The sequence below is a fragment of the Sciurus vulgaris genome (genome assembly GCF_902686455.1).
Source record: "Sciurus vulgaris genome assembly, chromosome: 18".
Classification (NCBI taxonomy): Eukaryota; Metazoa; Chordata; class Mammalia; order Rodentia; family Sciuridae; genus Sciurus; species Sciurus vulgaris.
This window is the reverse complement of record NC_136479.1, coordinates 18,141,109-18,213,197: the sequence shown is the minus strand read 5'-3', so window position 1 is coordinate 18,213,197 and position 72,089 is coordinate 18,141,109. Positions and strand designations below refer to the sequence as shown.

Genomic DNA, 72,089 nt, shown 5'->3' with positions numbered 1-72,089 from the left:
ACTTTGATGCAGTTATGGGAGGGAGCCATTATGTGACAACAAGGAAAAAAAACAAAAAAACAAAAAAACAAAAAAAAAAACTTGGACATACTGGAGATGGCAGAGTGGAAGGAAGAAAAAAACCCAGATTCCTGATGGAACTGATTTGGCAAACTGACTCTGGGCTGTCTGTCTTAGAATAATCAAGGATGTTTATGGTTTAAACCACTTTTAGTGAAGTATTTTATTATGTTTGGTTGGAAGACATCCTAACTGAAACAGCATCTGTGGGATTTGACAGTTTCCTCCCAGTCCTCAGTGTGTCTTTGAAGAAGAGCAGCAGTGAATTGTGGAGATGCAAGTCTATGCAAGATTAAGAAATAAATGAAAACATTCTTTTTCTGACAACACGGAGGACCAAATTATCATAGGGAAATTCTGGATAAATGTACAACATTCTTCTAAGTGCATACCTGAGCTCTTTTACAAAGAAGTAAAAACAAAGTCAGAGCTAATGCACTGTGGGGATTGCCACGGTTAGGAACACGGCAGCCTTGGGAGAATGGGCTGTGACTCAAGCAGATGTAAGTTGAAGTCTTGTATTGGAGCTGAAACTTCCTTGTCTACTTAAGAATCTTAAAGAATCCTTGGTGAAAAGGGGTGTCATAGCTAATTGTATGCTCCAACTTGACCACACATGGGGTGCCCAGATTAAACATTATTTGAAGGTGTGTCTATACGGGTGTTTCTGGGTGAGATTTATTTAATTTGAAAACTGTTACATTATAATTATACATAACAGTTGGACATATTCCTACATGAACAGAACATAATGTGGTCAATTTCATTTAATTGGTAAACTCAGTATAGTACCTTGCCCTCCCCAAAGTAGGTGGACTTCATCCAATCTTTGAGGGCCTGAATAGACAAAAGGTGGAGGAAGGAGGAATTTTTCCCTTTTGCTTCCTGCCTGCCTGCTTGAACGGGGACATCTCATCTTCTCCAGCCTTCAGAATGGGACTTATGCCATGGCCTTCCTTGGTTCTCAGGCCTTCAAACTCAGACTGAATCGCAACATTGGTTCACCTGGGCCTCCAGCTTGTGGACAGCAGACAGGGGGACTTCTCAACTCCTGTAATTGCATGAACTAATTCCTCATAATGAGTCTATCTTTACTACTAAGTGAGTTTCTTTGGAGAACACTGATGAATACACAGAACAGGAAAAAGTCCACTTTTTAAAAAAAAATTTTTTATCTGTAGATGAACACAATACTTTTATTTATTTATTTTCATGTGGTGCTGAGGATCAAACCCAGTGCCTTGTACATGCTAGGCAAGCCCTCTCTCTGCCTCTGAGCTACGACTCCAGCCCCAAAAGTCCACTTTTAAACCCAGAGAAACACTGAAGCTTGTGTGTGTTGACCTGAATTCTGGGTCAAGAAAAAAAAATTCTCTAGTGATAATTAATAACAGAGGCCTGTTCTCAAGTGGTTTTGATGTTTAAGCATACACTACTTTCACAAACCAGTAATACCAAAAAAATAAGAAATAACACAAAAAGAGAGGAATTTCAGGCAAACTTTAAACTGATCTGGAGGTAAATTCCTTAAATCCAGGTTTCACAGGATTCTCACTGTTCAAGTGCCCACAGCAATGAGTTTAGAATCCAAAATTATAACGCATGTTATAAATAATGAAATGTTAACAGATTGAGACAGCATCTCACTAAGTTATGTGGGCTGGCCTTGAACTTGCAATCTTACTGCCTCAGCCTCTCCAGTAGCTGGTATTACAGGCACTGTACCCAGCTTCAATAAATTATATCTATTTCCAGAAATCAAAAGTGAGCTGGGTGCAGTGGCACATGCCTGTGACTTGGGGAGGTTGAGGCAAGAGGATCTCAAGTTCAAAGCCAGGCACAGAAACTTAGTTAGACCCTAAGCACCTTAGCAATTTAGCAAGATCATGTTTCGTAATAAAAAATAAGGGCTGGTGTTGTGGCTCAGTGGTTAAGTGACCCTGGGTTCAATCTATGATACCAGAAATAAATAAATAAACAAATAAAAATTAAAAGTATAGCTAAAATCTTACTTTCACTAGGGATTGAATCTAGGGTCTCATGCATGCCAGGTAAGCACTCTACCACTGAGCCATATCCCCAGCCCACCTAAAATCTTTTCAACAAAGAAACTCCAGAACCAAAACACTGCACAGAGGAATTTGACCAAATTCTTAAGAAAGAAATAATTATAATTCTACACAAGCTCTTCCAGAAAATTAAAGAAGGAATATTTCTCAACTTATTGAGGCCAGTATTATTGACACAAAATTCAGATGAAGACCATTCAAGCAATATAACTACAGTCACGAGAGCGCCATTCCAGGATTGGTGAGCGGAGCTGGCATCCCTCCTAGGCGCGCTGTGTCTTATGGGTGGGAACGCTCTGAGTGGGTTTGGTGTTTCGGGCAATACGACGGCGGGGAGAGCAGGAGCTGACGCTAAGATATTTGAGTTAGCTTTAGCAGAAGAGAAATGGAGGAGCCGTAGAACATTAAGGATGAATTCAGGAAGACCTGAGACCATGAAAAACTTGCCTGCTCTCTACACTACTTTCCAAGGAGAGGTCTGGTCCATCGAACTCACATGTCCTCCTGTCGGGTGGACAAGCCTTCTGAGATCGTAGATGTCGGAGACAAAGTGTGGGTGAAACTGATTGGCCGAGAGATGAAAAATGATAGAATGAAAGTATCGCTCTCCATGAAAGTTGTCAACCAAGGGACTGGGAAAGACCTTGATCCCAACAACGTTATCATTGAGCAAGGAGAGAGGCGGAGGCGGTCCTTCCAGGGTTACACTGGACAGAAGATCACCCTTGAGGCTGTGCTGAACACGACCTGCAAAAAGTGCGGCTGTAAAGGCCACTTTGCAAAAGATTGCTTCATGCAGCCAGGTGGGACCAGATATTCTTTGATACCTGATGAGGAAGAGGAGAAAGAAGAGACAAAGTCAGCAGAATTTGAGAAACCTGATCCTTTGAGGAATTCTTCCCGGAAAAGAAAGAAGGTATCCAGTTTTCTCAAGACCACCTATTAAAAAGATTCTACTGAGCCATTGCATTACATTGAGCTCCACAGAGACAGCGCCAGGGCAAGTGAGAGCCGGATGGGCGACTCTGTGCCCCGCTGAGGAAAAACAGCTAAGACGGGCAAAGGAGCTCCTAAGAAGCCGAGAGGCAAAATGCCATCACGTGCATTCTTTGTGCAAACTGCCGGGAGGAGCACAAGAAGGAGCACCCAGCTGCTTCAGTTAACTTCACAGAGTCTTCTAAGAAGTGCTCAGAGAGATGGAAGACCATGTCTACTAAAGAGAAAGGAGAATTTGAAGACATGGCAAAGATGGACAAGGCGTTATGAAAGAGAAATGAAAACCTATATCCCTCCTAAAGGGGAGACAAAAAAGAAGTTCAAGGATCCCAGTGCATCCAAGAGGCCTCCGGTGGCCTGTCCATTGGTGATGTTGCAAAGAAACAGAGATACGGAATCACTGCTGCAGATGAAAAGCAGCCTCAGGGAAAGAAGGCTGCTGAGCTGAAGGAAAAATACGAAGGGATATTGCTGCCTACCGAGCTACAGGAAAACCTGATGCAGCAAAAGAGGGAGTCGTCAAGGCTGAAAAAAGCAAGAAAAAGAAGGAAGAGGAGGAAGATGAAGATGAAGAGGATGAGAAGAAAGAGAAAGATGAAGGTTATGATGATAAATAAGTTGGTTCTACACAGTTTTTCTTGTCTATAAAGCATTTAACCCCTTGTACACAACTCACTCCTTTAAAAAAAAAAGACATTGAAATGTTAAAAAAAAAAGGCTCTCCTTTCTCCACTGAATGATCTTGGCCCCCTCATTAAAAATCGTTTGACCATAAAAAAAAAAAAAAGGAATATAACTACAAATCAATATCTCTGTTGAACTTTGAAAAAAATCATTAATGCAATTTTAGCAAATTAAATTTAACAGTACATGGAGAGACTAACACATAATGGCCAAGTGGGATTTACCCCAGCAAAGAGGGTTGGTTTCACATTCAGTTAATATAATCTATGCAATAAGAAACTAGAAAAGAAAAACCATGTGAATATCTCAATACACCCTGGAAATGCTTTTTTCTTTTGCAAGAACCAGTATTCATTTTGAATAATTACTGTCAGCAAACTAGGAGTAGAAGGGAACTTCCTCAACCAGATAAATAAAGGGCATTTATTTAAAAACATTTACAGCCAACAGCACTCAAACGGTGCCAGACACTTTTCTCCTCCAGTCACAAATGTGGTTAAGGATGCCTCCTCTTGCCATGGCTGCTCAGCACTGCGCAGACCTAGTTAGGACCCTTAGAGAAAAGAACTGAAATGAATAAAAGGCCTCCAGATTAGAAAGGAAGAAATAAAACTGTCTTTATTTGTAGGTAACATGATCATTTAAACAGAAATTCCCAGGGAAAAAGATACTGGAGTTAATATGTGGGATTGGTGAGGCTTCAGGATACAGAAATAATTTCTAGAATGTGTTGTATTTGCCCATGCTAGTGATAGTGGGAAATAAAAATACTAAGAAATACCACTTGGAATAGAAAACTTGAGGATAAACCAGATAATAAATGTCAGTGATTTTTATTCTGAAAACTACTAAACACTGTCAAGAGATTAAGGATGTCAGCATAAATGGAAACATAGGTGGGTTTGTGGGTTGGAAAATTCCAGTGTTACAAGGTCAGTTCTTCCCTGAACTCATCAGTTGACCCAGTGCAATCCCCTAGTTGGCTTTCTTCTTTTTTTAAATTTGTTTTAGATGTTGATGGACTTTTATTTTATTCATTTATTTATATGTGGTGCTGAGAATCAAACCCAGTGCCTCACACATGCTAGGCAATGCTCCACCACTGAGCCACAGCCCCAGCTCCAGCTTTCTTCTTTTTAATTAAAAAGTTGATACACAAATGTTTACAGCAGCATTATTCATAATCACCCAAAGGTGGAAATAACCCAAGTGTCCATCAATAGATGAATGGATAAACAAAGTGTGGTGACAGGGTGTGTGCATGTGTGTGTGTGTGTATCACATTGTTTACACACATACACACACACAAAATGAGACATTATTTAGCCTTGAAAAGAGGAAATTCTGGCATATGCTATAACATAGATGAAACATGAAGACATTATCCTATGTGAAATGAGTCAGTAATAAAGAGACAAATATTGTATGATTCCACTCATATGAGGCACCTAGAGTAGTCAAATTCAGAGACAGAAAATAGAGGGTTGGTTGCCAGGAGCTGGGAGGCAGTGAGGACAGGATTTGTTATTTCATCAGAACAGAGTTCCAGTCTGGATGATGAGCAAGTTGTAGACACAGATGATGTTGCCTGCCTTCCAGTGTGAATGTACATGATACTATGAACGATCTAGCTAAAAAATGCCAAATTTTATATTATGTCTATTTTATTACAATAAAAATTTTTGAAAAATTGATTTTAAAATTCACAGAAATGCAAGGGTACACAGAAGCAGGGGGAAAACCTTAATAAAGATGTTAGATAAAGTTACAGTGTGGTATTGATGTAAAGACAGATATAAAATAAGTGGATTAATATAAAGCACACAAACAGACCCACACTAATGTGGTCAGCTGATATCCAACAACAAAAGAGGGCAGTTCAGTGCAGAAAATAGGCTTTTTAACAAATGATATTAACTTGATTAATATACACATGTCAAAAAAAAGAACTTTGATCCATACCTTGCATTATACAAAAAAAAAAAAAAAAACTCAAAAAGGATCATAGGAACTTCCCAACTCATTTTGTGAGACCAGTATTATTCTGATATCAAAAGTAGATAGAAACTACAAGAAAACCATTTATAAGGGATCAGTATCCCTTATAAATTAAAAAGTCCTAAACAAAATACTAGCAACATATCCAGCAACATATAGAAAGGAATTATATACCATGACCAAGTAGGATTTTTCTCAGGAATGCAGAGCTGGCGTGACATATGAAAATAAATCAATGCAATACACTTTGTTAACAAAATAAAGGATGAAACCCTTCTCAATAGATGCAGAGAAAGCTTTTGACCCAATTCAATGCCTGTTCATGATAGAAATTCTCAACAAACTAGGAATAAAAAGAAGCTTCCTTGACGTGATAAAAACAATTTATAAAAATGCAGCACCACTTAATCATGAAAAACTAAATGCATTTCACCTACAATCAGGAAAAAACAAGAACTCTTACCTTTGCCACTTCTATTCAACACTGCATAGGGGGTTCTGGCCAGAAAAATTAGGCAAAATTTTTTAAAAAAGGTATCCAGATTGGAAAGGAGAGTACAACTTTCACTATTCCCTGGTGATGTGACCATACTTCAGAAACCCCAGTAAAGCCTCAGAATCCATCAGACACAGTATGCAAGTTTAACAAGGCTGTAGAATGAAAGGTCAATATATAAAAATCCATTATATTTCTTTAACTTAGTAGTGAACAATCGAAAATAAAGAAAGTCCTTAAATTTATAATAGGATCAAAAAATGAAATCCTTGGTTTAGGCAGACATGTGTAAAACTTGTATGATGAAAACTATGTAGCTGAGGTCAAAAGAAAGAATAGTTTAACTAAATGCCCCATTTCTAGGAGAACGTACTTTGTATAAAAAGAAGGGCTAAATTGAGTGAATATTAGAAACTTTACCTCTCGAGTGAGTTCCTTTTCTATGTAGCTAGATGTTAAAATTTTAACTTCCTTAGCTTCATTTGACAGTTTATAAGTTATATGAGAATGGAGTTCAGGAAGGAATGTATATTTAAGAAGTGTCATTCCAGTGTAGATAGCATTTCTAAAATAATTAATACTTATACTTGGCTGCCTTCTCTTCAATCATGTGCCCTGAGACATGATGGTTACATACAGTGAGCAGTTTTCTTCTCCCTACACATAAACACCACTGATAAACTTTTTTTAAGGTCCTGAACTAAGTGGCATATATCCTATACCACTCTGCAGTTTCAAATAAATGAACTATAAAAAAGAATACTTGAACAATATATGTAATATGAATGTGAAGATCACATAGTCTAATGTTCATGCCATTTATATTTTTGTTTTGTTTATTTTCTTCTCATGTTCTAGAGAGTAGGATTTTCATTCTTTTAAAACTGTGTACCTAATACATATACAATAAAAGTACCTATAATAAAACAAAAACAAAACTATAAAATGTCCCTGAAATAAATTAAAGAGGATCTAAATAAATGGAAAGAATCCTGGGTTGGAAGATTTAATATTAAATTGGTAATATTGCATGAAGCAAGGTAAAGATTCAGTGTAATCCCTAAAAAAATCTGGGCTGTGTTTTTTGTTTTCTTCAGAAATGGACAAGCTGATACTAAAATCTGTATGGAAATGCAAGGGACCTAGAATAGATAAAACAATCTTTAAAAAGAACAGAGTTGGAAGACTCAGGCTTCCTAGTTTCAAAACTTACTATAAAAGCAGCAGTGTGATACTGGCATATGGATGTATATATCTGTCTCTATATATTATAGATATGCATATATATATATATATATATATACACACACACACACACACATACTTACATAGATACATCTATCCTTCTAAACCAACAGACTAAAATTGAGAATCCAGACATAAACCCTTACATCTACAGTCAACTGATTTTGAGGGAGGTACCAAGATTTGATGTGGAAATGGCAGTCTTCTGACAAATGGTCCTGGGACACATGAACATCCCTATGCAAAATAAGTGAAGTTGGGCTCCTTTTTCACACCATTTGCAAAAATCAACTTAAAATGCATCACATACCTAAATGTAAGAGCAAGAACTGTATACTACAGTGCTGGAAGGAAGTGTAGATCTTCATGACCTTGGATTAGGCAATGGCATTTTATGTGTGACACCAAAAGCACATGATAAAGGAAAAATAAATAAGTTGTACATCATCAAAATTAAACTCTTTTGTACTTCAAAAGATATCATACAGGCAGTAAAAAGAACCCATGGAATGGATGAAAATATTTGCACTTCATGTATGTGATAAGGGCCTTGTATCTAGACAATATAAAGATCTAAAACTCAATGTTAATAAAGACAAATGGCCCAATTAAAAAATGGGCAGAAACTGGGCACAATGGGGCCTGACTGTAGGTCCAGCAACGCTGAGAATAAGGCAGGGGGACTGCTTGAGCCCAAGAGTTTGAGGCCAGCCTGGGAAACATAGTGAGACTCCATCTCAAAAAAAAAGTGTGGTTGGGGGGGTGGGGGGGGGGGCAGAACATTTAAATAGACGTTTCTCCAAAAACAAACAACAAAGCAGATGAAGATGGTTAATAAGCACCTGAAAACATGCTAACAATCAGTAGTCACTAGAAAAATGCAAATCAAATCATTTTATATGATGTATCAAAGTGCACTCTATTGTCATGTATAACTAAAAAAGAATTTAAAAAAACACAATGTGATACCTCTTTATGCCACTAGGGGGTCTGTGATTTAAAAAGATAGACAATGACCAGTGTTGGAGAGTGTGTGCAGAAATTGAAATCTTCATACACTGCTGGTTGGATGGAGGGTCCAACTGCTTTGTAAAACAGTTGGGCATAAGGACCAGCAATGCCACTCATAGGACCAATAACTGAACATATCTGTCCATACAAAAATGGGTACACAAAATGTTGAAGCAACATTGCTCATAGTAGCCAGAAAGTGGACAACACCCAGATGCCCATCAAGTAATGGACAATATGGGGTAGGTCCACACCTGGGTTATTATTCAGTCATGGAAAGGAAGCAAGAACGGCACACGCCATAACACAATTGAACCTTGAACACATGCCTGTGAGGAAGCCAGACACGAAAGGTCACATAGGAAATGTCCAGAATCGGCAGATCCACAAAGACTAAGAGGAAATCAGCAGTTGCCAGGAGCTGAAATGAGAAAATAATGGACAGTGACTGCTAATGGCTATAGGGTTTCTTCTTGGGGTGGGGAGTGTCCTAAAATTAATGGTAATGAGAACACAACTTGTAACACACTTAAACCCACTCAATGGTACAGTTCAAATGGAAGATTTTATGGCCTGTGAAATATATTTAAACTAGCTGTATTAAAAATGGATCAGGGCTAGGGGTATATCTTGATGGCAGATAGCATGCTTAGCATGTGCAAGGCCCTGGGTTCCACTGACGGCAAAACAAGACAAAAATGAAAACAAAAAAATCCCAAACAAAACCATTGATCTAAGCACAGAACCTGCACTTCCACAATTATAAAGAAAAATCCATAAGCAATCTTTGTGAACCTGGGTTAGGTAGCGATTTCTTAAAAGTAACACCAAAAGCATATTTTTTACAAGACTGAACCTATAAATAAATTTGACCTCATCAAATAATTTCTGGTTTTCAAAAGACAATGTTGAATAAAACAGGTCATAGGCCAGGAGAAAATATTTACATATCACATGCTTGATAAAGGAAATATATTTTGAACATATAAAAGACCCTCAAGATGTATTAACAATGCAATTTAGAAATAGGCAAAAGATTAGAACATACATGTCACTAAAGAGATGAGTGGCAAATAGCACATGAAAAAGCCCTCAGCAGGAAACAAGGAAAAAGACACAATGAGATACTACTTATTATTAGAATGGCTCAAATTAAACAGACTGGCCATGCCATGTGTTGGCAGGAATGTGGGCAGTGGGCTGGGGCTGGGGCTCAGTGGTACAGTGCTTGCCTCGCATGTGTAAGGCACTGGGTTCGATCCTTAGCACCACATAAATAAATAAAATAAAGGTGTTGTGTTCTTCTACAACTAAAAACAAAAACTTTAAAAAAAATTGTGGGCAACATGAGTTCTCATAAGTGGCTGATGGGAATGTAAAATGATCATCCGCTTTAGAAAACAGTTTGGTGGTTACTTAAAATGTTAAATAGACTCTTACTGTATGATTTAGTGATTCCATTCCTGGAAATTGACCCATGAGAAAAGAAAGCACCTATTCCTCTAAAGAACTGTACATACACGTTTGTAAACTAGAAACAAGCTGAATGCCCACTAATGGGTGGGTAGATAAACAAACAGATACAAAAGTCTACTCAGGAATAAAAGGAATGAAACATGCCACCTCAGGGATGGCTTTCCAAATAATTTTGTGGAGTGGAAGTCAAACAACAACAACAAGAGTACTACTGTAAGAGTCCATGCATATTATAGGCTAGATAATTCAACCAAATTTATAGTGTCAAATTCATTTAGAGCATATCAAGAATTGCATGGGGGTGGGAGGATGGGCAGGGGTGGAAGGGAAGGCTTACAGAGAGGCACAAGAAAATAGAGAATATGTGTTTATTATCTTGATTGTGGTGAGGGCTGATTTCACAAGTGTACACATGTCAAAATTGATCAAGTTGTACAGTGTAAACATGTAGTCTAGTATATGATAATTAGATCTCAGGTGGTAAAAAAACAAAAAATGGCCTGTCATGTGGTGGGCATCTGAAACAATAACTAGACCAAGAGAAAAACGGTATCAAATTTAATATTAGTGTACTTGACATTATATGTAACAGAAAAAGTTGACAATCTAAATTATCAATAGATCAATTAACTTATCTCACATCTATACACAATGGAATATTAGAGCCATAATATAGAGAAACTTTCCTGTGTATTAATCAAGAATAATGTCCAGGTATACAGTGAAGAAGGCAAAGGGCAAAACAGTATAATTAATAATATATTGTTTATATAAAAAGGGCAATAAAAGTTGAGTGTGGGTGCTTGAAAATGTATAAAATCAAGGGCTGGGGCTATAGCTCAGTTGGCAGAGTGCTTGCCTTGCATGAAGAAGGCCCTGGGTTCAATACCCAGCACCACACAAAGAAAAAAAAAAAAAAAAAAGAAAGAAAATGTATAAAATCAACTTTAGAAAACTATTTAAGAACTTAATAATAGCAGTCACCTGGGGAAGAATTTGGTGAATTGCTGCTGAAAGGTGGTTTCCTCATCTGTACATGCGTACATGCATACATATATATGTGATTTTTGAACCATGCAAGGTGTTACATATTCATAAAATAAAAATACTGACAACCCTAAAATATTTAAAAGAATCAGGATAATTACACATAAACTTAGAAAAACTGAAAGTAAAATATCATTGTGTTGTGGAATTCATTTTGTCTTCTTTTTGTACTTCTGTAATTTCCAAATTGTCCACAACTAATGTGTGTTACTTCTGAAGTTGTAGAGCAAAAATAAATGTTGAAGTAAATAAAGAAAGAAGAAAAGTCAGCATAAATGGATCAGAAATCATTTGGTCAAAAAAAAGTCACACAGGGACTAGGTTGTGGCTCAGTAGCAAAGTGCATGCCTAGTGTGTGTGAGGCACTGGGTTCGATTCTCAGCACTGCATATAAAAAATTAAAGGTTCATCAAACTAAAAAAAATATATATACATGTATATAAATGTGTATACATATATATATAAATTAATAGATGAGTGAAAGGAAGTCTAATAGAGGAAGGAGAATGGGCGAGGGGAGGGAAGACAGGGTGGGGGAAGGGAGGTCATGAACTGAAATTGAATTCCATGCGTTTATGAGTTTGTTGGGATAACCCAACTATTGTCTAAAGAAAGAAAGAATTGACCTCCTATGAACTCTTCCTCAGTTTACAAGAGCATGTGTTAGAAAAAAAAAAAAAAAAGTATGTGTCCCCTACCTCCAAGTGAGGAAGTAATTTACAAAGACATGGGATGGAAGGCATTCAGGCCCACTTAGGGAATTCCTAAGAGCTTGTGGCTCTGCAGCTTTGTAAGGGCAGGCCTAGAAGGCAACCAGTTTTTATTGGATAGGAAGAAAAAAGATTCTAGGAGGAATACACCAAGAAAAAAAGAGAAAGCTAATGGAACATTTGATTAATTTGAATATACTAAGGTTTATGCTTCTGGGAATCTAGAAAAATGAAACATTTCAAAGAGTTTTCATAATTTCAGAAAAAAAAAATTTACCAGAAAGGCATTTTATTAATCTAAATGATTCAATTATGAACTCTGCATATATAGGTCTATGCATATGTACATATACAAATTTTATAAGCTATTTGTTATATGTGTGGGTGTATGCCCAAGACCTACTCAAGCTTACCAAGAGGACATCTGCTGTTCAAGGAAGAGAGCTGTCAGTAGATGGGTGTCTACTTCCTTTTAAACATCCTTTAAGCTGTGGTGCTATGGCAAAAATTCCCCATTTCTGGCTCTCTACCCTTCCATCCTTTCCCTGGTTTTTAACCTGGATATAGTTTCCCCATCTTTCAATTTTCATATTTGTTTTTATTAGTTTCTAGGACATGAAAACACCTACCAGCTTTTGGCATCATTAAGCCTGTTAAAACATATTCACTCAATTATCACATGGTATTAAGATGCCAACTTTTCTGCAGGAGAATATTTTATTTGGAATCATAAATATATGCCCATACTCTTTACCACTAGACTTTAACAATGGAAACCTGATTAAAAAAGATTCATATTGGCCAAGCCAACTTCGTGGTAATTTACTAGGCAGTCATACTGCAAAGTGGAAGAGCAAGCTTCAAGCTAGTGTTGGCTTTAATATGAGATCACTGTTCACCTTCCATTAAGTTTTTAAAAAGTAAAAGTGCATAAAAGAATTAGCCCTTCATTTTAAAAAATTCTGTTGACATAATCATAAAGATAATCTCAAAGGCTAATAAAGAGGAGTTTTTATAAACTGTTGGATTACTACAATAAATTCTTTTGACTGAAATATTCCCATTAACCCTTTCTTTCACATTATTATTTCTAATTTGTTATGCACAGATATCAGCTCCATGTTACTCTTTATCAAGGATTTAAGTGGCTTACTGAATTCTATTCTTTTTAAAGAGAAAAAATATGTGAGTGCTGGTGAGGATGTAGAGAAAAGGGAATCCCTGGACAGTGATGAAGGGAATGTACATTATTAGTATGTCCATTATGGAAAACTGTATGGAGTTTCCTCAAAATATTAAAACTAGAACTGCCATATGACCCAGCAATCCTACTACTTTACATATATGGGAGTTGTTCACTGAAGCACTATTCTCAGTATCCTCCAAATGGAAATACCCAAAGTGTCCATCACCTGATGAATAAGGAATATGCAGTAAATATACATAATGGAATACCATTCTTGTATAGTCAATACTTTTAAATGTTGCACTAAATGTATACTCACATTCAAAAAAGTTTATCTGTATACCATTTAAAGTCACATTATCAACAACAGTAGACAGTATGGTGCACCTGGCACAATCTGGAAATGCTGGATCAGAGCAAGGAGTGTTACACAAGCAACAGCCTGCTGCTCAAACAAAGCCTTGTTGTCAACCACCAAAGCCCATGCCCTCTGATAGGGCACTCCAGATCACCGCCAGACTCTCTTCCCTTGTTCTAAATGGAGATGAACACAGTCCCCATTTACACCACATTCCCTAAATCCTTTCGGTAGCTTTTCACTGTTTACGGTATTCTTCCTGAACCAGAGCAATAATAGTAACCCACCACAGTCTTATATCTAGTACTTACTGTTTGCTTTTATCAACTGGGTAGACTGGGCAGGCACCGCTGCTTGCTGGTTTAGCTGCATTCTCCTTTACAAGAGATTTAATACTAATTTATCAAAAATCTAAGAAAAGTCTGTGGTCAAAAATCACAATTCCCCAGCTCCAAGATGTAAACCCAAACCTTTTTAGAAATCCAACTTTAATAACTATAGTCAAGACTCCCTAGATTTTTTCAACCGTATCTCCAATTGACCTATTTCTGGCCACCTACCTCCAGCCCACCTATAATATGCCAAATTTTGTATATTCAATTCAGCCTAAATTAGGCTCAGAAGATGTTTTGAATAGGGAAAGGGAAGAGATACCATACTACTTTCTTTAAATAATGCAAATATTCAACATTTGAAAAGTTTACTGAAAACTTTTATTGTAATCAAAAAGTGACATAACGGGGTTGTAATGAATTCAGCAAATCATTCTGCTGATACTTTAGAACTTATATCAGCGTTTGCCAGGCAATTAAAAAAATCCAAATGTGAAAATTTCACAGTACAGTAAACTCCACCCCAACTAATTAATGGTGGTTAAAAATAATAGGCCCTAGCAAAACCTCTCATGTTACATGGTCACAACTCCACAATTCTGTACAAAAGTTCGTGTTATAAAGCTCTGATGTAAAAATCAAATAATCAAGCAGCAATATTTTAAGTGCAGCACAGGGTCTTCCATGTCATTATTTACAAGGCTTGAATCTCTTTACATTATAACAAAATTTAATACAGATGACTTAGTAATTAAGTCAGTTAAAAATAATCTGTCCTTTTACACAGTGACAGATTTCACTTTTTGGTCATCTTTCTCCTTCTCCTTTTCTTTGTCTTTGCTCTTCTTTGACTTCTTTTTCTTGTGTTTGTGTTTCTGGCTTTTTTCCAATTCTACTTCAGTGCCTGCATGCTTCTTATGCTTCTTATGCTTTTTATGTTTCTTGTGCTTTTTCTTTTCCTTCTTTTTCTTCTTCTTCTTGCTGTCCTGACTTTCTGCTGAGCTGGCACTGCTACTGTGGCTTCGGGTCTGGCTTCCAGAAGGGCTGTGACTTCTACTTGGACTAACGCTAGGGCTGCTTTGACTCTGGCTCCTGCTCACGCCCACTGGGGGGACTGCCGCTGCCGCCGTGTCTAGGCTCTCCTTTGCTTTCTCCGTCATTTTATCTTTCAGCTCCTTAGAAATGTTTCCAGTTCCTGAAGTTTCTTCCTCTTTCACAGATACGTTACTTTCACTGTCACTTTCATTATAGTCTGGTTCAAAAGCAGCCTCATCAGTCTCTCTAGTTAAGTCAGAGGACAGTCTAGACGAATGACTTAACTGGGGTTTAGGCTTGACAGCATTCTTGTCAATTTGACCAGTAATTGGTTCTTTTTCAACCTGTGGGTCTGGTGGGTTAAGTACATAAAGTAATTTACTACTATTTGACTCTTTATTGTTCCGTGCCTCTACTACATGCTTCTCGCGATCCTTACCAGGATTCTTATCTACGGATTTTGTCTCTTCACTTGAGCGCTTAGCATCGTAAGGGGCTTTCTGATCATGAGGTTTTTTCTCTCTTGGTGGACTAGAATTACTTTTTTTGGAATCTCCTGTTCCTTTTTTAGGCAACTCTCTCTCCTCCCTTGGTTTATTTTTCTGCCCAGATGCAGAATCTTTGCTCCGAGGAGGAGAGTCTTTTCTTCTTGTTAACTCATTCCTTTCATCTCTGCGTTTGGAACTTGAGTACTCTCTGTTGTCATAGTCAGTTTTTTTGTCTCTATTGGGAGTGAAGTCTTTATTTGAGGAACCACGAATGGAATCATGCTTTTCTGAAGTTCTAGTCTCTTTGGAAGATTGAGACAGACTTTTAAAATTTCCTTGTTCGTTCAGACGGTCCAAATTACTATCTTTCTCTTGTTGAGTGCTGTTCTTCCTTTTTTCAGGGTTTTCTTTTTCTAACACTGAATGATCTCGATCTTTGGTTTTCCCTTTTTCACCAGATGAAGAGTTTTTTGAACTTTTGACTTCATGCTGCATAATCTCATGGCTCACTTCTTTGGCGAGTTTCTGAATTTTCTCTGATGGCTCACTTTCTTTCTCTGGGTACTTGACTGTATTTGATGGCTTAGTACTAACATTCTTTATAACACTGGCAGGTTTTCCCACACTTGGTACAGGCTGTGTGGATTTAACATCTTCTTCTTCAGATTCAAAGTCATCTTTATCCCATTTGGACTGAGGAACCTGGATCATAATAATAACATCTTCGGCAGGAGCAGTATTGTCATTATTATATTCTTCCATGGTTTTAATGACAGTTCTCTTTGTATCTGTTTTCTCTTCCGATTTCCGCACAGGACTGCCTCCAGTTGAGCTCGTACTAAAAAGAAAAGAAACAGTTTTAATTAAGATAGAATTTACTACCAATTATAAAACTGATAACTTGAACTAATGATAAATGGCCTTTAAACTTTAAAAAACTAAATTACTCTGCTCTAATACATAAGTGTGACTTAAGGATACAAATGTTTAAAAACAAATGTGGTTCAACCACCCAAATCTTATAACCCTATCTTTAAAGATAGATAACAAAAGAGTAAACCAGCCTAATTCCCACTACAAGCACATCGTTATCAAACACAATTACAAGCATGGATAAAATCAAGGGTTATTTCCTGAGACAGACATCTGCTCCCACCTTCCCATAATACCTGGTATAATCCACAAGAGTCGAGCTGGATCCTTCAGTTCCAGTTACTTTTCGTTTGACCTTTCCTTTGCCTTTTTCCTGTTTAACTTTGCTAGATGTGGACTCCAGCTTTTCAGAGGGTTCTTTTGTACTAGCTATATTTTCTGTGCTTCCAATTTTCTTCCCAGTTTCTCGGTTGAGTTTGATTTTTTTGGCTGGGGCAGCTGATGATGAAGTTTTGTCCTTTTCTGGGGTCCTATCCATTTTTTCAATATCAGGTTCTATCTTGCGTTTTGGTGATGGTTTCACTATTTCAGTTACTTCTAGTTTAGAGATTTTCACTGAAGATTCAAAATCTTTCTCTGCCCCCTTTTCTTCAGTCTTTCTTTTTCTCTTTTCTCCCTTACTATCAGGGGGTTTGTTTTTCTCATTAGGCTTCTTTGCCTTTTCTTCCTTACTGGTTAGCTTTTCTGACTTGACATCTTTGGGATAGTCCTTTTTCACCTTTTCCTCTTTGACTGGCTTTGTTTCCTGGTGTTCTTTAGTTGATTTTGAGTGAGCTTTTCTGGGAGTACCAACGATCTTTTCATCTTTCTGAGAGGAAGATGATGACTTAGAAGTGTCAGTCTTTGGAGTCTCCTCTTTGGCTTTCTTAAGTGGAGGTTCAGACCGAGGAGATTTTTCACGCTCTCCATCTAGTTTATCTTGGGGTCCTTTAGCAGGCTTTACGACATTTTCTTTTTTGGACACAGCAGATCCATCATTTTTCCGTTTGGTCTTGTCCCCTTTTGTTTTTGGTTTATCTTTTTCTCTCTTGTCTTTTTCAGACACTGATTTGAAAGTGATGGATTCTGCATCCATTGGTTCATCCCTAACAGGTGTAGCATCGTCTCTACTCGGGAGAACAAACAATGAGTCTGTCTTATTTTCTTCAACACCTGTAGGTTCTCTTGATTTCCTAGAAGTCTCTAATAATTCTGGGTTCAGAAAACCTTCACTCTCTTCCCCTTTCCTTCTTTTTCGATGTTTCTTATGCTTATTTCCTTTGCCATCTCCTGGAGCGTTTTCACTCTCCTTCTCTTTTGACTTTGTATTATCCTTTTGATTGTGCGTGTCTCTGGCTGAAAGCTTTTCTGGATAGTTGCCACCTATATTTCGACTTCTGTGACTTTGTCCACCAACATAATCTTCTCTGCGACCTCTTGTGAAGGGTGAATTCCTGATATTAAGTGGTAAAAATCTCTCTGGAGAAAAATTCTCTCTATTTGCTGAGGGTCTAGGCTGTGCTCCAGCAGCATAACCTTTATAGTATTTTTCATACCACTCTCTGTATTTTCTCTCCCATTCTCGGTAACGCTCTTTTTCAAATGGGTCTCTAAAGTCAACATTCCTCCCATAATAAGCTTTTATGTCATAAGGTGGTGGAACTTCTCTGTACCTATTAAAATATTCACGTTCTGTTTCTCCTTGAGGTACATTACGCTTATTGGGAGACTGTCCCCTAAACGCTTGAGGAGATCTTGATCGTGAATGATAGCGTCTATATGGGGGAGACCTTGACCTAGACCGATGATATCCATGAGATCTAGACCGAGAACGGTAATTGCGACTCTTGCCTCTGCCTCTTCTAGGGTATGGAGGTGATCGTGAATAGGAACGAGAATGTGAGCGGCTGAATGATCGAGAGTAAGAGCGTGAACGTGTTGAACCAGATCTTGATTTAGAATAAGTATATGAACTTCTTGAATATGATGAACCACTATAGGGAGATTTAGACCTAAAAACAAAAACAAAACAATAATCGATAGTTGAGAAACATATTCAAAAGAGAATATAGACTAATATTCTAGCATTTCTCTTCTCACAGTTTCATCTTTCTTAATATCAAGTTTCATCTTAGGTGATTAAAGAGGCATAGTGACCTCTATTGGAATGGAATAAAACACACAAAGCAGAGCAATCATTTGTTATAAAACAAAAGTGAAGTCCTAACAACTAGAGTGGAGTGCATTAATGTACCGTGAGTAATACGAGTTTATTAGCATTAAACAAAATACCAATCATATTTAAATTTCACTTCCTATTTAATTATTTAAAAGTAAGAGTCCATTTTTTTTTTTTTTTTTTTTTTTTTTTGTCCTATACTAGCCAACAATCTAACTTTAAAAGGAACCACATTTTAAATGTAAGGCTAAGAGCCAACTTTTTGTAGGGAATTTTTCTAATTCAGTTTTTCTGTCAACACAGCACTTTGTATTCTACTACTACTTTACAGTTATACAGGTTAATGTTCCAGCAAGAAGCTGTAGCCTTATGGTAAACAGGTCCTTGGAAATGTTCTTTAGCTATTTCCCTAATTCTTTCCTTCCATAAACATTTCCCAATTATTTTACACTGCAAATAACTTCAAGGGACAAGGGCAATTTAATCCCCATAACTGCTAGTTCTACACAATAGAATTTACATTGAGACATTATTTCAATAAACAGATATTGGGAAATAGGTTACATCTCCATTTCTATAAATCTAGACCGAATCAGAAAAATTTCATAAGTGCAATGTTATTTATATCCATAGCTAATCCCTGGATATTCAAAGTCCCATTTGTAATTCTGTTGTGAAGGCTTGCAAAACACTAACCTGGAAAATGAGCGCCTACGCTCCTTTTGAATCTTTTTGTATTCCATCAATTCCTTAGCAAAATCATTTGTAAACTCATCTAGCTTGGACTTTTTCTTTTCCCTAGTAAAATAAAGTTAAAGAGTGAAAGTTAACAAAAACCATTTAAGAAAACTAACAAGACAAATGTAATTAGATCATGAATGAAATGAATGAAATCGCCATTAGTTTTCTACTTTAAAACTACAAATAACTAGGAATCCCTGAGAAAGTTGCTTGTATGGCTTGGTTTAAACTTTAGGTGAATTTTCTTATACTAACTGGAAACACTGGAAAATGTTTCCAAAGATACCTATTTAATGTTATATAAGAAAATGGAAAAAAAGTTCATATAATAATTTCAAATTAAAATACTCACTCTTCTTTTAGTCGGCGTTGTTCTCTATAGAATTCCTCCCTGGACAAAGGTGGTGCTTGTGTTGTTGGGATGGTATTTGAATGAGCTGTCTGTACTCCTGATGATACCCAAGGTGTTGATAGATTGGCAGGAGCAGGAGGAAACCCTGGAGGAGGGACACTATACCCAGCAGGTGGTGGCTGGCCAGGAGGAAATTGTGGAGAAAACTGTGGGGGAGGAACACCTGGAGGGAGAGGAAGTGTGTGGGGAGGAGGTGGATACAAAGGAGGTGGTGGAACAGGTACAAAGACTGGAGTTGCTGGTAATGATGGGCCTTGAGTTCTCTGTGATCTTTCGCTGTGGTGTCGCCCACGGTTTATACTTCTGGAGAAATAAATTCCAAGATATTATTCCTTTAAATTCATCTGAGACAGGTAAACTTATCTTTTCTATCCATAATCATTGAATAGAATTAACTATTCAACTAACAAAGAAACACTGACATCACCTATTTGTAAATATAACTCTATAAAGCCAGATGCAAGGTGTATACATTTAGTCCCAGCTACTTGGGATGTTGAGGTGGGAGGATTGCTTAGCCCAGGAATTTGAGATCAGTCCGGGCAATATAGCAAGACTCCATCTCCCCATCTCAAAAAAAGAAAAGCAGTAAGTGGGTCAAGACCACACAAAGTAGAATAAATATGAGCTTTACCATTTATAATCAAGAACTGAAAAATTCCATCAACAACTGAAAATCCCAATGTTTTCTCTCAAAGGATTAAGTAAAAATAGTACTAGCTAAAATTTTTAAACTGTGCCTCATCAAAGAAATCAAGTGGGCTTCTGTTAAACCAAAGGGTCTTTATATTATGGGCAACTGATACAAAGGCAGTTTTAAGACTTTTAAGTCTTTTGTCAGAGAGTCATGAATTGGTAACTATGGCCTTCTTTTAACATGTGATCTAGTAACAAACTTTCATAAGCTTAGCAATTCTCAATGGAGCACTAGAATATACCTTCAGTTCTTGTGATAAAACTATCAAGACTCCTCCATCCTGGGCAACTATGACCTAGGTGGTAAGATCTATGGCCTACTTAGATTAATGCTGCTTGTGAACTGTTCAGGAGCCCCTAATAATTTCCTTACCTCTTTCTTGGGAAAAGACAAAGTGGGAAAAGATTGGGGAAGTTGAGTTTAAAAGAAATCAATGCAACTCTTTACACCTGGGAGCTGAATAAGCTAACTTTCATCACCAGTATTCTGTTGTGCTGACAGGGAAGGAGTATAAAGGACATACCCTTAAAAACCATCACTTAAAATACTAAATGTAATTTACGTTTCTCTAGGTTTCTTAAGGACAACTTAAGAGAAAAAAGCATAAACAAAATGACCCCTCCTTCCTCCTGATGTTGCTGAGTCTTAATCCCTTTGTGTATTTTGCAGTATGGCATAAGATTACTGTTTTATAAGATATTTAGTATGCCTACCTGTAGCAGCTTCTCTCTCCTCTTCTAATTTGCTGTGGTGGAGAAACTAGATATCCAAGCTTATTGGAACTGTGCATAGAGGAAAGAAAAAGAAGGCTTGAATATTTCTCCACGAGTATAGTAAGTAGATTATACTCGTTTCAGTGTGTAGATTTTAAGGTATCTATTTTAACTATTCTGAAAAGATTTTTCTTACTCCCTAATTTTAAGCTTGTTTCAGAGAGACCTGAGCAAATACTACCTTTACTTAAAAATATTTATTTTTCTGATTAAAACAATATATAATACTTTAATATTATTTTAATTAATATTCTAAAAATTATCCTGCAAACTTGTAATAGAAAAGGAAAAGAACCCTCACTATGCAGGCACTATACATGTTAAATTCTACAAATGAGTAAGTTCAGACGGAGGAATAAAACCACATGCTCATGATCAAGTAGCTGGCAAATGGAAGAGTTGGGACTTAAACCCAGGTCTACCTGTCTTTAAAATCCCATGTTCTTTCTACTGATATATTTTCGGCTAGTCTCTCAAACAGTATACAGTATAATTTCTTTATGAGAAGTTTGGTTTATCTTTGAAACAGAAAGATCGAAGTTTAAAATATAAGTCTCACAAAAACAAAATTATAAAGATTAAATAAATCTGTTTTTTACTGCCATAGAACAGCCCACAGAAATCAAAGATCTGTGCCTTTCAGGACAGGGGAGAAGAAAAAAAAAAAAAAAACAAAAAAAAACACATCTTGTAGATTTTAATATGCATTAAGACTTTATTAACACAGATGCTATTCAAAACAAGGAATTTTGTGGTTGGTAGACTTTTTAATTTTATGTATTCATTACTTAAATCAAATTTTGGTCAAATATAGACTCAAAAAGATAATCAAAGATTAGTAAAAAGGTAAATTTTTAGGAAAATAAGTGATTTCATATTTAAAATAAGCTTTCAAGTAATTTTTATCTACTCACTAACTGAGGTGCTGTCAAGATCCCCATTTGTTAAGCCATGAAAGCAAAAAAGAATTTTATTTTGTATTTTACTGTTGTGGAAAAATTACAGGTGACCCTTGAACAACCTGGGTTTGAAATGCATGAGTCCACTGATATATGGATTTTTTGGGAAATTTGTGACAATTTGAAAAAACTTGTAGACAAGTTGCACTGCCCAAGAGATCCTGAAACAAAAATGTAAAAAGGTGTGTCCTAAATGCAAAAGCTGTATGTACACAATTGTCTATTTTATCATTTATCATAAAACATACACAAAGCTTACAAGAAGTTTCTAGAAAGTTAAGTGTGGATTTTCAACCATGTGAATATCAGCACCCCTACCATCTAAAAGTTGTTGAAGGATCAACTATACATATTCTTTTAGAAAATAATTCCTCCTGACATAAAACATGTATCAACCTGGCATATAAAAGGGTAGTTTATAGTAAAAGTATGCAGCAACATAATGCTTACTTTATAGTTTCCATTATTTAATTCAAGAGCAATTATCTTGAGTTTAATTTATATATATATTTAATTTATATATATATATAAGTATATATATATATATATATATATACTTACTGTTCCCAACCTGGTCGGCCACCACCTGGTCGAGCAGCATTTATTCTTACTGGACCTTGGAAACCAAAAAATATACAAAAGAAACCCAGTAAGTAAGTACAAAATTGCATGTTAAATAAAACTAAAACCTTTTTTTAAAGGGAAAAAAAAGTTCAAATCAAAATAATTTTACTCACCAGTTGTGGGGATCAACTGTCCATGTAATAGTGACTGTCCAAGCAAAGATGGGGTTCCAAGGACAGGCACCTGGTAACCCTTTAAAATAATCAGAAGTAAACAAGAATAGTTTAAAAAGAAAGGATTAACTTTAAAAAAAATTAAAAGATAAACCCTACTGTAAAGACTAAATTTAAATGCTAGTAAAATTTACCTTCTCTTCCATAAGAGCAGTAATTGCAATTGAGGAGGTTCCCTTTGGGTGTTCTGATGCAAGGGCTGCAGCTGGCAGTATTTTATTATCAGAATCACTAGAAAACAATACAATTCACAATACATTTAAAAGTCCACAGATATGAAGGACTGAGCATAAAAATAACAATGTCACTACCACCTGCCTTAAAATGAATTAAGTCAAACATGAGGAAAAATTCTGAGAAAAGTAAGAGAGAGGACTGAACCTCTGGCGAGTTCTTTATACATTAAATAAAAAGGCAAAAAAGAGGAACTGCCTCAAGATATACTACATACATACATATGAAAGAAAGTGATTGCAAGAAGAGGAAAACTTCAGCCAGGCACAGTGGCCCATGCCTGTAATCCCAGTGCCTCAGGAATATAAGGCAAGAGGACCACAAGTTCAAAGCCAGCCCCAGCAACTTCATGAGATTCCATCTCAAAACAAATAAAAAGGGCTGAGGATGTGGCTCAGTGGTTAAGTGGCCCTGGCTTCAATCCCTAGTACAAGAGAGAAGAGTAAAACTTTAAAAAAAAAAAAAAAAAAAAAAAAAAAAAAAAAAAAAAAAGAACATCAAAGTGTGGGCTAGGGCTGGGGAGATAGCTCAGTCAGCAGAGTGCTTGCCTTGCAAGCACAAGGCCCTGGGTTCGATCCCCATCTACACACACACACACACACACACACACACACACACACACACACAAAAAGTGTGGGCTATATGAGAACAAAAACAACTTGGTACATAAAGAGTAGGCTTTAGTTCTAATTCTGTCACTAAACTGAAGGGGTATCCAGAACTCTCTGGGCTTTATTACCACCATCAAGCAAAGAAAAAGAAAAAGCTAAACTGGAAACCAGATCAGTGGAATTTCTTAAATAATGAACATGTATGAGAGACATCCTAAAGATTTTACTTCAGTATGTCTGAAACAGACCCATGACATATTTTTAAAAAGCTATTTTTCATTACAAAAATAAATAAATTAATTAAAACTGGGGATTGAATCCAGGGATGCGCTTACCACTGAGCTACATCCCCAGCCCTTTTTATTTTGAGACAGAGTCTCAAGTTGCCAAGGCTGGCTTTCAACTTGCAATCCTCAGACTCCCAACTAGCTGGGATTACAGGTAATGCACCTTAGCACCCAACTTTCTGCCTCGATTGCGGGTTGGCTTTTGTAAAAGAATGTTATGGAGTTATTAGACTACATGGCAAAAGGTTCTTTACATTTTTTTGTAGTGGTGGTATTTAAGTTCATTTTCACTATTTTGCTATATAATTATGCTCCAAAACAATTATTATTCCTGACCTCTCTAGATCCATCAATGCCTTAAGTCCTTTTCTCTACTATCTGCATTGTTCTTAGTTTTGTTCAAATCTACTCTTTCCTAATACCATCATTATGACTATTATGAAGTGACTTCTCTTGCCTCTGAAGTGCTAAACTATTCTGAGACAACATTTAACAGGTGTTGTTGGCAATTTGCATGGTGGTATTTGACTGTGGGATACTTAATTATCCTTGTCAATTGAATCCCCTTCATTTGCCTCCTCCTCCATTAAGACTTAAGTCATTTCTTACAATTCATTCAAAATTACTGAACACAGTGGACCACTAGAATAATTAAAGCAATATACAATAAAAAACTACACCATTTATCTCATTTGTTTTCTAACAATGAGAAATACATAAAAATTACCGGAAAGGTCCATCTGATTTTTCTGAATGGACTGATATGGATACTGTTGCAGTTATATCAGGTACAGGAGCTGGGGTAGAAGAAGGATTTCCAGGCCCAGGAGGGGCCAAGGAAGATGGATTAGCAGTTAGTGAAGATATAGAGGGAGATGGGTGAGTTGATGATGATGTCACTGGAATCATCAGAGGATCTTGCTGTCTTGAAATTGGAGATCTCATCAAAGGTTGCAGGTTCCGCTGAATGAGGGGTCTTGGGGGTGGTATTGGAGGAGGTGGTGGAGGTAACTGTTTTCTTAATCTTTTGGTATAGCCAGTTTCATTTTTGAAGTTATTAACAGCCTATTGATACCAAACATAAAAATGCAAAAATATGTAATGTAGTATTCACTCAGGAAACAAATTAGTTAAAACCTTTAAAAAATCTTTTTTCACAAAAAAATTTAACTTACCTGTCGTAAAAACTTATTCGCAATTAAAGCATCTGGAGAGACATCATTCTGATGGCATGTTGGACATGTATGTTCATCTGATTCCAGGAGTGCTGTTCTTATACCTATGTATAAGATTTTAAATATTAATAAAGGCATAGCAGGAACCTAGTGTTTATAGAATGAATTACAAAAGACAGCCTACATCTGCTCAGTCACATTACTGTTTTCCAAACACACAAAATCAGTCACTTCTTAGATTAAGAAACTTAAGTAAAATCTCTCATTCTCACAGCACTCTTTTTCTGTTTTTCTCTGACCTGACCTACTTTTAAAAAGTCACAGAAACATTTAAAGTAATGCTTGAACTGGGGGAAAAAAAACATTATTTCCTGAATACTATTCTTTTTTTGATAATTAGAATATTGTAGGAAAAAAACAGAAATAAGGGTCAAAGAGTGATAAAAACTATACATGGTTGGTGGGTGCAGTGGGAACATGGGCGCATGCCTATAATCCTAGCAACTCGAGAGGCTGAGGCAGGAGGATCACAAGTTTGAGGCTAGCCTCAGCAACTCAGAGATGCTCTAAGCAACTTAGTGAGACCCATTCTCAAAATAAAAAATAGAGGGCCAGGGATGTAGCTTAATGGTAAAGTAACCCTGGATTCAATACCAGTACCCAAAGATATAATAAATTTAAGAAACCACCTTATATGGTTTAGTTTTTGAAAATGCATAGGAAGAATGCTTTTAAAATTAATCATTATTCAGGTCAGGAAGAGACACATACAACATAGCAGGTAGGAGCAACACTAAATTGAGGCTTCTCTATGCTTCAAAAAGTAGCTTGTTAAATTCAAGTTATACTTAAGTGACCTCTTCTGTTTCTCCTTTGCAGTACTGGGGAATGAAACCAAGAACACACTACCACTGAGCTCTATCCCAAACCCTTTTTAGTTTTTATTTTGAGGCAGAGTCTCACATTCATGATCCTCCTGTCTCAGCTGCCAAAGTTCCTTTAAGTGACTTCTTCTTGATCTTAGTCTTTAATGAAGAGGCCTGAAAATAGATTTATATTCCAAAACTACTTCTAGAAATGAAAAAAGCCATAGCAAGACTGAGCAGTGCACTTTCCAGACAACACCATCTTCTGAGTAAGAAGAAAATACTTAGGGTAAGTAACAGGAAAAAAGTAGGTGCTAATATAAGTGCCTGGGGGAAACAAAACAAAACAAAAAAAAAACAATCACAATCACATCTAGGTCAAATGATACTAGAATAAGAACAGAATATTATTCATAATCTAGTAAAGGGATTTTGGTTCCATTTAAAAATACTTCCAGAATTACCTAACATCTAAAAGGTTTTTAAAATTCTATATGCCATGTAAAATATACAACAAAAATTCTATAATTAAAGAAATCTCAGTATAGGAGGTGGTCAATTCTAATGTTTAAAAGGGAAAAGAGGTTAAGTGTTTAAAAAAAAAACCAACTTCTATTAAATGCTCTTCAGTCAACCCTTGTTACCTACATTTCACTTATTAAAATATACAATGATGGGCTGGGGTTGTGGTTCAGTGGCAGAGCGCTTGCCTAGCACATGCAAGGCACTGAGTTCAATTCTCAGCACTACATATAAATAAATAAAATAAAGGTCCACTGCTGGGGCTGGAGATATAGCTCAGTTGGTAGGATGGTTGCCTCACATGCATAAGGCCCTGGGTTCAATCCCCAGCACCACCAAAAAAATAAATAAATAAAATAAAAAAAAATAAAGGACCACTGCCAACTTAAAAAAAAAAAATTTAAAAATACACAATGTTGGTTAAGAACATTTCTAAGTAAATACAAATATTCTAAAATCTATGTCTTTAAGGATTCAGCAGTTCTTACATTCATCACAATAACTATTTCCACAGCAGGGAATGACAACGGCATCAGTCATAATATCTTTGCAGATGAGACACAACAACTCATCTGGGATAGGATCATCTTCTTCTGAGGAAGAAGATGGTTCCTCAGGTAAAAACGGTGGTTTTTCTTTCTTCCCAATTGCATATGCTTCTCTGTAAAAGAAATTTTAGTGTTTTAACACTGTTTAAAAGGCAAAGTTATTCATGTTACATTTTCTACTGTAACATAATGGGAACATACAATTCAGTACAATGCCAATTAGTTTAGACAAGTGTATCTTCCAAAATAAGAGAGCAGTTAATGCACATCCTTCTCCTAAACAAGAAACATAAAATTCTTAACAGGCACAACAAAAAGAAATAAAGAAATGTTGTAAAAGCAGCTAAAAGGATTTTAGAATCCTCAACTCTAAAAACTGAGGGCCAGAGAGGTAAAGCAACTCTTTTCAGTGCTATTTACATTGCAAAGAATCTGAACTTAGATATTTGAATCACAAATTTTCCCTGCCCCACCATTGTTTCTTGAAAAACAAGTAACAAAAACTTTTCATATTTCAATGGTCTCTAAAACCTGTAAAGGTATTAGAGTGAATGCTAATGCTATTAAGATGTAAAATTAAAATTAGTACTGATGTTATACAAATAAGGGGAGACAGTTCAAGGAAAATGTATCATCACATTTAATTGTCAGAATGAAATTTCAGACCAATGATCTACCTATGATTATTTTAAGAGATTATAGTTAATTAAAAATCATGATTTAAATGATCAAAATACGTGTTACAAATATGAAGTAACACCTTGTCAGATATTCTGGGTCCAGTTTTTTTTTTTTTTTTTTGTAGAAATGCATTTTGCAGAAATGTTGGATATTAAATACATAAAAAAAGAGCTATCTCGAGACTTGTTACACGTGCTTTCACACCCCCATCTTCTCTGCAATTAAATCTGTAAAACATCGGAATTTCTAGAGAAATCTTTTCTATTTTCATTTAGGAACAGAGTGTGTATATCTCAATGCTGAAAATCAAAGAATCTCAGCTGTATGGAGTAGGGTACCTTAGGTGTGTTATTTGTGTTGCAGTTGCTCCATAGACATCACCACGATTCCAGAAATAAGTATCAATTTGCTTATGCCCCATTGTTCCCAATTTGTGAAAGAGGAGTCTCCCACTGCCCAAAGAGAGAAAAGAAAAGAAGAAAAAAAAAAAAAAAAAAAAAAAAGAGGAGAACAGAGGATAGAAAAAGAAACAGAAGAAGAGTCTGAGTTGCTTATCAGTGGTGTTAGTGGAGAGGGTGAAAGTTTCATTTAAAATATTTGGGCTCCCCTCTCTCCCCAGTATTTGCTGTGTGTTTGACACAAATGGGCTTTTATATTTCAGTATTCAAAAAGCAACGAAATTAATTATTAGTTAAGGTTCACAGGTGACATTAACTTCTCCAACACAAACTTCTGTTAAGAACTTTTACATAATATAGCAGTCTGCTCTTTATTGACTATAAAAATCATCAATTTCAACCTATCACTGTTTGGAAGCATCTATGGAATGTGTCTGAATTAGAAACAGCATAACAACAGACTGCTCTAAGATGAACCACAACAACACAGGATGGTGATTGATAAAAAATAGATGGGGGTGGAAGCTGAGAAAGTGAGCAGGGTTGAGAGTTTAGGAAAACATTAATTCTCATTTGTGAACTCTAACACTGCATTCATCCTGAAGCATATGCTAAAAAACACTAGAAACGCTAGGTCTTTTCAGTATCATTCTCTAGCATAAACATTGGCGTCATAACCACCTGCTCACTACACTACACCTCATGAAATTGAGGAAACTGATCTCCTGAGGTTTTTCTATTTCCTTGTGTCATTGAGAGAACATAGACATCTATTCTATAAAATAATGTTTCTTGAAGCATATCCTGAAGCTCTAGCTCTTAATTTCCTAATCTTCTGGAAGGAAGACTTGCTAAAAATGCAGAATCAAGATCTTATCACATAACCTTTAAATCCAAAACTGGGGGGGCAGGCGGCGGGGACGGTTCAGGGCACAGTACCTAGAACCACTGTCCAGAGGAACACTTAATAATGTAATGTACATTATGTGAATTCACAACTATTGAAGGTACTCAAAAGTGATTAAACATATAACAATAATTAAGAGTAGATAAAATGGGAAGTCATCTAGTTGAACCATCTCACTAGATTTTCACATCTGTTCCTTTCATTAAAAACTGGTTCATAAAACAAAAATCCAAAAATGCATTAAAAATAAACATGAAGGTGTTTTATAAAGCTATAGCTGACTTGAATTAGTGGTTTTAAAAATAAACCCTATGGTAGAATCTTAATACAACGAGGTATATCTCCAAGCTTATTAGATTTTTCAATATTTTGTTTATGCTTGGCAGTTAATACATTTGCCTCAGTATTTTGCAGAACTTTTATTCTAAGATGATTATAGAATGCAAATAGCATATATAAGATAATGTGGGAGTATGTATGTGAATGAGGAAGAAAGCAGGGAATGACAGAAATAGAAAAAATTAGAAGACTACAAGGGAAGTGGCACTCACTGATGACAAAAATCCCCCAATCATTTGAAATTTGCTTTAAATGGAGCAGACTGCAGCGTCTCAATCTTAAACACAGAAACGCAACATGTGGAGACTAATGATCTTGGTAAACAATGTTCCCAAGGAATCCAAGTAGTCAAGTTACAAGCCCAAGATTAAACACTATGCCCTAATACTGACTGTGCTCTCCACAGGTCGTATATATGATTTGCATACTTACGCATCTATAGTTGGTATCGCATATTTTCCAGTGTTGGTGAGCATTGCACCTTTCATGTTAGGATCTTTCACTTCCATCATAAAACTTCTGGGAATTCCAGTGCTCTTTTTAATCCTAGGACCAGATTCAAAGTTCTTATCCTATTTGGAGGGAAAAAGAGAAAGAGAAGAGAAAAAGTAGACATCTTTATTTAACAATTAGCTAATATACTGCAGTGCTTACTACTTATTTTCACTTGTAATACTTCACACTTATGATCTTATTTAAACATCACAATTGCCGCGTGAGGTGAAAAATGCTATCTCCATTTCAGAGAGGAAAAAACAGGCTTAGAGAGATCAAGAAACTTGCCTAAGCTCACTCACCTATTAAATGGCAGAACTCAGAATTGAAGTCTAGCAAATCTGGCTCCAGAGGTTGTACTCATTTGCCATTTTAATAGAGAAAGCAATTTTACCAAGAAAATCAAGATGACTAAACAATACTTCTAAGAAAAAGATGTACTACAGTTTCTACTTTGGACTTACCCCATTTGTTGGGCAATTCTTAATATAATGGCCGGGTTTACCACAACGGAAACAGGTATAAGATGGAGGTGGTGGACCTAGAGGTTTCTTCATGTAACTGAAAGGGAAAAAAATGATTACATGTACAAAAGATCTTTTAAAAAAATAAGAGCTTTTGACTGGGGGGAAAAATTCACCCCCAAAGTTCCAATTAGCATAAAATATTTACGAACTTACTTGATGGGGTCGTATTCATGGCCAGATTGCGACATCATCGCTTTTATTTTATCTTCTTCAGAAGCATTGGCTTCAGCCAGATTGGCAGTCTGTTTAACAGGTAATTATTTGACACACACATTAGAAACACATTTAAGACCACACAGCCAAAGACAACACCACTCATCCTGTAAAGAGCAGTATCTAAACTAACCTTGCATAAAAATAGCTATTTACACATACAAACTGGAAGAGGCAATGGGAATTCCTAAGTCATTATATGATGTATGGGTGTTTGGGAGGCTGAAGAAAGTCTTTCTGGGGCACTCAAACCTTAGACCCTGTTTGTACCTTCCATTAAGATTTACATACTACTTACTCTATGAGTTAAAGACTAAACTAGAAGAGAAACACTTGTTCTTAAATCTTAAAAATATTTCAAGTGTCACAGTATCAAGGTTCATTTACACATACAGCCTGGAGGTAGGGAGAGGGGTGGATGGCTGAGCATATTGTGCAGCAATTAAAAGTCAGAGGCTCTTTAGGTAGTGGTGTCAGTTTCAAATTAAGTATGAAGGATGTGCATTAAGCATTTACTGTGATTTTAAATTCAACTCCAGATAAATTTTATGAACTTTGTCTTTAAGGAATTATACATAATAGTCTAGATATAAGCAGGGTCTAAGGGAGTGATTTCTAATAACTTCAATCTTCAAGCATCTAGCACTCATATCAGCCACTCGTGAATTTATTCTTTACATTCATCCACAAAACAAGCAACCAGTTTTAACATTTTATTGTAATTTTAAATACAAAGAATGCTTAACATTAACAGAGCTTAGAACAACAGCAACATTTACAGAAAACTGGATTACAGATGTTTAACAACTAATTTGTTTGAACCCAAACATTATTTTACAAATAGAATTTAAAAGAAAGAAAGAAAGAAAGAAAGAAAGAAAAGAATCCCCCAAACCTCCCCCAAACTCTTCCCCACGAAGAAACAATGGTAGGAATAGACCCAAACTCAAATGTGGTCCTTACAGTACATAAGAATAAAAACAGTAAACTATTACCTGCTAAAGATGTTAACTCTATGCTAAGTCGCTTTGCATTAGAAAATGATAAAATAGAATGGTTTTACTCCACTTTGTAAGTTTAATGTTTAATTTTCCTAGGACAGGAGCTTAAAAAGGAATTATTTGTTACTTGGACATTTTGGGGGGACACATCTAGGAGAAAAGGATACAACCTGTAACAAAGTCGAGGACAAGATATGGATAAGCAGTAATGAAAAATCCATCTTTTCTTTAATTTTGGTTGCTAAATTTGGTTTCACATTTCTGACAGCAGGGAAAAAAGATTTCTGGAAAACTGGACAACTTCCCTCTGATCCTAAAGGCTACCTACTCCTTTTTTAAGGCACAATTTGCAATCTAAATGTTGTTAAAAAAAAAAAAATCCATCACTAGTGCTTTTCCAAACAAAAGGTACACACTGATGAGCAGAAAATGCAAGCAATCTGATCGCAAACCATGGCATACACAGTGATTTCAGAAGGTGACAATTTGCCCCTCTGCCACACATACACATTGGTATATTCCTGCAAACATCCTTATACACTTACACAATTCATGTAGTCTGTGTTCAAACAAATTAGGTTGTTTAAAACTTTTTCTAATGCAGACAGACTACAAGCCTATAGCATAAAAAAACAACTGTAACATTTATAATATTGACCTTCATGTATAACATTTAAAATATTGACCTTCATGGGTTTGATTCAAAAATTCAAGAAATAGCCATGCAATCGTCCATGTAAAGGAAATCTTCTGTTTTGGCTGCTTAGAGATCTAAAGTCCACATAATTTACAGCCAAAACCAGGGAATTCTCCAGAACTTTGTTAGTTTCCAATGTATAATTAAACAATATGTGTGGGGGAAAAATGATTAAGTGTAGCTTCATGTGCTTCTTCTGTCTTGAAGATGAACAATACTCCAACATTACGCTGAGGCTGATAAAGTACTCCCCTATCTTCTCAAAACGGCAACTACTCTTTACAGGATAGCAATATGTACAATACTTTCGCAAAATACATCCTCCCCCCACAACCCATCTTTAAAAAAATTGTTCCACATAAAAGAATATGATGATAGAAAAAGACTTATATTTTCAAGAATATATATACCTTTGTAAGCTGGGCCAGAGTAATAGATGCAGAAGAGTCATCAATCTGTTCACAAAAAATTAAACACACATTCAAGTTCCACACTGAAAACATCTGAAAGTGATCAGTTAGCCCCCAATGTCACTTAATGTTTAAATACTGGGCATTTTCTTAGTTTTCTAAAGAATGTTATTTGTTTTAAGCCTGAAAGTGTAGCTCAACCTACTTCATCTTTCTCTACACATTTCATACCCAGTAACAAAGGTTCACAGTTGAAGGAGACTTAATTACAATTTTAAAACAGGGTAAAGAAAGTGTATCACACAGGAAATCTGTTCAGAGTGGTGACTAAATACTAAATAAGAGTCCCGTGTCTCTCAATGGTCTCTAAATTTGATAATGCTCAAGACAATGTACACTGGATGAGAGAAAAAGAAATCTTTCTAATCCTCCCCTATGCCATTATACAACATTATAAAAACAAGCAGCTCTTTAATGGCTCAGATAATTGCTTTAATAAATAACAGCTCCCACATAATTGCTACTTTTTTTCTCCTCTTTGAGCATGTACTGCTTAGTCTGAATAAGTTTGTTTATTCTTCTATATAAGGAGTAACAATAGCTCCTTGCCAAAGAAACCACAGCTTTATCAGGGCAAAGATGTTAAGGAGGGGGGAGAGAAATCTGAAGGTGCCCTGGGGAAAGGGTAAATAGCTATCACATATGATGGATTCTAATATTTGAAGAAAGTTAACCAAAGAGCAAGTATGTATGTATATATACATATATATATGCATGTGTGTGTATATATATATACACGAAGGATATGAGGGCTTTAAAAAGATGTTATTTTAAAATGTAACCTTCAAACATTTTTCATTTGATTCTCTAAAATGATTTTAATTAGCTAAAAAAAAGTGTATCTCAGTGTGTATTGCACACACGCACATACATATCTTTATCAAGACACCTTGAAGACGATTTCCCTATAGCTTCCTACTTAGCAAGTGGGTAGGTTATTTCACGTTATAAGCCTTTTTTCTCATGCATTATTGGTCAGAACTTTGGTCTAAAATGGAGAGAATGTAACAAGATGTTTAGATCAAAGGCAGTCTTCATTGGATATTTTTCCAAGAGTATTAAAAGCAGCATGATTCAAAACCTCAAATAGAAATGCAACCAGTTTCAGAATGAGTTCTTAGCCAAAGCTCACCACAGAAGGGACTCAATAAATGTAAAGAAAAATAATGTTGCCTAAATTTACATTACATCTTACAAATATCTAAGGGTTTTAAATTTGATGGGTATTATTACTCTGGTGTTTATTCAGATAAAAGAGTTTTTGCTTCACACTGAAGGGCTGTAAAGAGTTCATAATGTACGAATCCCACATTCCTAAAGCGTATCAACCACACAATCCACCCAGTTGCTCGGCTTTGAAATAGCATTCATTACCTTTAAGAACTAATCTCAAGGATAGCAGGAAAATGAAATGAAATATACTATCCTATTATACAGAATTCCAACCTATTCAATCTATTTTAAAAGGATTACATTTTATGTCAACCAGGAATTATCTGAGTTTAACTACCAAGGACTGAAAAACTTGCTGTCAACCCAATCAACTATACAATGTTTCTATCCAATGAAACAAATAGCCTTTAAAAATAGTTCATTACTATCTAAAATAGGAATGCTAATGATTCCTGAGAAAGCAAGCCATTATATTCTTACCATTGAAACAAAAATGTTTTAAAATATCTTTCTACTCTTAACACTAAAGATCTTTTTGTTTTTATGCTAGGTTGTTTTGTTGTTTTTTTTGTTTTTTTTTATTTTTAACTTTCTGCCACTATCATATATTTATTGAGTTGAAAGAGGTTTCACACATGCAACTGCACCTCAATCAAGTTTTCCCATCAAACTGCTAGAGCTCCTAAATATGTTATGATCTGCAAAGAAGTCAAATTTATACAAATTTAGAAAGGCATCCAATTTTGTTTTCTGTATATAGTAAGGTGAAAAGAAATGAGTGAAAAATGTTGACAAAGAATGGCTTTAAATGATTAGAAATTTGTATGTACTAAAATGTCAATATAGTGACTTCTCAGTAACATACTACCAAGATATTAATGTTAAGGAAAATCTACCACATTAAAAAAAAAACAAAAAAACAAAAAAAAAAAAAAACAAAAAAAAGGTCTTCACACAAAGTGACTTATGGGCACTATAATCATCATGAAAATGAACCCACCTCAGTGCATCTAATCAGGCGGTGGTATTTCTGGAAACAAGGACCTGAAACTTTTTATGCAAGTATACTTGTCTGAAATTAAAGGATCCTAAATGTAATTCTTATTTTGAGTCAGCAAGAACACCCAGCTTTGAAGGACTAACACAGAGGGATGACTAAATAAAACAAGGCTGGGGAATATAAAAACAACTATTTCTGATTACATTTGCCTTAAATTACCAAAAAAGTGTATAGGTTTACTAATGAGGATAAAAAAAAAAGTTGGTCCTGTACCTCTATTTATTTTTGCTTTTGTGAATGTGTACAATCCACATTAAGTTTCCTAAGATGAGCACAAATTATGCTTGATGAATATATTCTTTCTCATCCTAAATGTCAGCCAATGCACCCCAAGCAGATAAAGAATGGGGATAACAAGTTATCTAATATCTCCATTTCAGATAATTCTAGCTAAAAACTAAAACCATTTTAAAGTATTAAAAAAATAAATAAAAAGAAAAGAGAAGCCTAAATAAGCTTAAAATAAACTGCTTCTTATAAATGTAATACAGACATGCCAGGGAACACACAAGGCTAAAAGAATGTTAACTTTATTTATGAACATGTGATTTTGTGTTTATACACATGCTAATAAACAAAAAGGAAATAATTGTTTTCAAGAAATAAAGTTTCATCTGAATTAGTTTAAATACTATATAAAAATGTACTTTATACAAAACGTGTTACATTTACTACTACAGTCACCAGGAGAATCAATCTAATTTGTGCTAGCATTTGGATACATAAAAATCAGTTTTAAACCAATCACCAGCAAAACAGAAACTTGGACAGTTTTTACAGCATTATGCTTTAAAAAAAAAAAAAAAAAACCAAAAAAAACAAAAAACCCATATATCCAAAATGAAGGAAAAAAAAAAAAAAAAACCAACCCAAAACACTAAGACTTTTGATCTTTGAATCACTACATTTAGTTCCATCAGAACTAAAGGCCATATACTTTAGAGAACAAGTCCAAAGTTCAGATATTCTACGTTATCATGTTTAAGATCCAGAGATCCAAGGTTAGTGAAATGCCTCATATACAAAGATCAGTAGTACTTTGAAAGTATAAAATGAAATAGCAAGCAATACCCTTAAATTCTAAATGAAGATTTCAGACATCTTGCATTGTGTACAATATCAAGCCTGAGCAGTAAAATGTTTAGAGAACCATCAAGTTAACAGAACTCAATTAAGATAGACCTGTATTCCGGAACAGATGTTTCACTTCACAATTTAGGAATGCTGCTACCTTTTACTTAAGAGCTTAAAGTCAAAGAAGTGTCACACATAAGGTTAATCTGGGATTATAAAAATTAAGATGTTACCCTGGTCAAGAGGAGTTACTTTTGATAACCTACAGCTTTCAATAGCCTACGATTAATGCAGCATTTTAGTATCTTATGAAAAAGGGAAATATTTTCATTTGGACATTTGAACAAGCTAGATAGAAGTTGAAGACCTTGTATTAAATTTTAAAAACAATATACTCAACTGTATGAAATCATCAAAATCATTGAGACATTTATGTACTCATGGGGAGAAGGGTGTAGTTTTTACTTTATAATACACCATAAAGAACAGGAGCTCCAAATTGCCAAGTAAAGCAAGAATAAATAATAAAGCTGCATCAATGGTCTCTGGGAAGCTCTTTTCTACGTGTTTGAACTTAGAGAAAGCAGCAAACTTTAATGTAAGCTTTGCATGTTGCTAATGCATTTTTGAAAGCCATCAATCAGCCAGGGGGTGGGGGGAAACTAACAAAAACTAAGTGATACAACGTGAAAATGGCAAAATATACAACTCCAAACATTTTTTTATTGCAAGAAACAAAAAGCACACAACAGCCTGTACATACATACAAAATACTAACTATAGACAGACAGATGTAGAACATGTTATCATGTTCATTAGTGTAAAACCTATACGATCTAAAAAAGGATCATACATTACTGTACAACACAGTGTCATACAGGGAGAATTCTATTTTTAATATGAAACAGTATTATGGGCACAAACTTCCCATTTCTACAGAATAAGTGTGCAAATTATGCCACATATATCCATATTTGACTGAGCTGTCACCAAAATACATTTTATTTACAATATGTACTATGATCAGTTGGATATGAAGTACTAAAAATGATTTACTTCACTGCAACATTATAAAGGTAAAAGCAATGTGTAGAAAAAGTGTGAGATTGTGTTTTTACATACTGCTTTTGTAGTTCCCATCACTGGTTCAGTTCGACTTCTAAAAAAAAACAAAAAACAAAAACTCACATTAATTTTCACAAATTTTAAAACATTAGTATTTATGATTTTTTGTGCTAATAAACATTAATACATATTGCTAATCACATGTTTTTAGTAACACAATTTTCCTTTAGTACAAAGACTTAATCCTTACCACCTTTCAAAAGGTAAATTTGTGGTTTAAAAAATGTTTCCATACTTGGAAAATTCTCTAGTTTTTTAATAGAGTTACATAAAAATTTCCATACCTATTTTCTTAAAGCAAAACTACTGCTGTTGCCATTCGATTTGGATCCCTGAGAAACTGCTATCCTCCCAAATCTAATTTTCAAATCTGGGAAGACAGGTTAATAGTTATTTTCATTTTTAAAAAGTTTGAAAACAATGACGAAGGAGTGAGCAAGAATTCTACTCCCAGGAAGAAGCAACTTAGTCTGAGAATAGTATTTTAGTTAAAAAGAGTAAGTTAAATGATAATGCAGAATTGGACAATTTGATGTTTAAAATATACAAATAAATCCAAAAAGACATTTCTTTAACTCATACAGGAAAGTAAACAGGGGCTTAGTTGCTAAATATAACTTTTAACTCCTTAGCTTTAGTTTCAGGTTTATGTAGTTTTGCAAGTCCTGAGGTTAAAAAAATTGGGAGGGAGAGATTTCATTTTCTAGTATTTGCTGAACAAAGACACATTTTGAGGTAAATTTATTATAAACAAAATCCTATGTATTTTGAATTAACATGCAATTTCTGTTAAGAGGCAACTTATTTTGCCATGTACTTCAAATTATTCTTTTCCCAACCTAAAAAAAAAAAAAAAAAAAAATCCAGAGAAATGGGATGTTTGCGATTTTTTTTAAAAAGCATATGGTAAAAATGTAATTTCATAGTAGGTTATAGGATTAATTCTTAAAATCATCATCTTAATTTATAATTCTTGATATCATTTTCAGTTAAAAGTGCATACCACAAAGTTTACTTGATAATCACAAAAAGGTATTCAGCTTTTTAAAGCTGATACTATTCTGCAGTTATTACACAAGAGGACCTTCAAATTTCAAGATACAGAATGTAACTTTACAACTAACTAATGAGAAAAATCTTAGAACACTTGCCCATATGAGGTAAAACTCTAAGAAATGACTATTTTACCTTAATTCAAAAACACATTCCATTTCTTAGGACCAGCAAATTCCCTAATTTTTCTTTGACCCAAAGCAGAATTTGCCAAAATTTCAAACAAAGCTATGTAAATTCTCAGTAAAAACCACTACTCTTTAAATAGCCCAAATTGCTGCCTTATTCACATATTTTTAGTTCTGTTGTTGGTATTAAAGTTGCAAGAAAGCTGAGAAATTGAAGTTTTAATTGTACCCTTCTAGTGAATATAAGCTCTAGACTAGTCCTGAGAGAATGCTGTGTTCTTATTTCAATAATGGGCATTTACCATATGGTTAACAGTATTTAATTTTTAAAACCCTGTTAGTTGAACCTAGGTATTCATGAAACTGGACCTAGGACCCCCATCCCCAAACCCTGCAGATATTAAAATATGTGGATCCTAAGACTATTATATAAAATGGCATATATGAATACAATGTATGTAATCTTCCTGTACTACAAATAACTCACACAATGTAAATGCTATATAAACAATTATTATAATGTACTGTTTGAGGAGTAGACAAGAAGTCTGCACATGGTCAATAGAGAAGAAATCATTATGTGACCTATTATAGTAACTTCTTTTTCTAATCTTTTCAATCTGCAGTTATAGACACAGAATCCCAGGACATAGGTGCCAACTATATCATATCCCTGTTTTAGAGAAATCTGAGGTGCCAAACACTTTAGGTAAATTACCCAAAGTAACACAACTGGTAGCATAATGGAATAAACAAAGTCAAACCTAAGCCCGATTCTAGTGTTCTGCTCATGAATCCTACATATTCTATGGCCTCCTAACCAAAGTCTCTTATTGATAAGGAGCATAAATTAGCATTTCTAAATATTCTCAATGCTGCCAAAATATGTAATATTTATACCATACGTTCATTTTTGTGGTGAAGAAAACAGCAAAAAATTTCCCTAAGAATAGTTCTTATTTGTAAACTACTGACTAAGTCAACTGAACCAGGGGAAGAAATCAGAACAAATAAAAAGATATAAATAGGATCAAAAAGTTTAAAAAGGTCTATTTTGAGAAATACATGAAAATTTTAAAATACTTACATAACATATGTCTTGCTTGTAGATTTAACACCTCCTATGGGAATTCTTCTAACAATCACGGATGAATTCTTAGGAATTAGAGCATTATCATCAGTATATTCTGTAAATAAAGGAATAAAAGAGTCAAATTTCTATTTGGGGATTTGGGTAAGTACTCAAGAATTAGACAACTTCAACCAAATACAAATTTTGTGGGCAGTGAACATAGCCACAAAAGAGTGCTAATAACTGCATGTTCCTTTCATCATTTCTAATACTGTTAAATCAGATGTCCAAAGCCATGAGGGGGCTTCTGTTTGAAGGACACCAAATGGTGTCAGCAGGTGCTTAGATCTGGTACCTCTACTTTATGGAACTCCAAATCTCATTAAGACTAAGCCATTTCCTAGTGAATTTAGCTAGAAATGTTTAACATATATGGAAAAGCTTATTTAGAATGTAGATAGTCTGCCTCTTCCAGTCCCTAAAAATGAATTGAATATTCCAAACCATGTTTCTCATGGAGCTTATTACTGGAGTAGACAGAATATGCATTAAATTATGACATTATGAACATAATTTTTTTCTTTTTATATAATGAATAATTATAGATACAACTTTGGATAGAATGTTGATTTAAAGAAAGCCCCTCTAAGGAACCTACATTTGTAACTTTAAATATCGAAGCAGCTGGCTCTGGGGTAGAGGTCTGTAATAACAGCTACTCAGAAGGCTGAGACAGAAGGATCACCAAGTTCCAGCCCAGCCTGGACAACTTAGCTAGACCCTGTCTCAAAAAATAAAAAAGTAAAAAATAAATAAATATAAAGGGTTTGGTGATGTAGCTCAGTGGCAGAATTTGTTCAATCCCTAGTACCACAAAACAAAACAACAACAACAAAACACAACTGAGAAGTCAGCAAGGTACACAAAAAAGCTAGATGAAGAGTATTTTAGGCAGAGTGAAAAACGTGAAAAAAGGACACAGAAAGAACTGAAGAGCTGAGGAAACAAAAGAATGCCACAAAAAACAAATAGAAAGGTATGGATCATACACTGATTTATATTTGCTTTTAAGTACAAGGAAGTCACTGGAGGATTTTCAGTGAAGTGACTACAATTTATGTTGTAAAAGAAAACCATTCTGGACATGTGGCACGTGACTGTAATCCTACCTATTAGGGAGACTGAGGCAGGAGGATCTGAGACTCCATCTCAAAATAAAAAATAAAAATGGCTGGGGACTTAACTTAGTGGTTTAAACTCCAGTATGACAAAATAAATATATAAACAAACAAACAAATCAAGTTAATTTAAAAAAATAAAATTATGGCATCTATGTGAAGAATAAGCTATAAGGAAGAGTAGAAGTGGGGTGATTATTAATAAAGAGGCTGCTACACAGTGCAGGTAGAGAAAATGTGTCGGCAGAGAGAAATGGAGAGCAAGTGTGTTCCTGGGATAGAAATGACACAGCTGCCAATGGGTTGAATAATGGGAAGATGAAGGAGAAAGAAAGAGGCGTGAATTCCTAGGTTCCTAATTTTAGCAAATGGTGCCACTTTTTGAGAAAACTGAGAAAGAATGAATGGGTGCTATTCCTTTCTCCTTGGACTGTCTATAATTTACAGTAGTAAGAAACAAACAACTTAACTATGGTAACAAGATTCGCCAAGGCATCTTGGTAAACCAAAAAGAAAAAATAACTCATTAGAGATGCAAATATGTATCCATCTCTCTTAATCCCACAACCAGATATCAGGGTTCCCTTTTAATGGTATTAAGCTTATTTGCTTCACTTAAATAACAGCACAAAGTGGTTATCTCTCTTCCAATTATTTCAAGCTTATTACATGTGTGGACTTTTTAGGTTTTTAATGTATATCCAGCTTTATTATTTTTAGTCATAATGCTATTACTATTCCCTGTTATAAACTAAATTATTCAGGCAAGGGTTCTTATCAGTATATTTCAACTACTTGCTAATATCTCACAGGTACCCAATTAGAATGACGCAATCTCCCAGAATTAGGCATGCCAAAGACTATCATCATTATGCTGGGTAGCTTGTCACAATCCCAAATTCCAAGCAATTTGAGCCAGAAAAACTGGGAGTGGGAGGATGAGGGATTTTAATAACCTTAAAAAGTTAATTCTAAAACCAAAATATGTCAAATATCTGACTGGAAGTTTCTGAATTTGTAACAATTCTCAAATGTGTTCACACTAGCTTTCAAAGACAATTTGCTAATTTAATCTGCACAGTTCTATGGTAAATAATACTAAAAGGTCAAGTGCCCCACTGCCCTTCAAACAGATGTTCTGACCACTTTACCCGAATTACAATGGTTTTCTAACCCCCAAAGTATCTTACACTTAACTCCTTAACAAGTAGTCTTTTAGCTTCAAAGGACCTGCCAGCATAAGTTTTGACCCCAAAACATGAATGGCATGGATGGAATGAAAAATGAATTTGAGAAATGAAGAGATTCAGAAAGGGTCTAGAAATAAACAGGACACTTAAGTCTAAAATAAAATTCTGATCGAAGCATTTTAGTATTACCAGGATTTAAGGGTCCTAAACACATAACTATAAGGAATGTTTTGCAGAAACACAGCAGAAAATAAAATGATCCAGAGCTCAACATTCTTTCCAATGCAATTGCCTACACTATAAACATTTATTTTGCAACTTTACTGAACAGTGCTAAAACCAAGTGGCATTCTTATCCAACTGCCTTGCAACAATGGATACTATTTCTCACAACTCATGAAGCTGCTACCTCTACACTGCTATCAACGGTATCTCTTTACCCTTTAGTATGACAACTGCATGAAATCACATTTTGTCTCCTACTCTTTTTTCTTAACCAGCCTAACATTAACCTTTCTCCAGCAAAGTGTAGCTCACACAACAAATGAAATAAAACATGCTGCTGGGCAAAGGACTTTCCTGGATTTCAGGGTTTGGATTATGTATCATATATTTATTTTTCCAGGACTAGGGAAAAAAATAACAAAGTCACAAAACTCTCCAATTTTTGGACAAGTTTCCTTCAACCCTAAATTTCTCCAGTCTAAAATTTTGTTGCTTATAATTGCTAGGTAGACAAGATGGATTAAGCCTAGCCCCACATAACTCAAAATGGCAAAAATGAAAACTGCATTGTATGAGACAAAATTGCCTTAATATCCTCTAATTTCACCTCCATTGTCTTACCTCTCATAAATATGCATTAATATAGCAATATGGCCTAAAACTCTTAAAACCCATTTGTTTTGTGACCTACAACTACAGTGTTAAGGGATATGTCTGGTGGACTTCAAAAATGTATTTCTCATCTGTTCATGATGACCAACAATGTTCCCTTCTCCCTAAATAGAGGGGTATTACAGATAATTACAATTATTAAAGGGTATGACACTTGTTAAAAAAATAAGGGAGGCAGACAATATTTTTTTGCATATTATATGAGTAAATAAAGTTTTCCCTTAATGAATGATTTTTGAGTCATGATATGCCAGTACTGCTGTTCTTTAGCCAATTATACTTATGTCTGCACTGTAAATGGAAAAACTGGTCTTCTACATGACAAAACTTACTCTATCTACTAAACTAGAGGTGAGGTGGGAACCTCCCATTTCCAAATAAAAAAACCTCATGCCATACCTTAACCCAAATTTGGTTGATCAAAAACTACCCTAAGCATATTAGAATGTCACTCCCATTTCTTTGCATCCCGACGATAAAGCTCTGAAGACTGATCTACTTGAAAACTACACATCAGCATTATTACACTGAGAAAAAGAAACCAAAACAAGCTCAGATTCAGAGAAAGACTCCTGGGTCACATATTTACTCTTAAATTTCAAATATTATAAAATATCTCTAAAACGGAGAAAGAACTCAAAAAATTCTAATCAGTAGTTTACCTGTCCTCACACGACAGAAGCCCACTATTTTTCAGAGTCAGAGAAAGTCTAGCAAATACCACTTTAAAGAAATGTCAGTATTCTGCCTTACTGAATTGCTAAATTTTAAGAGTCATGATAAAGGGAGAGGTCATCTACTTAATTACAGTATTACAAATTCTGGAATTCACACAGAAGACAAGAGTGGTGACATCAGAACATTTCAAATTCCAAAAACAATTCCAACACTGATTAAAATCTTTAAAAATATTAAAGCAAGGATCCCTTCTCCACAACTCAGGCAACTCCAAAATAAGTAAATAAATAAATAAATGGGGGGGGGGGGCGCACCATTTGCTATTAAACTCCAAAATCGTTTCGTCTACTATGACCTCAACAAGAAAGAAACCTTGCCTAGGCTCTCCTCCCATTCTGATGAAAAGCAAGTTAGAAAATGCCACAAGGCAAGCACCCAAAAAACTTGGAGAACATGTGTCGCCCTTCTCTCGACCCACCCTCCCTATTTTTAAAAACACTGCGAAGAACCCGGATTTTCAACTTTTTGGATTGGCCCGTTACAGAAGACCCAAGCATGCAGAAATCAAACGGGGCAGTTAAACTCCAAGGTCGGCTGCTGCAACCCCTGGCTATCAATGAAAGTCGTACCAGAAGTATTAGAACGAACGAGAATGGCGGTTACTCTTCTGCCAGGCACCTTACGACCACTTATCCACCATCTCCACCCAGCAAATACCTGGCGCCCATGTGGCCCTTACCTTCTTTCGTCTGCGCGTTGGTGATCTGCAGGTCGCAGTCGGCAGCTTTCAGCTTCTCTCTCCCCATAATCTGCTTCTTTAAGTCGCAGAGGGAGATGTGGAGCCCATCAAAGGTGACGGTATCATAGTTGAGTTTAGAGGAAAATTTATAATGCACACAGGACATTGTGCCAAAGGATTCCTAAGGTTCAGCGAGGAGACGTGGACACTCTCAATATATGTATATTTATAAACGGAAGAGCAAAATATGTACACACACAAAACACTCAAAAGACACCGGAGGACCCTAAGGCCTCAGATTAAATACCCCCCAACCACAAGCAGGGGTTCGTGAGCACAATAATCCAGAACCCCCCCGGCACTCAGAATCGCTTCATGTGGGAGGAGGAGGACGAGGACCGGGCAGGGGGAATCGAGAATCCGCCAACGGGCACAGTGTCACCCGGCTGGGTCCCCCTCGCTCATGCTAAAGGCCGGCAGTGCAGTCAGTAGCGGTCAGTCCACACGTTAGAGTCCGGGTGCCCCCGCGGGGTCAGGGGTCCATGGCGCGGCCGCACCTCCCGGCTGGTCTCTCTCCGTGGATGGGGTGACCCAGGCCCCGGGAGAAGGTTGCGGGGAGAGGGCCTAGGCCGGAGTCCTCGAGCGGCCTCTCGCCTCCTGCGGGCTCCCGGACGACCGGCGTCAGCTTCCCCAGGCCCAGGCCCCCCCCACACACACACCCTGGCGCCTGCTCGCCGGCGGCCGCGAGCGGCCCGCGGCCTAGGCCGAGGCCGAGGGCGCGCGGTCGGCGGAGGAGAGGCCTTCCGCAGGCCGCCCCCGGCTCGAGCTCCGCCTCCCCCCGCCGCCGCCGCCGCCGCGACACAAAGCCGGCGCTGGGCCTCAGCGAGGCCTCGGAGCACTTCCTCACCACCCCGGGCCCCAGCCAGCGGCCGGGTGGCTTCGGCGGACCCCGGGGACACCGCCGAGGCTCCCTGACGCTTCCTCTCGCCGGATCCTTCGCGCTTCTCTCGCCTTTCGCTCCCGTCGCCTTTCGGCCCAGAACCGCGACAGTGAGCCCGGAAACGGCCGGGCGGCGGTGAGGGCTTCGCTGGCTCCCTTTTTGTTTTGCCCCCCTGCCGCTCTCGGGCCCTCACCCAGCGACGGCGACACCTCCAAGCCAGGCACTATGGCGGACGCGGCCTGGCTTCGGGCGAGCGACCCACTCCGGGGTCTCTAAGCAGGGATTGCACGGGCGGCGCGCGCGAGGCGGGGCCGGTGTGCGCGGATAGGCGGGCCGAGGGGCGGGGCCGTGGCGTCACAAAGCGCACCGGCCCGCCCACGTGACCCTGCGCTTTGTGACTCGGAGCGCGGAACCTGAACTAGCCGGAGAACGGGACAGACCATCTGCCGCCAAAGAGAGGGTGAGGCTGGGGCTCGGCGAGGACCCGCTCATGGGGCGGTTCCGGGAGGGGAGCTCACGTTGCAGCGGCTGCCCGGGTAGCTTCTGCTGCGGATTGGCGTGCCAAGGGGTGGCCTGCTACTTTCCCCTGCCCCACAGTCCCCAGCAACCCCGAAACTTCCCCAATTTAAATAAGCATTATTTTGCTATGCTGTAAACGAAGGTGGCTACGCAAGCACACTCCCTAACTTCCTTTTCGGACAAACTGGCTACCCTAAATTCTTCCGAAGCAGAATTTCCGGAGCAGCCTCTGCCTACAGTTGATAACGCAATTGAATGGGAGAAGTTATTGCACCTATAGCTGACGTGGTGTATGTTTACTTTTTAATTGTGTCCCTCAGATGCGAACAGGGATTTTAATCTTTATTTTTGCTGAATTCCCTGCCTTTAGAACAAAGGTAGTCAGTCAGGTACCACCATCAGCTCCAGCACCATTATAGATTTATTGGGCTCTTCCTGTGTGCTAGGCTCAGGGCTAACCGCGCAATAGCACCTCCAGGAACTGGAGCCAAGTTGTCTGGGTCGGCGTCCTGGTCCAGGGCTTCTAGATTCAACTCCTCTCTGCCTGACTTTCCTAGGCTGTAAAATGCTGTTAAAAATAGTTCTTGGTTTACTGAGTTGTTATGGATTAAGTGAATGAATACATTTCCGTGGTTTGAGGCCTTGCCTGGCATATGGTTCAATGTGTCTCAATAGAGGTGACTCAATAGATATCAATGTAACAACATTAAACCCTCGAAGTTGTTAATATTCCCATTATCTCCCATTGATAGACGAGAGAACTGAAGCAAACAGTCATGCACTTTCTGAATTTGTAGGAGAAATGTCTGCTCCTTTGGGGGTTCCTAGTCCCATTTTTAATTACAAATACCAAGAAGCCCCTCAGGGGTTTGGAATATTTTTTTTTTCTTACAACATGGGGAAGCTATTGCATCTATAAAATTCATAATACAATACAATTATTGTAATAAACTAATAATAACTATCATTTACAATGCATGTTCCTCAGTCTTCTCTGGATTTTACAGGTCTATGCTCAGAGAATTTGGGCAACTAAGAACAAATAAACATCATCCAATCAAGACGTAGCAGTTTCCCAAAGAACTTCCTGAATGTCACACCCCAAATTTGGGCTGAATTGATTTGTCAGAGAAACCTTCCTAAGGTCATCTTACTTAAATAGAATAGCCTTTGATTCATTTATTCTTTATTTTCTTCTTAGCATTCATGAGAATGATTCTTGAGAACATTCTACACTAGATACATTGAATAACTAGATACATTTTTTATGTGATCTATAGAAATGTCATAGCTGGTATGATACTCAGCTGGGTATGATCCATTCTGGCTACTCAGAAGGTAGAGGCAAGAGGATCATAAGTTGGAGGCTAGCCTCAGCAAATTTGAGGCAAGCACTCTACCAATTGAGCCCTAGCAAATTTGAGACCCTGTCTCAAGACTAAAAATTTTAAAAACTGGGGATTAATGTAGCTCAGTGGTAGAAGGTCCATGGATTCAATCCCCAATACCATAGGGCAGGTGGGAAGGAAGGGAGAAAAGAAAAGAAAATGAAAAAGAGAGAGAGAGAAAGAAATATCTTGACAATAAGATTTTGGCAAGCCGAGGATAGCCCCAGAGATACAAATACAACTTAACCACGTACATCAGTATTTTTCATAAGCAATGAGTTTCTCCCACCTTTATCTTTGATGATAAAATTTTCCTGCCAACTGGTCCACTTCAGGACAGCTGCTTTTCTTAAAAATCTGTGTGAATGAAAGGGAATGAATTATATCAAATGAAAGAAAAACTGGAAAAGAAAATGATAAATTATCCCTGTTAAAGTGGTGAATCCAAATTCTTTCACTACCTGGTCTTTAGCTAATCCCTTTATATCCAAAATGACTACTTGGATCAGTTGAAGGATAAGCGGGCCACACCCTCAGGACAGGGTAGAAGGGATAAAGACCCAACCAGAGAAACAAGTAGGTATCCTTGGAAAGAATGTAGTCAATACTATAATTTGATCACACCAGGCCGAGAGCCCTTTACCAACCATGGTTTACCTGAAAACTTACAGAGTATTCCTGATTGCATCAAACAGTCCCAAGTGCATTTATAACCACCATAAATATACTTGTGAGATTTAAGTTGATTCTCTTGGCTAATTTTTTTTTTTTTTTTTTTTTTTTTTTTTTTGTGGTAATGCTAGGAATCCAAAGTGGGGCCATACCTTCTAGGCAAGTGCTCTACCACTGAGCTATATCCAGTCCTCACTAGACTAATTGATGTTATATTTGATCTTCTTGAAATTCCTTTACTAATTTCAGTTTTGTAGTTCTCCTTCAGTAAGATGAAAATGTTCTCCGGGACATTTTTCCCCGTCTCCACTGATATTTTTAAAAGCCCTTGAAAAGTCTTTTTAAACTGTATCTACAATGAGAGAAGCATCCTTGTTTAAGATCCCAGGATTTCAAACTTGTCACTTTCAAACTCTCTGGATCCTCACATCAGAGACAGTTAGCAGATGCTCTACCTTATGTCTTGATGCCAAAACTTCAGTTTCAGAGAACAGAATTGGGAGACCCAAAAAACTCTGCCTGTTGGCTGTCCATTGGCGCAGTATCTAGGCTCAGGAGGTTAGAAGGAGGTCTACTTCAAGGAGGCTGTAATTACTGGGCACGGTGGTGCACGTCTGTAATCCCAGTGGCTCGGGAGGCTGAGGCAGAAGGATTGCAATACAAAGCCAGCCTCAGCAACTTAATGAGGACCTAAACAACTTCGTGAGACCCTGTCTCAAAATAAAAAAATTTAAAAAGGAGTTGGGAATGTGGTTCAGTAGTTAAGCACCCCTAAGTTCAATCCCTAGTACCAATAATAAAAAAAGAGCCCAGTGACTCAAGAGGCTGAGGCAGGAGGATCAAGTTCAAAGCCAGCCTCAGCAACTTAGTGAGGCCCTAAGCAACTCAGTGAGACCCTGTCTCTAAATTAAATACATAAAAGGGCTGGGGATGTGGCTCAATGGTTGGGTGCCCCTGAGTTCAATCCCTGGTGCTGAAAAAAAAAAAAAAAACAAAAATCAAAAAAGGGGCTGATATAACATTTCATTTAATCAATGGTGGTGATTTGAAGTCTGCTCGTGCCCTCAGCCCATACTTTCAAAAGCTGGATGCACCTCCTACATTGCCTAGTCTCTCCCCCTCCCCAAATGTTGATTGCCCTTATATTGCCTTTTATTGTATTTTTAATAATTCAGCCTACAAGATCTTCTGCATTTTTATGAAATAAAATCCACCCATCTCTTTCTTTCATGTTTTTTTTCCTTATATGTTTGGAAAACTAATTCCAGGTGCTGAACTCTCATCTGAGGCATTCATTTACCTACATTTCCTTGAAGTTTACGTTTTGCTTTATGAGTTTAAACTGTGTAATGCATTTGATTTTTTTAGTGTATTGAGTATATTATAGAACAAAGATAATTTTATTCTCTTTTAGTTGTAAACTATATTTGTTAATAAGGAAAAGCACACTACATATATATTTTGGTTTAATACAAGCTATATATATGTTTTATAAAGGGTGTTTCTGTGTGCTTACCACCTGGGTTAATGCACAAAATACTGTGAGCACCATTCCCCTCTCCAAAAACAAACAAACAAACAAATAGAAACAAAATTCTGAGTCCTTTGTCTTCTCATATCCTTAGAAATAGCCTGCATCCTGGCACCTTTCTTTTTGGTGTTTCCATGTATGCAAGTTAAAATCATTTTTTTAACTTTATGTGGATGGATGGATTCCTATTGCATGTCTTCTCATATGTCATATTTCTTTCATTTAACATTATACTTGTAAGAATCCATGTTGTGAGTAGTTGTTTGTTCATTTTCTAAACTATTTTGTTGTGGGAATATATCCTATCATTCTTGAGGTTTGGATATTAGGCATCTCCCAAAATCTCATTCAGGCATCTCCCAAAATCTCATTCGTGAGACAATGCAAGAAGGTTTAGAGTTGAAACAATTGGGATCTGAAAACCTTAGTCTAATCAGTGCATTAATCCCCTGATGGGATTAAGTGGGGGCTACTGTAGGCAGGGGTGTGGCTGGAGGAGGTGGGTCCCTGGGGGCATGCCTTTGGGGTTGATATTTTGTCTTTTTTGAACAGAGCTGTCTGCACCTGTGTGATGTCTGAAGCTGCTTCCCTCTGCAACTCTCTCCCACCTTGATGTTCTGCCTTGCTTCAAGTCCCCAGGAATGGGGCCAGCTGCCTGTGGACAGAGACCTCTGAAACTTGAGTCCCCAGATAAACTTGTTCTGTTTTTCGGTCACAGCTGCAAAAAAGCTGACTAAAACAATCAGAATTTACTAATTAACAATCATTACTTACTGTTGTAAATAGACATCCTTTTGGGCTCTTCAAATCTGACTCTGATGAACTCCGCTCTCGGGCATATTCTGCAAAAGTTCCTGTAGTTCAGAGACGTGCATTCTTGTGGGAATTTACTTAGGAGTACAATGCCAAGCTGTTTTCCAAAGCAACTGTACCCATTGATACTTCTGTAGTCAGGGCACTTCTAAGCTTGTCAACGCTTGGGATGGTCAGGCCTAGTTTTTTGTTGTTGTTGTTTGTTTGTTTTTACATATAACACAACAGTATTTATTTACTTATACATGCCAAGAGACAGACTCAATATTATATGAATTCCATTATACATTTATAATATAAACATGTCTTCTTCCTACAGTTTCCATATCATAGTTTTAGTGAGAGACAATTAAAATGCTATGCAACATGTCTCACATATAAAATGTCATTGTTATTCAGATCACGTATTCTTGTCTCCAAATTTTCGCCATGCTCTCAGAAGGCTTCCGAAAGTGGACCTTCACTTATCCGTAGATCCCAGGAGAGAAGCTCCAAAGGTTCTAGATTCCAGCTGGGTAGCAGCTCGCTGTCATGATTCTGCACGCTGTCATTTCAGGGCAGTACGTGTGGCCAATGACCGCCAAACACCTCCTGCTCACCCCAAAACCGCCATGACTCTTTCCAACAGAAGGATGGGTCGAGGACAGGCCTTGACTGAAGGGCGTCAGTGAAGTCACATTCTGTTCTTTCTCCCTGAGAAGTTCAGCATTGACCTCCTCCAGCCTCTCTGTTGTTAGGTCAAGTTCATCTGTTAAGGATATTCTAATGTCCATTTCTTCTAAAGTGACAAGGATGTTCTAATGTCCATTTCTTCTAGAGCACAGATTTGGGACTTATCTTGAATTCTCAGCTTCATCCACCTTCTCATCGAAGCACTCTGATGCTCTTAACTGCTGTCAATAGTTTTGTGCCTGTAAAAATTGCACCCTTGCGTACTGTTCAGCTTGCACTGTATTTTTCCCCCTGGGTCTTTGGAGGGTGAGTATTTCTTCTTCAAAATGCTTTTTCTATTCCCCCAGTTTTTTTGTATGTTGTTTTCATTCCTTTCCCAGATAGAACCTCCTGCCTCGGGGAATTGATTTTCTACATCTAGACATGCACATTGTGAAGATGAAGTTTCCAGTAGTTTCTTAAGATCATCCAACTTCTTTTCATAGCAAAGTTGAGTGCCCAGAATCTCCTGCACTGTTTCTCTCATTCTGTTCATGATAGAGCTGCTTCTGGGCTTCATTTCTTTCCTTGACAACCTCCATCGAATAATTTCTCAAGTCTAGGTCCACTATCCCAAGAGAACGTTCGAGTTGGTGCCTCCCTTTAACTTCTTTGGCATGTTGTTCTTGCCTTCCTCTTAACTCTTCCTGAACTTTTTTTCATAAAACTAATCAGCCTGTCTTTTGTTCTCTGCTTCTTTCAAGGCAGATCGTCAGACATGTGAATGAAGATACCTCCAGAAGATTCCAGACTCCGGCTCTCAAGTCACCCCAGCCACTGGCTCTTCCAGCTAAGTTTTTAGTGTGGGGCAGAGAAAAGCCATTACCACTTTGCCCTGCTGGAACTCATCAGAACAGTGTCCAGAAGATAGTAGGTGCTCAGTGAACATGTGTTGAATGAATGGATGAGATGTCTTCTATGCTCGTGAGACGTAATCATCAGCAGGCTGTGAGCAGAATCCAGTCCAGCTGCATGGCCATGATCCCCGATGCCGATTCCTGTGCACACACACTCCTGCTGAGTCTGTCCTCCTGGGCCAGGCAGCTGCAGGGCATCTGTAAACACCTTTGAAACTGGAGTTCTGAGATGAAACTCAGTTCACTGCTTCTTCTGGTGGGTGGGGGTCTGCACAAGCTGCAGGCCTGGAGAAGTGTTGCAGCTCTCAAGTCCAAGAACAGACTCCACTGAACTCCACGGAGCAGGATTTATGGTGGAACAGGAACGGAATTCTTGCACTGCAATATGGGACGCTGCAGCAGGTTTTCTTCTTAGGCCTAGTTCTTGTCAATTGATTCAGAAAGTAAAGGTTTCTCACTGTTTTAACACAAACTTCCTTGATTTTGCAAAAGCCGAGCCCATCTTCATTGGTTATTTGGGTTTTCTTTTATATAAGACCCCTATTTGCACCCTTTGCCCATTTTCCTTTTCTTTTCTTTTCTTTTTTTTTTTTTTTTTTGCAGTGCTGGGGATTGAACCCAGGGCCTTGTGCTTGAGAGGCAAACACTCTACCAACTGAGCTATATCCCCAGCTCACTGTCCATTTTTCTATTGAGATGTTATAGGAAAAATCTGTATAGAGTCCGCTCCATATCCAAGGGCTCTGAATCCATGAATTCAACCAACTCCGATTGAAATTATTGGGAGAAGCATTACACATGAGCTACACCTGTGCTCAACTCCGCACTTGCTATCATTCCCTAAACAATACAGTATAACAACTAGCCACCCAATGCTTACTTTGTATTAAGTATGACAAGTTACCTAGAGACGATTTAAAGGAAAGAGGAGGATATGTGTAAGGCATACACTGTCTTATGTAAGGGCCTGGAGCATCCTCGGATTTTGATATCTGTGGAGAGCCCTGGATCCAGTCCCCTGTCCATACCCAGGAACGACTGTGTTCTGGGTGTCTGTCCCTTGGCAATTGTGTGTTGCGAATACATTTTCCAATACTCTGGATTTTCTTCAACTCTCTTTATGTTCACTTTTAAGGAAATCAATTAACTTTGTTTTCCAGAGTTAGTTCCAGGCTTGCAGAAACATGGAGTGGCAAGTTCAAGGTTCCTGTGTCCCCTTCCTGCCTCATATAGTCTCCACTATCCTTAACATTTTGTGGGGTATAGTCTTTAGAAGTGATGACTTGATGAGCCAGTATCAATACATTATTATCAGCCAAAGTCCATAGTTACGCAACAATTCATTCTTTGTGTTGTACCTGTATTTGTCTGTTTTGGGGTGTGTGAGGGGATTGAACTCAAGGCCTCACAGATGTTGAATATGCACTCTCTCTCTCTCTCTTTCTTTCTTTCTTTTTTTTTTTTTGGTACCAGGGATTGAACCCAGGGGCACTTAACCACTGAGCCACATCCCTAGCCCTTTTTATATTTTATTTTTTGAGACAAGGTCTTCCTAAGCTGCTTAGGGCCTCACTAAATTGCTGAGGCTGGCTTTGAACTTGATCCTCCTGCCTCAGCCTCCTGAACCGCTGTGATTACAGGTGTGTGACACCATACCCAGTCTTCTACGGGTTTGACAAATATATGGTGACACAGTCCACCGTCACAGCCCCCAGAGTCTCCTATGCCCTGCCCGTTTGTCCCTCCTTGCCTCGCCCCTACACTCAGACTCCTGGCATCCGCTGGTCTTGCAGCCTGCACGCCTTTGCCTTTTCTAGAACTTCCTGCATTTGGGATCATACGGTAGATAAGCTTTTCAGATGGGAACATTGCCTTGCTATTTTTTTTTTTTAATTTGTGATAATTTCACATTGATAGAAAAATTACAAGAATAACACAAGTGCTGTTATTTAGCCTCTCTGCAGATTCACCCAGTATTAATATTTTGCCCCGTTCCTTTTATCATCTGTCCTTTCTTTGTCTGTCTGTCTCAATGTGTCTCTTCTGAACCACGTGAGAGGATTTTCAAGACTTCAGGTTCCTTTATCTCTAAAAATATTCATGTATAGTTCTGGAGAACAAAGACGGTCTCTTACAAAACTGCCTTAAATTTATCAAAACAGAAAATGTAACACTGATACCCAGCAATTGTCTCGTCCATGGTTCAGATTCAGATTTGGCTGCCTGCTCAGGTCATTCATTTTTTTCCGGTCTTTGGTCCAATCCTGGATCACATAGAAATTAGTTGTCATGTCTCCTAAGTCTCCTTTAATCTGAAACAGTTTTGTAGCCCCTCCGGGTCTTTTTTTTTTTTTTTTTTTTTTTTCGTACTGGGAAGTGAACCCCAGGGGTGCTTAACCATCGAGCCACATCCCCAGCCCTTTTTATTTTTTATTCAGAGAAAGGGTCTTGCTAAGTTGCTGAGGCTGGCCTTGAACTTGCAATCCTCCAGCCTCAGCCTCCCCCACCACTGGCAACTCAGGCGTGTGCCACCACACCGACCCTTCTTTGTCTTTTGATAGTTTTGAAAAGCCTAGGATAATTCATTTGTCTTTGGTCCCTCAATTTGGGTTCCTTTAAAGTTTCCTCAGCACTTTACTCAGGCTATGCAGTTTTGGTGGGAAAAAAAAAAAAAAAAAAAAAAAACACCATAGAATTGATGTGTCCTTCTTGGGACACCATTCTGGTGGGAAGCATGTGATAGTTGCCCATTCTTGGGAATGTTATTTTAAATTATTATTATTATAGTTTTCATAGTGCTGGGGATGGAACCCAGGACCTTGCATATGCTAGGCAAGTGCTCTACCACTGAGCTACCCACCCCGGCCCTGATTTTTTTTTAAATAAAGTTATATTTTCTAGCTTTATCCACTAGGAGTATTCATTTTCCCTTTGTAGTTAATAAGAAATCTGTGGGGGATTCTTTGAGACTGTGAATATCTTGTTCCTTATCAAAATTTTACCCTCTAGTTTTTGCATCCAATGAAGATTCCTACCTGAACCAATGATGACACAGACATTTGCAAAATTGTGATTTTCGAAGATCATCAACCCTTCTTAATTTTTCAGTTGTTAGTCTAGACTTTTTTTTCTTTTGAGTGCTGGGGATTAAATCCAGGGCCTTGCATATGCTAAGCAAGGTATCTTACCACTACATCCCCAGCCCCAGTCGAGATACAGTTTGGTGAATAGAAATTTACAAATAAATACTGTCATATTTAACAGACATTCCTATAGGTTGATGTATTTTATGTACTGTTTCAAAATCCCTCCCCTGAGCTGGGTGCAGTGGCTCATACTTGTCACCTGAGCAACTCAGGAAGGCTGAGGCAGGAGGATGGCAAGTTCAAGACCAGTCTCAGCAATTTAGCGAGGCCCTAGGTAACTTAGTGAGACTCTGTCTTGAAATGAAAAATAAAAAGGGCTGGGGTTGTGGCTCAGTAAAGTGACCCTGGGTTCAATTCCCTGTATAAAACAAAGCAAAACAAAACCAAAAAACCAAAAACAAAATTAAAAACAACCCTCCCCCAAACAGATGTCATAGAATAGTCTACCATCTTCTAAAACTGTTTAGCTTGCCTTTCACATTTCATTCTTTTACGTGTGTGAACTGATTTTTGTGTTGTGAAGTAGGGTTCTATTTCATTTTATTGCCCACGTATGAATGCCCAATGTGTCTGATAAGTCTGCTATTTTCTCATTGATATTTTCCTCAAAGTAGTTAGCAGACTGTTTTGTTTTGCATTGAAACCATGATAGTTCACTAAAAGTCACTTAAAAGCTAACCCATACAAATCTAGCAAAAGCACCAATTTTGGAATTTCATGTTGATTTTGTCATTCTAGATTAGGGATCTACAAACTCCGGCTCATGGTCCAAATCCAGTCTACCATCTGTCTTTGTATGACTCTTGAGCTAAGAAGGATTTTTTTTCTTTTTTTTAAAAGGATGAAATTTTAAAAAAAAAATCACAAAGGAATATTTAATAGTATGAGCAAAATTTACTACTTTCCCCTTTAAAGTTTCCTGATCCCTTTTCTAGATTATTCTTCTTCAATTTCATGTTAATAAATGGCTGAGTGAATTTATGACATTTAACAAAATTTTATGTTTTCCAACTATGTTTTATGGTGATTTATGTCAGACAAAATGGTTTTAATTTCAATGGATTTTTTCAACATTTTATAGAAGACTACTTTTTGATTTTCCTTCTTAGCATTTTAAAGAATGTTCCATTTGTTGAAAACCAGTCATATATTAAGTCATCAGATGAACAGATTTTTTTTTTGAAAATTGATGTGAACAATCCTTTGTTTCCCCATGATTCATTTATTAATTCAACACTTATCCAGTTAGCAAAATTAAAAAGTTGGACGATACCGTGTAGAGATCAGAGAAATCCCGCTGACTTTGCTGGTGGGTGGATATTGGAGCAATCACTTAGGGAATTGACTTGGAATTAGCAAACTTGAGCATTCCCACAGCCTGGGAATCAGCAGTTCCACTCTTGGTTATATGTTCATGGTGAACTCAATTCCTTGCCCAAGAATTCCACGGAAATTTTCTTTGTAGTAGCAAAAGCCTGAAACAAACACAAAGCTATCAGAAGGAGAATGGGTAAATATATTATGGTCTATCCGTATGCACACCAGCCAGGAGAAATAACATACAGCTACATGCACCAACTTGGTAGTGGATCATTTTTAGCTTCTTTGAGTTAGAAAAGCAAGTTTCAGGAGATGACATCCTGTAAAATATCCTTATGAATTTCGAAGACGTATGAAATTCAGTAATACGTTATTTAATTAGGCATACATACTTAACACGTCTTTAAGGAGGGGAGGGTGGGGTGGGGTTGTGGCTCAGTGGTAGAGCACTTGCCTACTGTGTGAGGCACCAGGTTCGATCCTCAGCACCGCATATAAATAAAGTAAGGGTATTGTTTCCATCTACAACTAAAAACCTTAAAAAAAAAAAAAAAAATAGAGAGAGGACTGGAAAACACAAAATTCAAGACAACGATTACCTTTGACATGGAATGAGGAGCTGCCGGGAAGCCCAGAGATGCTGGTGACTGTGTTGCTGGTTGGGTGAGGAGGTTTAAAGGTATTCGTCATTTTACTGAAAATAAACGAAGAACGACTATTAAACTAAATGGAAGCCCCAGGCAGAGTAACACTGACAAGTGTCATGACGTCAGAAATGTGATTAATCTGTTGATGTGACCCTGAGTTTCCATTTCTCCCTCTCTTTTGACTGTAGCAGAGAACCTTACAAATATTCAGACAGGAAAATATTGCCTGTTTTCAAGAAATAAAAGTTAGGCTAGTTTCTTAAGTCTAGGGAAGATTAGATTCATCTGATTTATTTATTTATTTATTTTTCTTTTTTTGCGGCTGGGGATTGAACCCAGGGCCTCATGCTTGACAGGTAAGCGTTCTACCAACTGAGCTAGATCCCCTGCCCCAGATTCATCTAATTGATTGTTTCAGATTAAACTATTCAGGTGCTGTTTTTGCACTTAAGGTCATAAACATGGTTAAAGCTCTTTTTTTTTTTTTTTTTTTTGCTTATATTTTGATAATTTACTTCTAGTTTTCTTGTGCTGAGATGAGAGAGAGGTCTTGGCTATCAGCCTCCGGATGATGTTGGAGACCAGGAAGGAGAACACATCACCAGGGACCTCACATTACCCAGTGTCTCCTAAATTTGCCCCACCCTGTAAAAGTGGGACTCGGAGACTAGGAATGGTCTGGAGAGGCGGGCCTTGTAAAGGTGTCTGGTGTGGGGGCCATACAGATGGTGTCACACTTTCTTGCTCAAGCGAGGAATTTAAGGGTCCTAGGTGAAGGATGGAAATGTTATTCTGTCAGTGCTGAACTGAGACAAAGTGAGGAAACGTGAAGAAGTTTCTTTTCTTTCTCTCTTTCTTTTCTGTTTTTGTATTGTAGATTTAACCCAGGGATGCTCTACCACTGAGCTACATCCCCAGCCTTTTTAAATTTTTTTTTTTTAATTTTGAGACAGGGTCTTGCTAAGTTGCTGAGGCCAGCCTCAAACTCGCGATCCTCCTGCCTCAACCTCCTGAGTTGCTGGGATTACAGGCATGCATCTCTTTTCTCTGAGTGGACGGGACCTGTTCATTCGTTCCCCCAAATATGAAATGATGTGATGAGTGCCCGGGTGTGCTGGGTAATCAGTGGTTATCAAGTCAGAGCCCTTGCGTGAAGGGGGTTTACAATCGGTAAGGAAAGCCAAGAAATTTTAAAGTCTGGGCTTGAATTTTGGCTCCAACATTTGCTGTGCAACCTTGGAAAAGTTACTTAACTTTTCTGATCCTTCGTTCACTCCAGGGTCTGCTTCTTGGGCCCTGTGTAGCTATAGTCACATGTGCGTGGTTTAACAACTCTGCCGTCACCATCTTGACACACTTGATGTTATTGAACTGCACACTTAAAAATGCTTGAGACGATAGATTTTACATTGGGTGTAAAAAACAACATTAAGATGAAGTTTAAAAAAGACAAAAAAAAAAAAAAGAGTCTCCTACGTAAAGCGTTCTTGAAATGGCTTAATGACTGTCCAGGTATACAAGCACCATGTAAATGTTGTCAGGGAAATTCAAGTGTCCAGGGCCGGTGACCTTCCTTTGAAGTATTTCCACTTGGATAAACACAGTCACCAAACATCAATGGCTCTTCTTTGCAGGCGTCACACCTGTGCCAAGCACTTTGATCACGTTTATGCCTTAAAACCTCCCAAGGATCCGGTGAATGTGTCCCAGTGTTATCCCTGTTTTATAAATGAGGCAGCGAGGTTCAGAGAGGTTAAGTCACAGGCTTGAGGTCACACAGAAGCCATGCTGTAAAGCAAGGTGTGCGTGGCTGGGAGGAGCAGCCTCCTAATCACTGACTCCATTTCACTGCCTCCCATTGGAGCACGCGGCCAAGGCATCTAATGGAGGGGTCCGGAGAAGGGATGTCCCCATCCGGAGACCCAGCAGCAGCCCTGGCCCTCTGCCAACAGACCTGCACCTCCTCTGTTGTCTTGGGCCTCGCTTCCTATCTGGTCTCCCTTCTAGCTTGACCTCCCAGAGGGCACTCTCCGTGGGCCTGGTCTCGGGCTTCTGCGAGGCACCGGCAGGAGGGCGTAATTATCCGTGGAGCCCTGCCTGAAATGACTCTTGATAAGTGGCTCCTCCTGGCTTCTCCAAACGGGGTAGATGAAAGAGAAGCAGCGGCCTTGACTCTGGCGTCACGCTCCACCGTGTCCCCGGAAGACGTGCAGGTGGGGAAGGTCACCTCTTGGACTCTGTGCATGACAGGCAGCTCCTGAGAACATCTGCCCGTCCACCCCTGTCCCCCTCTGTGTCTGAGATGGCTGATCCCACGGCCCGGTGACCCTAGTGACCCTGGTGACCTGTTACATCCTTAACGTGCCCCCCACCCCCCCCCGTTCCCTGGTTCCACCCCCACCCATTCAACCAACTGCAGATTGAATATTTGGAAAAGTTGTGTCTGCCCTGAACGGTCCAGAAGGGTTCTTGAAGTGACGCTCTAAACCACAGACTGCGCTGTTCTTTACCGAGCACCTAGATGGTAAGAGAGGTCACAAGTCACCTAGAGATGGAGTAGCCCTCTGAGGGAGGAAGCTAGTAGGTCAACAGGCAAATATCCGGAACGGATCCCCCGTGGATACCGAGGGTGACTGTCCCATCCCTCCTTAGGATGGCCCTGGGAGAGGGGTCTGCTCCTTCTCCCTGTTTTGCGGAGGAGGCCCACAGAGGCTCAGGGAAGCCACTTCCGTGTTATACATCCCAGAGATGGGCCCAAGGTCCCAGGTGGTGTCCGGCACACCTGTGCCCAACTCTTTCCCTCCCAGTGTGGGAGAGACACAATAAACTTCTAGACAGGCAAAGGAAAGACGGTATCGGTAGATAGTAGACGAGGAAAGCCAACAGGGTGGTAAGATGGGGAGCGAGGGGGACAGCAAGCAAGGGTGATTTAACGTTGGATTTTGGGGAAATGGACCTCTACGAGAGGTCATGTTTGAATTGACATTTGAATGGCAAGAGTTAGCCACGTGATGTTCTAGGGCAAGAACTTTCTGGGTAGGGTGAACAGCAAGTGCAAAGGTCCTGAGGTATGATCAAGGGAAAGAGAAAAGGCCAGTGTGGCTCATGGGTAGTGGAGACGGGGAGAGGGCCTAGGCTGGAAGATAAGAAGGGGCGAGATCATGTAGGATCAGAAAGCCATAGGATCAAAATTTGAGACAAGGTCCAACATGGGTATTTCCTATTTAATGTCTGAGTATGGCTGGTACCAGTGGTTGCTCAGACCTCCAAGTTACAGCTGAACTGTAATGACCTTCGGGAGCATCCTGGGAGGCTCCAGGAACTTGCAGGGGCCCACAATAGCGTAGGGGTGGAGTAGTATTTACATCACGGTCCACGGCATCTTTGCCAGCAGTCACGTGACCCGGTGGGGACGGATGATCCCAAGGACAGCTGCCCCGCCTCCTGTACTGGTGGAGCCTGTTCCACCTGCCGTGCAGGCTGGTGACAGCTCCGTCAGGAAGGGGTCAGAGGTGACTCTAACGTAGGAATCTAGGACCGCAGCTTGGGCGAGGGCCCAGAGGGCTTGGAGGGAGCGAGTCCTCCTAGGGGGTCAGGAGAAGGGAGAGGAGCAGAGGGAGCGCTGCGTTTCAGCACCGACTCCGCCAGGCGCGGAGCAGTGTCCCAACACAGGAGCCGGAGATGCAGCTCCAGCAAGTCTCTGGGGGATTCCCAGGTGGTTCTCAGGCACAGCCAGGATTAAAAAAAAGAAAACCCAAAACCCACCGTAGGCGGCACAGGGTTCAGTGCATGCAGCAGGCACCCCAGAGCCAAGGTTCCAATCCCAGACCCACCCGGAGCTCCGCAAGAGCGGCTGAGAAGTCAGTCAACTCTCTGTGGCCCCAGGGTCCTCCCTGTCACACGGAGCTGGTGGTGACGGGACCTCATTCGTAGGCGGGGCAGGAAACGGAGCCCCTGAGCCGCAGAACCCAGAACCCGTACCGTGTGCGCCCCGCCCAAGCACCAGCCATTGCTGTGCGCACGTGGAACTTCAGCCACCTCTGCAAGGGAAGCGCCCCTGTTTTCCAGGCCGAGAACTGAAGCGATCCAGCCAAGGTCACACCGGAAGTATTTTATTTGCCAACACACACACACACACACACACACACACACACACACACACACACACACACACACACGAAAAGACCAAACAAGCCAGGCGCTGGTGGCGCACACCTGTAATCCCCCCGGCTCAGGAGGCTGAGGCAGGAGGATCGCGAGTTCAAAGCCAGCCTCCGCAACTTAGCAAGGCCCTAAGCAACTCAGAGAGAACCCATCTCTAAATAAAATCTAAAAAGGACTGGGGATGGGGATGTGGCTCGGTGGTTTAGCACCCCTGGGTTCAATCCCCGGTACCCCCAGACCCCTGAAAAAAAAAAAAAAAATGACCCAACAACACATTCCATCCCTCAATGTTCAAATCATCTGGGGTCAGATGGCTTCAGGCGACCCAATGGCAACACTGTCAGGCAAATTTTGCTCCCAGCCACACTGACTGACTCCGCCCAGATCCACCCTGGGCAGGGCTCAGGTAACTACTGTCAACTCTGGACAAAAAGGTAGAAACGACCCCCGAAGGTGGTGGGACAGGCGGTTGCTGGAGTTGTCTCTGGGAAGAAGGGAGGGACTGTCCTGGGTGAATGTCCCCTGTTTGATGGCAAAGCAGTTAGTGCCAAGGGGCAGAGGTGGGTCCACGCTGCTAGAAGACCTGGTCTTCCTGGCCGGAAGAACCAGAGGTCAGGTTGCACACAAACACAGCCTCTGGAAAATGAGGGGCTAGATCCTGGAAAGGAAGGACCCCGAGAAGGGGAGCCCCCAGCTCCATATGTGAACTCTGCCCACGTCTCCAGGGAACCCATGCACCCAGAACTGCCAAGGCTAAACAAACCCAACCGATAATTCCCGGCTGCCCACAGGGGAGTCTTTGTTCAGTTAACTGCTTAAAAAAACAAAAAAGAAAAAGGAAAAAAAAAAAAAAAAAAAAAAAAAAAACAACTGAGACCAGTTTAGTTCTGATATGGAAATGTGTCCAAAAGAGATACGTAGAGAAAAGCACAGTAAAAACCACGGTGTAATATGCTGTCTAAATGAAGTACCCAGCCTTATGTATATATAAAAACTATTTACATACATGCTCACACACAAATATGTATATATACTCAGAAATACTTAGAATTTTTTTGTTTTGATACTGGATATTGAACTCAGAGGCGCTTCACCATTGAGCCACATCGCCAGCCCTTTTGAGGTTTTATTTTGAGACAGGGTCTTGCTAAGTTGCTTGGGGCCTTGCTAAATTGCTGAGGCTGGCCTTGAACTTGCAATCTCCAGCCTGGGCCTCCCAGAATTCCTGGGATTAGAGGCAAGCACCACCACGCCCAGCTCCCTCCCTCCATGCCTTCCCCTCCATCTCTCCCTCCTTCCCTCCTTGTTTGCTGAGCTGGGGATTGAACCCGCTAAGCTACATCCCCAGGTTTTTTATTTTTTATTTTGAGTCAAGTTCTTGCTAAGTTGCTGAGGCTGGCCTCAAACCTAAGCTTCTCCTCCCTCAGTCTCCCGAGTAGCTTGGATTGCCGGCCTGTGCCATCACGCCTGACTCTTCGTTCCTTTTTGTTGCGGAGTGATCTACCCTTGCGTGGATGCCACACGATTTGTTTATTGCTCACCTGATGTCATTTGGGTTATCTCTTGTTCTGGCAGTTGGGAAGGGCACTGCTGTACAATTTGCATATAGGATTCCCTATGAACTTAAGTTTCCATTTTTCTTTGGCACATACCCTTAGAGTAAATATATATTTAACGTCACACAAAAAAATATCTGTGAAGCCATTTTCCCCAGTGACTTCCTTTTGCTATTCCATCAGCAATGCTACAGTTTGGATCTGAAATATCCCCCAAAGACCCATGTGTACAGGCTTGGTCCCCAGCCTGTGTGCTATTTCAAGGTGGTAGAACTTTAAGAAGTGGGACTTAGTGGGAGGAAAGAAGGTCGCTGGGGGCATGCCATTGAAGGGGGTCTTGGAACCCCTGACCCCTTCCTCTCTCTTTTTGCTTACCAGCCACCATGAGATGAACTGGCACTTATTCCCGCCATGATAGGCCCAGAACAACAGTGGATGGAAACTTCTGAAGCCATGAGCCAAAATAAATTTTTCTTGCTTTTAAGTTGATTCTCTCAGGCATTTTGTCACAGTGACGGAAAGTTAACTAATACAAGCAATATATGAGACTTCCAGTTGGTCCACATCTTTGTCAGAACTTGGTCTTGTGAGTTTGTTTTTTCTTTTAAGGCATTCTAGCATGTATGTAAGGTGATCTCACTGTGGTCTTAGCATAAATTTTCCTAATAGTTAATAATGTTGAACATAGTTTCTTTTATGTTTGTGGTATAAGGGATCACATCCATCTATTAGTGTGTGCGTTATTTCTATGTTTTCTTCTGGCAGATTTATAGTTTTACTTTTCATGTTTACACCCATGATTCATTTTCAGTTGGTTGCTTGGGATTGTGGGGTTCCATGATAGGAGGCAGAAACCCACTGGTTGAAAAGTCAATTCTTTCTTCAGTGGATAGGCTTGGCGCCCTTGCAAACTCAATTAGCTGTAAATATAGGGCTTATTTCTGAGCTATTGCATCTATTCCATGGATCTATGACTTTCTCTTCAAGCCAGCACAGTGTCTTGATTTCTGTGGCTTACTAGTAAGTCTAAAAATCAGCCAGAGTTCTTTTTTAAGATTGTTTTGCCAATTTGGGGCCCTGTGTTTTTCAAACTGGGTTGTGTTCTTATCATTAAGTTCCTAGAGTTCTTTGTATTTTTATAGCTTGAAGAAGTGTTTTGCAAATATACTCTCTTAATCGGGGGGCTTGTCTTTTAATTTCTCTACCAGTGTCTTCCAAAAGGCATACATTTTAAATTTTGATGAAGTTCAATCGATTACAATTTTCTCTTATGGATTAGAAAAGAAATTAAGAAATTTTTGCCTAGATAACTCACGGTAACAAAGACTTCCTCCTGTGTTTTCTTCTAGAAGTTTCATAGTTTAAGGTTTTACATTGAGGCCTATGTTCCCTTTGAGTTAATTTTTGGGGGGCCGGGTATGAGGATTGAACCCAGGAATGCTTTACCACTGAGCAACATCCCCAGCCCCTTTTATATTTTATTTAGAGACAGGGTCTTGCTAAATTGCTTAGGGCCTCGCTAAGTTGCTGAGGCTGGCTTAGAACTTGTGATCCTCCAGCCTCAGCCGCCCGAGCGGTTGGGAATACAGGCGTGTGTCACTGCACCTGGCTTGAGTTAATTTCTGATTATGGGTCCAAACTTACCACTCTGACTCCTTTGCATGGATCTGTGGTTTTCTCGGCACCACTTGCTCAGGGCTGCCGTCCTTCCTTGAATGCCTTTTCACTTGTGTTGAGAGTCATTGACTTTACACAGGTACTTTTTGCTTGTTCTTATTTTGAATAAAATATTTATATTCAAATAATTTTTTTAATATAAAACTTCCTAAAATATGTATGTTCAAGTTAAATAATAATTATAAAGAGTACCATGCAGCTCAGTTTTCAATCACAGTCTCTTATTCTTCTCTTCTAGTGTATCCACCATTTTGATTTTGTAATGCGAATTTCCCTGCTCATATTTAAAAATTTACCACGTACGTGCCTTTTTCCTTTTCTATGCTGGGGATTGAACCCAGGGGTGCTTTACCACTGAGCTACATCCCCAGTCCTTTTTGATTTTTATTTTTGAGACAGGGTCTCCCTAAGTTAGGACCTCGCTCAATTGCTGAGGCTGGCCTTGAAACTGAGATCCTCCTCCCTCAGCCTCCTGAGTTGCTGGACTGCCGGGTATATGCCACCACACCTGGCTCTACGTATCTGTAAACAACGGTTTATTTTTGACAGTTTTTGAACATTTTATGAATGGAGTCATGCCGAATACCTTCTTTAAAACATTTTTTAATTGTGGTAAAATACACTCTCCATAAAAATTACCCTCATAACCATTTTCAAGTGTGTAGCTCAGTGCTATTAAGTACATTCCCAGTGTTGGGCAAACGTCACCATCTCCTGTCTTCACGATTCCTTTTTTTTTGTCTTGCACCCCTGAAACTCTGTACCCATTAAATAATAATGGCCCATTTCTCTCCCCCTGGATGTATCCCTTTGCATTTCGCTGCTTCTGTTCAGTAGCACGTGTGACCTTGGACATGTGATCTACACTCACGAACGTGTAGCTCATTCACTTGCGTAGTTATATAGCAGCACCTCTCAAGGTCAGAGCATGCAAGAGGTCAGAGTTATTCCCAGAGTACCCAGTGCCTATCTATGCAGAACTCATCATACCAAGCAGTTGTTTGCCTTCTTTTTAATCTTCTCTATCTCATCAGCATGCTGTGGGACTTTCCAGAATCCACGTAAGACATGATATTGCAACAGACCAAATCCAGAATCAGATATGAGAATGTGGTTGTTTTGTAGTAAAGCAGACATTAAAGAGAGTTACGAGATTTAAAAGTTATGCAATCCTTATGTTATCCCTACTTTTGTTTTGGAATATCTTTAGATGAATTAATGAATATTTCAAAGGTTTCTCAGTTTATATTTCCCATGTTTTAAAAACATATAGTTTGGACTGGGATTGAGTGCTTGCCTAGCCTGCAGGAGGCCCTGGGTTCAATCTCTGGCACTGCAAAAGAGAAAAAAGAAAAGGTATAACCCCTATAAACCAGTGCTCTTTGGAGAATTTAATAGTTTTTGTTTGTTTGGTTTTTGGTATGGGAGATTGAACCCAGGGATGCTTAACCACTGAGCCACATCCCCAGCCCTTTTAATTTTTTATTTTGGATTAGGGTCTCACTAAGTTGCTTAGGGCCTTGCTAAATTGATGAGGTTGACCTCCAACTTGTGATCCTCCTGCCTCAGCCTTTCGAGCTGCTGGGATTATAGGTGTGTGCTACTGCATCTGGCAGAACTCAATAGTTTTAAAGAATATGAGGAAGTTCTGAGATCAAATAGGTTGAGCGTTACTGCTGTACAGTATCCAATTATCTACTGAATGAAGGTACCACAACTTACACATTCTGCTATAGCTGAATGTATGTGGGATGTTTTCAATAGCATTAAAAATTGCAAATATCTCAGCTATGTCCCTAGGTGCACATACACATGATGCAAAAAATCAAAGTTCTTTAACTTTAATCATGTCATACCGTTTTTCAAAATGGTTGTGCCGATTTGAATTCCTACCAGCAGTAACTGGTGGCCTGTTCTTCTATATTCTTGCCAATACATAGAATTATGATACTGTACTTTTTAAACTTTGACAATTTTATGGATGCAGAATAAAGAACCACTTTCCAAGGTGTATCCTTTCATGTATATCAAATCTTGCTCCACGTGCATGTTCAGTTATAAAAACTGCACTACATATGTTTTAAAAAAGAAAATTTCTCTATTTCTCTTTATAAAACCACTTAAAAATAACTTTCTGTACAAATATGTTCAAAGCGCTTACATATTTTTTTCTTGAAAAATTTCCTTGTAAAAACAGCAATTTTTTTCTTTTTTTTTTGCAAATATGGCTAAGTGGACCAGAATTTTAACCCACATATCTCTTTTCCCTCAGACACTTCAATTTCCTTTAGGAGAGCACGCGACAGGGAACAGCTCTGGTTTTGTTTTGATTCTGCAACCTTTGCAGACAGATGCTGTTGAGGGACGCCCCCTAGTGGATTTCCGTAGGGCTGTGCCTACAAGATGCAAAGAACCTCCCTCTAGGTCTCTCTGTTCTGTTCTTTTCCTTTTTTCTTTCTTTTATTTTTGTTATTTTTTTTTGTTGTTGTTTCATTGTACACAAATGGGGTAAAAATTTTCATTTCTCTGATCGTACATGGAGTCACGCCGTTCGTGTAATCATACATGTAGTATGTAGTGCTGTTTGTCTCATTCCATTATCTTTCCTTCCCCCACCCCTCCCCACCCCTCATTTACCTCTACACAATCCATCCTTTCTCCATTCTTCCTTTACCCCTTTCCTTCCCCCCAACCCCCGCTGCTGCCGTTGTGTATCATCATCCACTTATTGGAGAGATCATTCGGCCTTTGGTCTTTTGGGATTGGCTTATTTCACTTAGCACGATATTCTCCAACTCCATCCATTTACCAGCAAATGCCATAATTTTATTCTTCTTTATGGCTGAATAATATTCCATTGTGTATATATACCACAGTTTCTTTATCCATTCATCAACTGAAGGGCATCTAGTTTGGTTCCATAACCTAGCTATTGTGAATTCAGCTGCTATAAACATTGATGTGGCTGTGTCACTGTAGTATGCTGATTTTAAGTCCTTTGGGTATTAACTGAGAAGTGGGATAGCTGGGTCAAATGGTGGTTCCATTCCAAGCTTTCTGAGGAATCTCCATATTGCTTTCCAGAGTGGCAGCACTAATTTGCAACCCCACCAGCAATGTATGAGTGTACTTTTTTCCCCACATCCTCGCCAACATTTATTGTTGCTTTTATTCATGATAATAGCCATTCTAATTGGGGTGAGTTGAAATCTTAGGGTAGTTTTGATTTCTCTTACTACTAGATTCCTAGAGAGGTTGAACATTTTTTCACATATTCGTTGATTGCTTGTAGATCTTCTTCTGTGAAGTGTCTGCTCCACAATTTCCTCTGCTCAGTGCGGTCAGCCCTCCCTGTCCTCCAATTCCATATCCATGAATTCGACCAACTGAGGGCTGAAAACATCTTTAAAAATCTGTGCCTGTATTGAATACATAAAGGCTTTTTCTTGCCATTATTCCCTCAATAACAAAACAACAGTTTACACAGCAGCTGCATTGCTGGAGGCATTATAAATGATCTAAAGATGTGAGGACCTGCGTAGTAAGTCCTGGGCCACTTGACATCTGGGGTGGGGGTCCTGGAACCCGTCCCTTGTGATTGCGGAGGGGCTGTATTAGCCCCTCACCTCCAGCAGAGAGTAGAGGAATGGATGATTCCTAGTGAGGCCAGGGTGGAGAAATGATCGCGCCCCCCTGCAGCACAGGTGTCCTCTCGGGGTCCCTTCGGGATCTGCCTCTAGCTTTGCAGCGTGAGTTACAGGTTTCAGACTTGAAGGGACACCACGGACTTTCATGGAGTCGTCTCTTCATCTGTTGACATTTTTGGCAGGATAACCTTTGGTTGTGGGAAGCGCTCATCTGCTTGGCCCCTACCCACTCAATGTCAGTAGCGTCTCTTCCCCCAGCCGTGACAACCGAAAAATGTCTCCAGACTTGGCTTAGGTCTGCACCAGCAAAGGTCATGAGCTCCAAGAGTGCCACAAACCCCTTCGCTGCCAATTAGGGCCGGCCGATGGCTGCTGTGCTCCCTGCAGAGGGGTTGTTCACCCCCCCCCCACTCTGTGCTACCCGCCCCCCAGATTAGGATATCGTGGGCCTCTGAGTCTACCAGCATCTGTGTAGCTTTCCAGCAGGCTTGTCTGCTCCTCCTGACCACTAATCCTGATGAACTCCAGGGGCCATAGAAACTAGACTTTGGGGTGAGCTGCACACCCTTCCTCTGCTCCTGTCCATAAAATACTCCCCCACACTTAACAGCATGCATATTGCGTGACTTACGGGCTCTGACTTTGAAGTAGGACTCTTCAATTTGAATTCCGTCTCCTCTGCTTACAAACTGGAGGGTTTCTTAATCTCTCCAGGTCTCAGTTTCTTAATCTGAAAAATGGGGGCGATTTTAAACTTATTAGCAGTGCTGAGAGAAGATGGCACAGTGTCTGTGCTCTGGATTGGATGTGTTGTGTGTGTCCTTCCAAGAATTGGTATGTCGGAAGGCTGGTCCTCAGTGGTGGTGTTGGGAAGTGGCGGAGCCTTTAGGAGATGGGTCATTGCTCTTGGAAGGGGTCAGTGTAGTTCTCCCCGGGCCCTGGTTATTCCCTTGAGAGGGTTGTGGTAAAATATTAAGCCCGGTCCCTCCCTAATCTCTGACTTCCTGTCTTGGTAGGTAAGCTTTCCCACATGTACCTCTGTCATCGAGAAGCCATCTGTCATGAGATCCTTACCAGAGACAAGCAGATGCTGGCATAGTACCTCCAGAACTCCAGGTAAATAAATCTCTTTTCTTTATACATGATCCAGCCTCAGGAATTTTGTTAAAGCAACAAAAACAGACAAATAAAGTCTGGCACACACAATGTACTTGAAAAATGTTAGCCATTATTATTAATGATTCATTCAGTGCAAGATTATTATTATCAAGGGCATATTAGACACTAAACATTTCTCTAATGTGAATATATAGTATACAGGAAAAATCTGTACTTATTCCTGTTTTATTATTTCTTTCCCAAACTGCCAACTGCTTCAATCTATCATCAGGAGGAGAAATAAAGGATTTTTCAGGAGGACCGGCAGAACCCTGGGATGAGCTAAGGACTAATAAAAGAGTCCTTTAAATTGGCAGTGCACTCAAGGGAAGACATTTCATAGAAGATTTTTTGTACGTATTCCAGGAATACTCCATTGCCCATATTTGAGGCTAGAACAGGATTGCCCAATAGAATTTTCTATAATTATGGTAATATTCCATAGTGACACTCTGTGGTACAGTAGTCACTAGCCACATGTGGCTGTTGAACATTTTTAAGTGGCTAGAGTGATGAAAATATGGAATCCTAAATGTTATTTAATTTTAATTGACATATTTAAATAACCTCCTGTGGCTAACAGCTACCGTATTGGACCGTGTGGAAGTGCTCGGAGTGATGAAATATTACCCACCATCTGAGGTCCAGCTTCTTCAGCCGGAAACAGCTTTGGGAGACAAGAAAGCTATGCAAAAAACAAAACAAAACAAAACAAAACAAAAAAACACAAAAAAACAAAAACAAAACAAAAAAACTGTACCAAATACTTTGGCTCTATATAACTATTTTCTATGGTGGTTATACCATACTATTTTTTTATCAGGAGTTTCTGGGGATTCCAGTTTCTCCACCTAAGTTTGCCAACACTTGGGTTTTGTTCTGTTCTGTTTTACCATAACCATCCTACCACGTGGCAAGTGGTATACAGTGGTACCTGATTGTGGTTTTGATTTACAGTTCTTTATTTGTACGTGTTCTTTGGCACCATGCTCATTTTTAAGTTTGAGTTCTTATTGACCTGGAATCTTGTAATATATATTCTGAATCCTATACTCTCTTTAAAAAAAAAATTGTAGTTGTAGATGGACAGTATGCCTTTATTTTGTTTATTTTTATTTGGTGCTAAGGATCAAACCCAGTGCCTCACACATGCCAGGCAAGCGCTCTACCACTGAGCCACAACCCCAGCCCTGAATCTCAGCCCTACTCTTATCACCCATATGATTTACAAATATTTTCTATCATTCTCTAAGTTTTTTTTCACTTTGACAGTGTCTTTTAATGTGCAAGTTTTTAAAAAAATTTTTTGTGAAGTCTGTTATCTGTTTTTATCTTTTCTTCTTTGTATTTTAGGTATCATGTCTAAGACTCCATTGCCCAAATCATGGTCATGAAAATTTACTCCTGTGTTTTGTTATAGGAGTTTTATAATTTTAACTTTGGCATCTGTATCTTTGATCCATTTTGAATAAATTTTGGGGGGGGGTTGCAATTCTGTTCCATTGTTCTTTATACTATGTGAATACCAGTAGCTCACTGTTTTGATAACTACAGCTTTGAGTAAGTTTTAAAACCAAGACATGTGAATCCTCCAGTTTAATGTTTTCTTTTTAAGGTGTTTTGGCTATTCAGGGTCTTTTTAAATTCCATATGAATTTCAGAATCAAATTTCCCTCTTTTCTTAAAAAGATCATTGGGATTTTGATAGGGATTGCACTGAATTTCTTGCTTTTTATAGTATTGCCATATTAATAATGTTACTTCTTCCAATCCATGAATTTCTTGTTTTTTGTAGTATTGCCATCTTAATACTGTTACATCTTTTGATCCATGAAGCCGAGATGTCTTTTCCCTTATTTGGCCTTTAAAAATTTCAGCAGTGTCTTACAGTTTTCAGTGTGTGAGTCTTATGCCTCCTTCGTTAAATTTATTCCTAAGTATCTTATTCAATTTGATGCTCTTATGAATGGAATTATTTTCTTAATTGCATTTTTAGATTATCCATTACTAATGTATAGAAATAGAGCTGATTATTTTTGTGTGTTGTGCTGATATCCTGCAACCTGGTTGAATTTATTAGCTCTAATAGATGTGTTGTGTGAATTCTTTAAGATTTTCTATAGAGAGATCATATCATCTATAAATAAAGACCATTTTATCTCTTCATTTGCATTTTGGATGTCTTTTATTTCTTTTTATTGCTCTTTCTTTTTCTTTTAGTTGCTTTGGCAAGAATATTAAATACAAGTGGTAAAAGCCAGCATTCCTGTCTTATTTGGGATCTTAGGGGAAAATCTTGAGTCTTTTACTATTAACTATAACGGTAGTCGTTGATGAAAACAATGTCCTTTATCATGTTGAGGAAGTTCCTTTCCATTCCAGGTTTGTTGAGTGTTTGTTTGTTTGTTTGTTTTTTCCATAAAATGCTGTTCCATTTTGTCAAATGTTTTTCAGCAGCCACCAAGATGGTCACGTGGGCTTCCCCTCTTTGTTCTATTAATGCGTCGATTGCATTAGTACTTACCTTTTCCGGAAGAAAACTGGAGGCTGCATGCATGATTCCTATGCACTTTCCATTGTGGAGAGCCAAGTTACCTGGGGACAGGGGACTGGAGGAGAGTCAGGGAAATGTAGTTCCTATCTGAACACTCACATGTGTTGTTAGACCTTGGGTGAAAGTTCTGGAAGGAAAGGTGGGGAATAGAGAGCAAACACCACCTTAATCAAGAAGGCGATCATTCATACAGGTCATGATTCCATCTCATGAGGACACCAAAATTCTTTCGAGACATGCTGGCTTCTTAGAGGGCAAAGCAGTCTGGGAACATTGGTAGTTAGAAATGCGCTGGGGAAATATCGAAAATCTCAGTAAGTGTTGCTCCCTGTTGAGCAACAAGGTCCGATGTATCTCCTTAGGGCCCACCCAAAGGAGAATACCAGGCCAAGCAGGATGATGAGTGTCGTCGACTAAGGAACCACACCAGAGCCAGGAGGTCTGTCAGCGCACGTGGCGAAGCAGGAACTCATTTATTGAGGAGGTTACACAGGTTTTATGTAGGATGGGGGCTTCATGCAGGACTATATGGCAAGCACGAGTTGGTCACGTTCGCAGAACTGCTACTAACCAATCCCTGACAGTAGGAGGTGGAGATAAACAGGCATCCAGGGAGTGACACATAACTGGTTGCTGGGTAAGAACATACCTCCCAGGTTTCAGGGGAGGGAGGCAGTGCAGGGAGGTCTGAGTAAACTGTTAGTGAGTCAGGCAGTGCCACGTATGAGGAGGGGGTCGCCATGAGGGTGCAATCGCCATTATAGGGTGTGTCCCCTATAAACAAGGTACT

General features: G+C 38.7%; 1 protein-coding gene and 2 pseudogenes across 7 annotated transcripts; 2 read left to right on the top strand and 1 right to left on the bottom strand.

Moving 5' to 3' along the window:
• Window positions 1-2,539: 2,539 nt before the first annotated feature.
• On the top strand, window positions 2,540-3,263 carry LOC306649358 (zinc finger CCHC domain-containing protein 17-like; annotated as a pseudogene). Its single transcript has one exon. The product of its transcript is annotated as a zinc finger CCHC domain-containing protein 17-like (transcript).
• LOC306649536 (high mobility group protein B1-like) lies at window positions 3,145-3,742 on the top strand (annotated as a pseudogene). The gene is made up of 2 exons: window positions 3,145-3,148; window positions 3,179-3,742. The product of its transcript is annotated as a high mobility group protein B1-like (transcript).
• Window positions 3,743-14,026: 10,284 nt separating this feature from the next.
• On the bottom strand, window positions 14,027-44,165 carry RBBP6 (RB binding protein 6, ubiquitin ligase; the record flags this gene model as incomplete). 5 transcript variants are annotated; one of them, XM_079121145.1, is made up of 19 exons in its annotated part: window positions 14,027-16,029; window positions 16,361-18,115; window positions 18,979-19,080; window positions 19,376-19,738; window positions 20,846-20,914; window positions 22,426-22,480; window positions 22,602-22,680; window positions 22,796-22,892; window positions 24,521-24,858; window positions 24,969-25,072; window positions 26,845-27,017; window positions 27,924-28,037; window positions 29,662-29,801; window positions 30,189-30,285; window positions 30,405-30,493; window positions 32,573-32,617; window positions 37,062-37,098; window positions 39,333-39,432; window positions 44,000-44,165. In XM_079121145.1, 19 exons carry the CDS (start codon window positions 44,163-44,165, stop codon window positions 14,448-14,450), a joined length of 5,505 nt encoding a protein of 1,834 aa, XP_078977271.1. In that variant the 3' UTR covers window positions 14,027-14,447. The 5 variants fall into 5 exon arrangements, with proteins under 5 accessions (XP_078977271.1, XP_078977268.1, XP_078977267.1 ...); XM_079121142.1 differs by lacking the exon at window positions 27,924-28,037; XM_079121141.1 differs by lacking the exon at window positions 27,924-28,037 and having other exon boundaries at window positions 22,426-22,491; window positions 22,604-22,680.
• Window positions 44,166-72,089: the final 27,924 nt, after the last annotated feature.